The sequence below is a fragment of the Arachis hypogaea genome, chromosome 9, assembly GCF_003086295.3.
Source record: "Arachis hypogaea cultivar Tifrunner chromosome 9, arahy.Tifrunner.gnm2.J5K5, whole genome shotgun sequence".
In the NCBI taxonomy this organism is placed as follows: Eukaryota; Viridiplantae; Streptophyta; class Magnoliopsida; order Fabales; family Fabaceae; genus Arachis; species Arachis hypogaea.
The window spans coordinates 59,960,507-60,024,399 of NC_092044.1; the positions used below are offsets into that span (position 1 = coordinate 59,960,507).

General features: G+C 37.0%; 1 protein-coding gene, 1 long non-coding RNA gene and 1 other non-coding gene across 3 annotated transcripts; all 3 read left to right on the forward strand.

Annotated features, from left to right (window-relative positions):
• The first annotated feature begins 13,044 nt into the window (after positions 1–13,044).
• Positions 13,045–13,153, forward strand: LOC112713782 (small nucleolar RNA R71). Its single transcript, XR_003158742.1, has one exon. It is a non-coding gene; the product is annotated as a small nucleolar RNA R71 (small nucleolar RNA).
• A 7,317-nt stretch (positions 13,154–20,470) lies between these two features.
• Positions 20,471–20,926, forward strand: LOC112709166 (uncharacterized). The gene is made up of 3 exons (XR_011865136.1): positions 20,471–20,548; positions 20,661–20,734; positions 20,778–20,926. It is a non-coding gene; the product is annotated as an uncharacterized lncRNA (long non-coding RNA).
• Positions 20,927–22,372: 1,446 nt separating this feature from the next.
• Positions 22,373–23,728, forward strand: LOC112710978 (protein ALP1-like). The gene is made up of 3 exons (XM_025763482.3): positions 22,373–22,888; positions 22,974–23,196; positions 23,280–23,728. Exons 1-3 carry the CDS (start codon positions 22,373–22,375, stop codon positions 23,726–23,728), a joined length of 1,188 nt encoding a protein of 395 aa, XP_025619267.2.
• Positions 23,729–63,893: the final 40,165 nt, after the last annotated feature.

Genomic DNA, 63,893 nt, shown 5'->3' on the forward strand with positions numbered 1-63,893 from the left:
CTTTTGGTTTTAAGGGCTATTGGCTTTTTCTGCTTGCTTTTTCTTTTTCTTTCTATTTTTTTCGCAACCCTTTTTTTTTCTTTCGCCACTTTTTTTTCGCAAGCTTTTTCTTTTTCACTGCTTTTTCTTGCTTCAAGAATCAATTTTATGATTTTTCAGATCATCAATAACATTTTTCTTTGTTCATCATTCTTTCAAGAGCCAATAGTTTTAACATTCATAAACAACAAGATCAAAAATATGCACTGTTTAAGCATTCATTCAGAAAACAAAAAGTATTGTCACCACATCAATATAATTAAACTAAATTCAAGGATAAATTCAAAATTCATGTACTTCTTGTTCTTTTGAATTAAAAACATTTTTCATTTAAGAAAGGTGAAGGATTAATGGAATTATTCATAACTTTAAGACATAGTTAAACACTAATGATCATGAAGTAGAGACACAAAACATAGATAAACATATAATATAAAAAAATGAAAAGCAGAAGAAAAATTTAAGAACAAGGAATGAGTCCACCTTAGTGAGGGTGGCGCCTTCTTGAAGGACCATTAATGTCTTTGAGCTCTTCTATGTCTCTGAATTGTGTAATTCAGTTTCTCTTAGTTCCCTCTTCAGAGTCCTTTCAGGTTCTGGATCAACATCAACAAGAATGTCTTTTTTCTTCTTCCTGCTCATATGAAAGAGAAGAGGAAAAGAAAAGGAAGAGGAATCCTCTATGTCACAGTAAAGAGGATCCTTATTATTAGTAGAAGAAGAAAGGGAAGAAGAGTGAAGAAGAATGGGTAAGGATAGAGGTGGTGATTTGAGATGAAGAGAAGTGAAGAGAAGTGTTAGTAAATAAATAAATAAATAGAAGAAGTGGAGAGATAGAAAATTTTCGAAAATAATTTTGAAAAAGTGGTTAGTGATTTTTGAAAATTAAAGATAATATATAATTAAAATTAAAATTTAAAACAATTAGAAAGAATTTTTGAAAAAGAGATGAGATATTTTCGAAAATTAGAGAGGGATAGGTAGTTAGTTGGTTTTGAAAAAGATAAGAAGCAAACAAAAAGTCAAATAGTTAGTTGAAAAAAATATTAAAGTCAAATTTGAAAAAGATAAGAAGATAAGTTAGATAAGATATTTGAAATCAAATTTTGAAAAAGATAAAATTTTGAAAAAGGTAAGATAAAAAGATAAGATAACTAGATAAGATAAAAAGATAAGATTTTTAAGAAAAGGATATTTTGAAAAAGATTTAATTTTTAAAATTAAAATTAATTACTTAACTAACAAGAAACTAAAAGATAAGATTCTAGAATTTTAAAGATTGAACCTTTCTTAACAAGAAAGTAACAAACTTCAAATTTTTTGAATCAATCACATTAATTGTTAGTGTAATTTCAAAAATTTGATATAAAGATAAGAAAAAGATTTTGAAAATAATTTGAAAAAGATTTTTGAAAATTTTCAAAAAACAAAGATAAAATTGAAAAGATATGCTTTTTGAAAAAGATTGTGAAAAGATAAGATTTTTAAAATTGAAAATTTGACTTGACTTGTAAGAAACAACTAATTTTAAAAATTTTTGACTAAGTCAACTCAAATTTTCGAAAATTTGGAGAAAAATAAGGAAAAGATATTTTTTTTGAATTTTTAATGATGAGAGAGAAAAACACAAAAATGACCCAAAACATAAAAATTTTGGATCAAAACCAATGATGCATGCAAGAACACTATGAAAGTCAAGATGAACACCAAGAACACTTTGAAGATCATGATGAACATCAAGAACATATTTTTGAAAAATTTTTGATGCAAAGAAAACATGCAAGACACCAAACTTAGAAATCTTTAATGCATGGACTCTTACAAACGAAAAATGCATATGAAAAACAACAAACAACACAAAACAAGAAATCATCAAGATCAAACAAGAAGACTTGTCAAGAACAACTTGAAGATCATGAAGAACACCATGAATGCATGAATTTTTTCAAAAAATGCAAGAAAAATTTTTAAGGCATGCAATTGACACCAAACTTAAAATTTAACTCAAGACTCAAACAAGAAACACAAAATATTTTTGATTTTTATGATTTTCTAATCTTTTTGTATTTTTATTTTATTTTTTCGAAAATATTCTTTTAGAAAAACGAAAATAAAAGAAAAATTTTGAAAACTTTTTGAAAAGAAAATAAAAAGAAAATTACCTAATCTGAGCAACAAGATGAACCGTCAGTTGTCCATACTCGAACAATCCCCGGCAACGGCGCCAAAAACTTGGTGGACGAAATTGTGATCCATACTTCTTGTACTTGTATGAAATTTAACAATTGGCTCTATTTGAAGTCACAACTCCGTTCAACTAACCAGCAAGTGCACTGGGTCGTCCAAGTAATACCTTACGTGAGTAAAGGTCGATCCCACGGATATTGTTGGTATGAAGCAAGCTATGGTCATCTTGTAAATCTCAGTTAAGTGGACTCATAAAGTCAAATGTGATTAGATTGGATAAATAAAAATAAATAAAATAAAAATGGATAGAAATACTTATGTAAATCAATAGCGGGAATTTCAGATAGGCGTATGGAGATGCTGTGCTCCCCTTGAATCTCTACTTTCTTATTACATTCATCCAATTTCTTTTTACTCCTTTCCATGGCAAGCTGTATGTAGGGCATCACCATCGTCAATGGCTACTTTTCATCCTCTCGGGAAAATGGTCATATGCGCTGTCACTGCATGGCTAATCGTCTGGAGGCATCACCCTTGACAATGGCTACATCCCATCCTCTCAGTGAAAATGGTCCAAATGCTCTGTCACAGCACGGCTAATCATCTGTCGGTTCTCAATCAGGTTGGAATGGAATCCATTGATTCTTTTGCGTTTGTCACTAACGCCCAGCCTTCAGGAGTTTGAATCTCATCACAGTCATTCAATACTGGAATCTTACTCAGAATACCACAGACAAGGTTAGACTTTCCAGATTCCTAGAATCCTACTCGGAATACCACAGACAAGGTTAGACTTTTCGGATTCCCATGAATGCCGCCATCTATCTAGCTTATACCACGAAGATTCTGTTGGGGAATCTAAGAGATATGCGCCCGGCCTAAAGTAGAACGGAAGTGGTTGTCAGTCACGTGCGTTCATAGGTGAGAATGATGATGAGTGTCACGGATCATCACATTCATCAATTTGAAGTGCAACGTATATCTTGGAATAAGAATAAAAGAGAATTGAATAGAAAATAATAGTAATTGTATTGAAACTTGAGGTACAGCAGAGCTCCACACCCTTAATCTATGGTGTGTAGAAACTCCACCGTTGAAAATACATAAGTAAAAGGTTCAGGCATGGCCGAATGGCCAGCCCCCATGGTCTAAGGACTAGGCGTCCAGAGATCTCTAATACACTAGTAAAAAGTCCTATTTATAATAAACTAGCTACTAGGGTTTACATGAGTAAGTAATTGATGCATAAATCCACTTCCGGAGCCCACTTGGTGTATGTTTGGGCTTAGCTTGGTCTATCCACGAGCTGAGGCTTTTATTGGAGTTGAACGCCGAGTTGTAACGTGTTTTGGGCGTTCAACTCTGGGTCGTGACGTGTTTCTGGCGTTTTACTCCAGACAGCAACATGGAACTGGCGTTGAGCACCAGTTTACATCATCAATTTCCGAATAAAGTATGGACTATTATATATTGCTGGAAAGCTCTAGATGTCTACTTTCCAACGACGTTGAGAGCGCGCCATTTGGAGTTCTGTAGCTCCAGAAAATCTATTTGAAGTGCAGGGAGGTCAGATTCCAACAGCATCAGCAGTCCTTTGTTAGCCTCCTTCTCAGAGTTTTGCTCAGGTCCCTCAATTTCAGCCAGAAATTACCTGAAATCACAGAAAAACACACAAACTCATGGTAAAGTCCAGAAATGTGAATTTAACATAAAAACTAATGAAAATATCCCTAAAAGTAGCTTGAATTTACTAAAAACTACCTAAAAACAATGCCAAAAAGCGTATAAATTATCCGCTCATCAAAGCATAAAGGAGATATCTTAAAGTTTTCCAATCTAGTATTAGTACTGAAAGATAAATTAACCTTACAAGCGATGTGTCCATATAATATCCACTAAGGAAAAAAGCTTGTACTTACAAGGGATTGATTAAGGTTATGAACTACTAAACAAGTATATTAAGAGAGAATACAGGGTACCTCACAAATTAGATTGCAAATAGACTGCGGCTTGATGGAACTCTTTGAATTTCTTGCATGCAATATGTCTACGTATTTGCCTCTGAAGGACTCTAGCTGCTTTTCCAAGAACCTCTGCTCTTCTTGCATCCAACTCAACCATTTGACCAGCTCTTAGGAAAACTTTTGTCTTTCCTATCTGGTAAACCATCAAAAAAGTTGTATGACTTTATAGTTTATAAGATCCATTGATATGGATAGATTCCCTAGATACAATAGGTATTACATGTGGCATAAAAATTATAGCCACTTTTCAAAAGTTCAATAATCATTTGAAGTTTAGGAAAATACAAACAAGTAACACAACCAATACTGTCATTTAGGTGTGCAAAATAGGTAAAAAATTGTGTTTGTGCCACTAGGTTGCTACTTCTACATATTATTATGAAAGTGATGCGCCTAGGGTAGTCTACATTAAATATGATAAGCTTGTCTCAAAAAAACTATAAGCCTTTTTAAGAAATTTGGATACTCTTAAGTCTGAACCCATTAACATCATAGCTATTTTCTCTTTAAATCAGATAAATCATTGTTGTTGCATGTGCTTGGTGGTGAACTGACCACCATTTGTGCATCAGAAATAATTATGAGTCAATATATGTATGAAGAGTACCATGTGATTTGGGGATTTAATTCCACTAAATAAAACAAAATCAGGCTTGGCTCTAAAATCCTAGTTTCTCAAATTAACTCTCCCCAATGTATCCTCATCAGCAAATTAAGTTATAGGAAATTTTGAATCACCTGATAGCCTTTCATACCCTTTTTATCCAGTATCATTTGGCAAGAAACTTTGTCATCATAGATGATAAGAAAAAAAAGTAGAACAATACAAAAAATAATGAGAAAAAAATTTAACAAAGAAAGAGACAAGAGTTAAAATCATAGATGACACAGTAGAGTAACTTTCCAGACATCATAGGAATACAACACAGAAATGGCATTCTTGCACTTCCATATATATATATATATATATATATATATATATATAGTAAAAAGTCCGTCTTGTAGGACATCCAGCACAACTGATAAATACCTTTTCAAGAACACCCTGAAAGCAACAAAGACAAAATCATGAAATGTAACAAGCAACAGATAAATACCTTTTCAATCAAATCCAGAACATCATGTTTGTTGGGTGCATGGATTCCCACACTCCGTACAACTGAACTAGCAAGTGCACTGGGTCGTCCAAGTAATACTTAAGGTGAGTTAGGGTGGATCCCATGAGGATTGTCAGCTTGGATCAAATAGTGGTTATCTTGTAAATCTTAGTTAGGCAGATAGAAAAGTTATTTAATTGTTTAGACGTATAAAAGTAAAATAAAGATAACGTTACTCAATAATTGTGAATTCAATCATAAGAAGATGGTTAAGGCTTCAGAGATGCTTTGTTCTTCTGGATTAATACTTTCTTACTGTCTATTCCAACTATGAATGATTTCTTCTATAGTAGGTTGTATGTGATCAATGCCGGTTTGAGCGGCCGCCAATCTTCCTCTAGGCCGAGCACCAGATTTAGTACGCATCCAGTCTAAATGAGGGTGAAGCTCCTGCAGTTCATCCCCTTGGTGATCCTACTCAAAACACCACAGGTAAGGTTGAATCTTCCTGATCAGAGAATGTTGTGCCATGATTCTAGCCTTTACCATAAAGACCCTAATCTCTCCATACCTCAGCTGAACTAATGTCTCGAGAAGTCCCCAATGAGGTCGTGGATTATCCGCCTAAGACGTATCCTCAAGCTAGTAATTCATTGATATTTTATACGCTTTTTGGGGGTAATTTCATGTAAATTTTAGTTTGTTTTAGTTAGTTTTTAGTATAATTTTATTAGTTTTTAGGCAAAATTCATATTTCTGGACTTTACTATGAGTTTGTATGTTTTCTGTAATTTCAGATATTTTCTGGCTGAAATTGAGGGAGCTGAGCAAAAATCTTATTTAGGCTGAAAAAGGACTGCTGATGCTGTTGGATTCTGACCTCCCTGCACTCGGAATTGATTTTTTTGGAGCTACAAAAGTCCAATTGGCGCGCTCTCAATTGGGTTGGAAAGTAGACATCTAGGGCTTTCCAGAAATATTTAATAGTCCATACTTTTCAGGAAGATAGACGACGTAAACTCGCATTCAACGCCAATTCCATGTTGCAGTCTGGCGTTCAGCGCCAGAAACAGGTTGCAAGTTGGAGTTCAACGCCAGAAACAGGTTACAACCTGGCATTCAACTTCAGAAATAGCCCAGGCACGTGAGAAGCTTAAGTCTCAGCCCCAGCACACACCAAGTGGGCCCCAGAAGTAGATTTCTGTACTATCCATCTTAGTTTACTCATTTTCTGTAAACCTAGGTTACTAGTTTAGTATTTAAACAACTTTTAGAGATTTATTTTGTATCTCATGACATTTTTTAGATCTGAATTTTATACTCTTTGACGGCATGAGTCTCTAAACTCCATTGTTGGGGGTGAGGAGCTCTGCAGCGTCTCGATGAATTAATACAATTATTTCTGTTTTCCATTCAAACATGCTTGTTCCTATCTAAGATGTTCATTCACGCTTCACTATGAAGAAGGTGATGATCCATGACACTCATCACCTTCCTCAACCCATGAACGTGTGCTTGGCAACCACCTCCGTTCTACATCAGATTGAATGAGTATCTCTTAGATTCCTTAATCAAAATCTTCGTGGTATAAACTAGGATTGATGGCAGCATTCATGAGAATCCGGAAAGTCTAAACCTTGTCTGTGGTATTCTGAGTAGGCTTCAAGGATTGAATGGCTGTGACGAGCTTCAAACTTGCGATTGTTGGGCGTAGTGACAGACGCAAAAGGATCAATGGATCTTATTCCGACATGATCGAGAACCAACAGATGATTAGCCGTGCTGTGACAGAGCATTTGGACCATTTTCACTGAGAGGATGGGACGTAGCCATTGACAACGGTAACGCCCTACATACGGCTTGCCATGGAAGGAACTTTGCACTTTTGAAAGTGAGGAAGCATTATGTTACAAGAATTAAGAAGACAAAGCATCTCCAAAACTCCAACATATTCTCCATTATTGAGTAATAATTATCTATTTTATGCCCTTTGACTTTTTACAATTAAAACTAAAAATTATTATTGATATTATATCCTGACTAAGAGTTACAAGATAACCATAGCTTGCTTCAAGCCAACAATCTCCGTGGGATTCGACCCTTACTCACGTAAGGTATTACTTGGACGACCCAGTGCACTTGCTGGTTAGTTGTGCGGAATTACATAGTGTGAAGTAATTTTCGTGCACCAAGTTTTTGGCACCGTTGCCGGGGATTGTTTGAGTTTGAACAACTGACGGTGATTCTTGTTACTTAGATTAGGAAAAATTTGTATTTTTAGTTTAGAGTCACTAGGATTGCATCTTCTATTATTCCCTTTAAAAAAAATATTTTCAAAAACATTATTTTTCTTTAATTGAATTTTCGTTTTTTTTATGAGTTTAGTGTCATGTTCTAAGTTTGGTGTCAATTGCATGCTTTTCTTTGTCTCTCAATTTTTGAATTGCATGTTCTTTATTTTTTCTTGATCTTCAAATTGTTCTTGTCAATTTTTCTTGTTTGATCTTTGGTTTTTCCTATTTTGTGTATTTTTCGTGTTTTCCTTGTGCAATTTCAAAATATTAGTTTTCAAAAAAAATATACCTCTTTAAAAAACGTTACATTTATAGCTCAATTGGCTAGAGCGTTGGTCTATGTTCTTGGTAATTAGGTATCTTCTTTTTAAAATATTTTTCAAAAATAATTTTTCTTTGATTGAATCTTGTGCCAAACTTTAAGTTTGTTGTTTTCTTGTTAATTTTTCTTTAAGTTTTCGAGAATTTTAATTGGTTTTCTAAAAATTTTAAGTTTGGTGCTCTTTCTTTTGTTCTTAGTGTTCTTGTGAGTCTTCAAGGTGTTCTTGAGTTTTTCTTGTGTTTTGATCTTAAAATTTTTAAGTTTGGTGTTCCTTGGTGTTTTCCCTCCAAAATTTTCAAAAACAAGGAGCATTAGATCTAAAAAAATTTTAAGTCTTGTGTCTTTTGTGTGTTTTTCTCTTTCATCATAAAATTCAAAATTCAAAAAAATATCTTTTCTAACTAATTTTAAGCCATATTTTCAAATTTTTTTCAGATTTCAATTTCAAAATTTTTCAAATCTTATCCTTTTAAGATAAAAAAATATTTTTAATTATATCTTTTTCAAAAATATCCTAACCAATTTCTCTCTCCTCACTTTTTCGAAAATCTTCATAAAATATTTTTAAATTCTTTTTTATTTTATTTTTAATTTTATTGTCGTCTTTATTTTATTTTATTTTATTTTATTATTTCGAAATTTTTTATAATAAAATAAATTCACATCATCTCCCTTTCTCCATTATGGACTTAAGTGGAAATGAACAGTCCAGAAGGACTCTGGGGTCATATGCTAACCCCACTACTGCTTCATATGGGAGTAGTATCCGTATACCCTCCATTGGAGTTAGTAGTTTTGAGTTGAACCCTCAGCTCATTATCATGGTGCAGTAAAGTTGCCAGTATTTTGGTCTTTCACAGGAAGAATCTGCAGAGTTTCTGGCACAGTTTTTACAAATTGCTGACACAGTACATGATAAGGAAGTAGATCAGGATGTATACAGATTGTTACTATTTCCATTTGCTGTAAAAGACCAAGCTAAGAGGTGGTTAAATAACCAACCTAACGACAGCATAAAGACATGGAAACAGCTATCAGAAAAATTCCTGAATCACTATTTTCCTCCAAAACGGATGACACAGCTAAGGCTGAGCATCCAAGGCTTCCGACAAGGAGATAATGAATCCCTTTATGATGCCTGGGAGAGATACAGAGAGATGCTAAGAAAATGCCCCTCTGAAATGTTCTCAGAGTGGGTGCAGTTAGACATCTTTTATTATGGGCTTACAGAGAAAGCTCAAATTTTTCTAGACCACTCAGCTTGTGGATCTATACACATGAGAAAGACAATTGAAGAAGCTCAAGAGCTCATTGATACAGTTGCCAGAAATCAGCATTTGTACCTAAGCAGTGAACCTTCCATCAACGAAGAGGCTAAAATAGTAACTGCTGAACTCAGTCCTACAGAACAAGTTACTCTATTCAATCAGCAACTGGATTTTCTAACAAAACAGCTAGCCGAATTCAAGGAGATACTACAAGAAACAAGAATGGATAATATGAATATGGAAGTATAGTTGAAGCAAACAGAACAACAATTATCAAAACAAATAACAGAAGAGTGCCAAGCAATTCAATTAAGAAGTGGGAAAATATTAAATACCTTACTTCAAGATAGCAGGAAGCTAAGAAATGAGCAAACTAACCAAAACCCCTCTGAGGACAGTAAGAGCCTAGAGAGGAATAATTCTGGCGCTCAAACGCCAGAGAATGGGTGGAAAGCTGGCGTTTAACGCCCAAACCATGCTCACTCCTGGCGTTCAACGCCAGAAACAAGCAAGGAATTGGCATTAAACGCCCAAAGGAAGCACAGTTCTGGTGCTCAGATGCCAGAAACAGATAAGGAGTTGGTGTCTAACGCCACTCCAACTTCCACTCCTGGCATTCAAATGCCAATGGGAGATTAGACACATACAAGTGCTGATAACAACCCTTCTAAAAAGGTTTCTCAACCCACATCTGTAGGCAATAAACCTGCAGCAACTAAGGTTGAGGAATACAAAGCTAAAATGGCTTATCCTCAGAAACTTCGCCAAGCAGAACAGGATAAGCAATTTGCCCGCTTTGCAGACTATCTCAGGACTCTTGAAATAAAGATTCCGTTTGCAGAGGCACTTAAGTAATTACCCTCTTATGCTAAATTCATGAAAGAGATCTTAGGTCATAAGAAGGATTGGAGGGAAACTGAAAAAGTCTACCTCACTGAAGAATGCAGTGCAGTCATTCTGAAAAGCTTACCTGAGAAGCTTAAAGATCCCAGAAGCTTTATGATACCATGCACATTAGAGGGTACTTGTACCAAGCAAGCTCTATGTGATCTTGGGACAAGTATCAATCTGATACCTGCATCTACTATCAAAAAGCTTGGTTTGACTGAAGGGGTCAAACCAACCCGGATATGTCTCCAACTTGCTGATGGCTCCATTAAATACCCATCAGGCGTGATTGAAGATATGATTGTCAAGGTTGGGCCATTTTCCTTTCCTACTGACTTTGTGGTGCTGGAAATGGAGGAGAACAAGAGTGCAACTCTCATTCTAGGAAGACCTTTTCTAGCAACTGGCCAAACCCTCATTGACGTCCAAAAAGGGGAAGTAACCTTGAGAGTCAATGAAGATGAGTTCAAGTTGAATGTTGTCAAAGCTACGCAGCATCCACACACCCCAAATGACTGCATGAGCATTGATATTATTGACTCTCTGGTAAAAGAGATCAATATGACTGAGAGTCTCGAATCAGAGCTGGAGGATATCTTTAAAGATCTTCAGCCTGATCTGGAGGAATCAGAGAGAATAATAGAACCTCTGAAAATCCCTCAGGAAGAGGAGAAACCTCCTAAACCTGAGCTCAAACCATTACCACCATCCCTGAAATATGTATTTCTGTGAGAAGGTGATACCTTTCCTGTAATCATAAGCTCTACCTTAGAGCCATAGGAAGAGGAAGCACTAATTCAAGTGCTAAAGACACACAAGACAGCTCTTGGGTGGTCCATCAATGATCTTAAGGGCATTAGCCCAGCCAGATGCATGCACAAGATCTTATTAGAGGGTGACGCTAAGCCAGTGGTTCAACCACAAAGGTGGCTGAATCTAGCCATGAAGGAGGTGGTGCAGAAGGAGGTCACTTAATTACTAGAGGCTGGGATTGTTTATCCTATTTTTGAGAGCCCCTGGGTAAGCCCTATCCAAGTCGTTCCTAAGAAGGGTGGCATGACAGTGGTTCATAATGAAAAAAATGAACTGGTTCCTACAAGAACAGTTACAGGGTGGCGTATGTGTATTGATTATAGAAGGCTCAATACAGCTACCAGAAAAGATCATATTCCTTTACCATTCATAGACTAGATGCTAGAAAGACTAGCAGGTCATGAATACTACTACTTCCTAGATGGATATTCAGGTTATAATCAAATTGCAGTAGATCCCTAGGATCAAGAGAAAACAGCATTCACATGTCCATCTGGAGTATTTGCATACAGAAGGATGCCATTTGGCCTGTGCAATGCACCTGCAACCTTTCAAAGGTGCATGCTCTCAATTTTCTCTAATATGGTGGAAAAATTTATGGAAGTCTTCATGGATGACTTTTCAGTATTTGGAGACTCATTCAGCTCCTGTCTTGACCATCTAGCACTTGTTCTAAAGAGGTGCCAAGAGACTAACCTAGTTCTAAACTGGGAGAAATTTCACTTTATGGTGACTGAAGGAATTGTCCTTGGGCACAAAATTTTGAACAAGGGAATAGAGGTAGATCAAGCTAAGGTAGAGGTAATTGGAAATTTTTGAACAAGGGAATAGAGGTGGATCAAGCTAAGGTAGAGGTAAGCAATGGAGCTTCTTCCTCCAATGTCTTTACTCAAAATAACTTGGCATTTAGATTCATGAGAGCTCCTAGGTACCGAGCAACTTGCTCTTTCCTAGTTTCTTCATCCTCATAAGAGGATGAGTGTTCATCGGAGCTCATGAATTGCAAGAGTGCCTACAAGAGGACCTCTATGGTCTCTACATGAGCCTTGGCATCCTTTAATTCTTGGATAGGAACTTCATTAGTGGGTGTAGAATGCTCAGTAGGGATACCCTTACTGGTGTTCAACTCCACCTCTTGTAGCTTTTTGGGCGTTGAACACCCAGTGAGGACATCTTCACTAGCATTCAACGCCAGCTTTTCTACCAGTTTGGGCGTTGAACGCCAGTAAAGTCCTCCTTACTAGCGTTCAACTCCAGCTTTTGTGCCAGTTATAGCGTTGAATGCCCAGTAAGGTCTTCCTTAATAGCGTTCAATGCCAGCTTGTCCACCTCAGATTCGGCCTCAACCTCTGTGGTGATGGCCTTGCACTCTTCTCTTGGGTTTACTTCAGTATTACTAGGAAGAGTGTTAGGAGGAGTCTCAGGGATTTTTTTGCTCAGCTGACCAACTTGTACCTCTAAATTTCTTGTGGAGGACCTTGTTTCGGTTATGAAACTATGAGTGGTCTTAGAGAGGTTGGAGACTATAGTAACTAAGTCAGAAAGGCTCTGGTTAGAAGTCTCATTATGATCCTGAGAAGATGGAAATGGTGGCTTGTTGTTGAACCTATTCTGGGTTCTTCCACCTTGATTATTATTGAAGCCTTGCTGAGGCTTCTGTTGATCCTTCTATGAAAGGTTAGGATGATTCCTCAATGAGGGGTTGTAGGTGGTTTCATAGGGTTTTCCCATGTAATTCACCTCCTCTATCATGGTTGTTCAGGACCATAACCTTCTCCTTCAGAGGAAGCTTCTTGAGTACTGCCAGTTGCAGCTTGCATTCCAGTCAAATGCTGACAGATCATATTGACCTGCTGGGTCAAGATCTTGTTCTGAGCCAATATGGCATTCAAAGTGTCTACTTCAAGAACTCTTTTCTTCTGAGCTACCCCATTATTCACAGGGTTTCTCTTAGAAGTGTACTTGAATTTGTTATTTGCAACCATCTCAATGAGTTCTCTAGCTTCGGCAGGCATTTTCTTGAAATGGAGTGATCCACCTGCAGAGCTGTTCAATGATATTTTAGACATCTCAAACAACCATCATAGAAGATGCCTAGGATAGACCATTCTGAGAGCATGTCAAAAGGACATCTACTAATGAGTTGTTTGTATCTTTCCCAAGCTTCATAGAGGAATTCACCCTCTTTTTGTCTGAAGGTTTGAAATTCTATTCTGATTTTGCTCGTCTTCTGAAGTGGGAAGAACTTGGCCAAGAAAGCATTGACCAATTTTTTCCAAGAGTCTAGGATTTTTTTAAGTTGAGAGTCTAACCATATCTTATCTTTGTGTCTGATCGCAAAGGTAAAGAGCATAAGTCTGTAGACCTTAGGATCCACTCCATTGGTCTTAACAGTGTCACTGATTTGCAAGAACTCAGATAGAAACTGATGTGGATCTTCCAGTAGAAGTCCATAGATTTTGCGATTCTGTTGCATTAGAGAAACTAACTGAGGCTTAAGCTCAAAGTTGTTTGCTCTAATGGCAGGTATGGAGATACTTCTTCCATAGAAATCAAAGGTTAGTATGGTGTAGTCACCAAGAACCTTTCTTGCATCTCCTTCATTATTAGGCTCGGCTGCCATGCTTTTCAGCTTCTTGTTCGAAAATCCTTGTGAGGTTTCCTTCGAAGTGTTGTGCTTTAGCTTGTTGTAGACGCCTCTTTAAGGTCCTCTCAGGTTAAGGATCAAGATTAACGAGAGGTTCTTTATCTCTGTTCCTGCTCATAAACAAGAAAAAGAAAACAAGAAAGAATAAAAATGGGAGCTCTATGTTCAAGAACAGAGGACTCCTTGTGAGATGTGAAGAAGAAAGAAAAGAAGAATGAAAATAAAAGAAGAGAGAAAAAGAATTCGAAAAGAAAGAGATAGAAATTCGAAAATAAAAACTAATTAAATAAAAAAATTTGAAAATTAAATAATGAAATTCGAAAAAGAAGAGAGATAGATAGAGAATATATTTTCAAAAATTAGAAGAGAGAAGAATTAGTTAGGAAATTTTAAAAAAGAAGAAAGAGAAAACAAGTAACTAATTAAGAAAGATTTGAAAACAAGATAAGATAGAACATTTGAAAAGATTTGAATTTAAAATTTAAAATTGAAAAAGATAAGATAGAAATTGAAAAGATTTGAAAAAGATTTGATTTTAAAAATTGAAATTACGAAAGATAAGAAAAGATTTGAAAAAGATAAGATTTTGAAATTTGATTTTTGAAAAAGATTTGTTTTTGAAATTTTAAATTTTAAATTTTAAATTTTAATGAATTTTAACATTTGAATTTCAAATAAGATAAGATAAGATTTTTGAATTTTAAAGAAAGATAAAAAGATAAGATAGTAATTTGAAAAAGATATGATTTTTTAAAAGAATTTATTTTGAAAAAATTTGAATTTGAAATTTAAAAGATAAGATAAGATAATGATTTTGAAATTAAAATTTTAAATCTTTTTGATATTTTTGAAAATTAAAAAAAAAGATAGAAAAGATATTTTTCATTTTTTATTTTTTGAATTAATGAAGAAAGAGAAAAACAAACAAAAGACACAAAACTTAAAATTTTTAGATCTAAAATAATAAGTTTTAAAAAATTTAAGAGAAAAAGACCTAAAGACACCAAACTTAAAAATTTTAAAGATCAAAACAAAATGAAAAACAAGAACAATTTGAAGATCAAGAAGAACACCAAGAACAAACTCAAAAAAATTCAAAGCAATTAAAGAACACACAGAACAAGAACACAATACTCAAACAAAAGATAAAGATTAATAAGAAAACAAATATTTTTGAAAAAAAATTCATTTTTTTATTTTTTCAAAAAAGAGAAATAAAAGACTAAAACAAAATTACAAACAATACCTTATCTAATCAACAAAATAATCCGTTAGTTTGTTCAAACCCGAACAATTCCCGACAACGGCGCCAAAAACTTGGTGCACGAATTCCCACACTCCATACAACTGAACCAACAAGTGTACTGGGTCGTCCAAGTAATACCTGAGGTGAGCCAAGGTCGATCGCACGAGGATTGTTGACTTGGATCAAACAGTGGTTATCTTGTAAATCTTAGTTAGGCATATAGAAAAGTTGTTTAATTATTTAGACGCATAAAAGTAAAATAAAGATAACGTTACTCAGTAATTGTGAATTCAATGATAAGAAGATGGTTAAGGCTTCAAAGATGCTTTGTTCTTCTAGATCAATACTTTCTTACTGTCTACTTCAACTGTGAATAATTTCTTTTATAGCAGGTTGTATGTGATCAACGCTGGTTTGAGTGGCCACCGATTTTCCTCTAGGCTGAACACCTGGTTTAGTGCGTATCCAGTCTGAATGAGGGTGAAGCTCCTGCAGTTCATCCCCTTGGTGATCTTACTCAAAACGCCACAGACAAAGTCGAATCTTCCGGATTAGAGAATGTTGCACCTTGATTCTAGCCTTTACCACAAAGACCCTAATCTCCCAAACCTCGACTGAACTGATGTATCGAGAAGTCTCCAACGAAGTCGTGGATTAGCCGTCTAAGAGACGTATCCTCAAGCTAGTGGTTCATTGATATCTGATGAAAGACACTCCTGAACCCATGTAGAATAGAGATAACTTTTGTTGGTTCAACTCATTCATAAGGTTGAAGAACGAAGGTACATCTTAGAATAGAATCAAATACAGATTGAAAATAGAACAACAGTACTTTTATTAATCCATAAAACTTAGCAGAGCTCCTTACCTTAACCTAGGAGGTTTAGTGACACATGCTCATAGAAGAAATACAAAATGAAACGTAAAAGTGGGCAAGTGTCTAAGTGTCTCCCACGTGCTAGGACTTCCTAGGGGCGTTGAACGCTGGCTAGGGGCCCCCTTTTGGGCGTTGGACGTTGGTCACGTCCTTGTGGGCATTGGACACTAGGATTGGGGTAGATGCCTTCCGTTGAACGCCTGTTTTGGGCCTTCAATTCCGAAGCAAAGTATGGACTATTATATATTTTTGAAAATCCCTGAATGTTAGCTTTCCATATCCGTTGAGAACGCTCCATTTGGATATTTGTAGATCCAAAAACGCTCCTTTGAGTTTATAGAGGTCAGATCCTGACAGCATCTGCAGTGCTTTCTCCGTCTTTGAATCAGACAAAGCTCCAGCTCCGCAATTTCAGCCAGAAAATACCTGAAATTGCATAAAAACACACAAACTCAAAGTAGAATCCAAAAATGTGAATTTTACACTAAAACCTATTAAAACTTTATAAAACTTAACCAAAACATGCTAAAAACTATATGAAAATGATGCCAAAAGGCGTATAAAATATCCGCTCATCAGTTGTTAACAAATTCTATGTAACTCCAATAAATCTCTTCCTTAATGTATTCTTCTTGCTCCATTTTAAATACATGCTGCAACCATTAAGTTAAAAAATGCCTCAGTTGTAGAGTAATACAAAAATTCTGGATTTGGTTCATAAATTATGCCAAAAATCACCTAACCTAATTAAAGTGTTGTTGCAACTTCTCATTCGTAAAATTAATACAGAACTACTCAAAACTAAGAAAAGCTATTTATTAGATACATGGCTAAATACTGCACTGAAAATGCCAAATGAAAGAACTAGCTTACCTATTGAATTTAAAACTTTCAAATCCATAGATATCAAGAACTCCATTGATAGACTTAGAATTTGGCTAATGCATCTCTGCTACCAACAGATGCAACATGATCAAGGGTTCTTGTAATGACCTCCTCAGTTGTTACCATCACACGCTTGATCAGTGCATCTTCTAAGCTCTTAGAATCACACCTGCAATAGAATTACATAAAATGAACTGAACGTTGACAAAATCATAATAAAACATAGTAAAGCGTACGAGATAAACATATGAGTTATGCTAGCAGACACTTGAGAAGTTCAGCAATCGTATTAAGATGGAACCTAGATTTCTTATCCTTGATGACAAAAGAGTTAATATCCTCTCCTTTTGCAAATTTATAGTGAAAAAACAAGGAAGAGAAGAATAAAAGGAGGTACTTGAGAATAGATTTTATTAGAATCAGCGGGTTAGAGTTCCTTCATATAAAGCTTGCCTCTCTGTCTCTGTAATAAAACCCTAAATTATTTTGAGAATAGAATAGATATAATTGCAAGAGAATCAATGTAATCGGAAAGGATGACGGAGCCTACCTGAACCAACGGTGATGAGAAGAAGAGGTAGAAGCGGCAACGACGCTGACAAGCTTCAACGAGCTGCGACAGAAAACGGCGTTGAGAGGGTAGCGAAATTCATCGGCGTGAAAACTGTAAGAGAGAGACTGGGGAACGGGTGTGATGGAGAGATTAGAGAATGGGTGTGATGGAGCTTCGAACAATGGCAGTGCAAGGCTGAATGGCGCTACCGATGAAGGATTTGGAAAAGTGCAGAATTGAACTTGAAGGTGTTGTGAAAAGTGCCATCTCATATGCTTTAAATCGACAACTGAGTCTAGAGGATCTTATGAAGCAAGTTGAGGAAGAGAATATTAAGGTTATCGAATTCTGGAACAGCATCTTCAAAACCACATATCTCAAGACTCTAAAACTCTTTGGAGGTGCAACCAAAGAGGGGTGAAAAATGAATTTTGTATGATATAATATTTTGGTTTTTCTAGTTTTTTAGTAGTAAACTCTAAGTGGTCTTATGCATATTTTGATACAAGTATACTTATTTTCGTGTGAAATGTATGAATACTTAAATTATGATCGTTCCAATATTTTTGGTTCATTATATAAGTATATTTTGTTTAAGGATAATTTTTATTATTTAAAGATTATTGTATTGTATTATTATGTATTTATTTTTATTTTATAATAATTAACTAATTTAATTAAAAATACAAGATTATATATAATTATATATATATATATATATATATATATAAACAGAAATTTAAAAAAAATGAGGGAGAAAAGGCCACACTTATATAGAGTAGCTATAGATATACTATTTGCTACGTTTATAAAGTGATGCAATAGCCTTGAAAAGTGTAGTCTATTCTTTTGAATTCTGATAACTATTAGTGTTGAAAAGCGTAGCCTTTGGTCCTGAACAGCATCACTTAAAAGGCGCACCCTATTCTCAAAAGCCAGAAGCATAGCCTTTGATACAGAAAAGTGTAACCTTTGAGAATAGGCAACACTGGTATAGGCATCCCCCACAAAGCGTCTCCAAAGCCTAAAAAGCTTAGCTGTTGCCTAAGGCATCATTTTTTTTCATTTTTGACTACACTTTTTAAGTGTATCTGAATGGGTGTTTTTCTTGTAATGGATGGGTGAGGAGCGCCGCCGATGAAGGATGGGGGTGTTTTGTGAAATGAAGAGAAGAACAGGAACCAAACTCTTATTTTAATATTATCGACAGAATATTTTAAATTACAGAAAAATTTTCTGTTTGTAATAATTTAATAAAATGCAGCATTTTTTGTTCATTTAAATATAGACAAATTTTCTATCGATAACTATTATCAACAAAAAAACTAATTTTTTCAATAGAATTATCGACAAATTCTTTTTTACGTCTGTAATTTATGTTTATTTATTTTCTTTTATTTTCGACAAAAAATCTCTCACAAAATTTATCTTTATTTCTGTAGAATAAATTCTGTCAGAAATATCTATCTATAATAAATAGTTTTCTTGTAGTGCTCTTCATTTAGTGACGGAGTGCGCGAGACTAATTTTACATGATCATCACATATCCAATCTTGATTTTCGTTACAGATAGTTAATTAGTTCTCCTAATTTTTTTTTTCTAAATGGGTCATAAAAGAAAAAAAATAAAAAATTAATAATAACTTTTATTGATGGTCACTTACAGAATGTCAGTAAAATAGATCAAAAACATAAACGGAGATATGACCAACGAATATTTACCAAGGTTCTGACTGTTGATGAAGTATATATATTACCGATGTTGTAATCTTCGATAGTCATAAATTTTCTGGTAATGTATGGATACAAGATTAGATTAGACAAAAGAGTTTTTAAATTTCTTCAAGTCAATACTTAAACAAAGAAGTTTACATCAAATCAACTAATATAAAGTCCCCATAAAATACATTGCCTTTAAAATTACGAAATCTAAAACATTCTAATTATTGTTATGTAATTTTAGATTTGTTTAAATAAGTTTTGGTCTGTATCATTTTTTTAAGTCCATATTAAGATTGAGGTAATACTACCTACCCATTATTTGTCTAAACTTCCAAAAAAGTCAACATAATTTATCCATGAAGAAAAGGAAGATGATACTAAGGGTGTGTGTGGTTGGAGGGAATACAAATGTATTCCCAGAAATTTTGAGATGGGAATATTTTATTCCCATATTTGGTTCAAGGTTTAAAAAATTATTCCTGGGTATGTTTTATTCCAAGGAATTCAATTACCACCAATTTAATTCCCATCCTCCCCATGATTATCTTTAATTCCAATGGGAATGGAATGTATATCACAATGCAAAAAGACTAAAATGCCCTTCAACTCTAACCCTCTTTCTTTCAGATTTTTCACTCATTTCACAAAAAAAACTAAACCCTAGCAGAGCAACTCCTCCATGAAAATGAAACCCTAGCCAAATTTTCCCCCAAATTCATGGAGGCTCCACCGACGTCGGCGCCCCCTCGCCGCTGATCTAGATTCGCACGACCACCGCTCCTTATTCTAGAAGGAAGATTCACTACCAACTGTTCGCGTTCGTGTTCATCATCACATCTCACCTCTGTTCGTGTTCGCGTTCGTGTTCGTGCTCGCGCTCGCGTCTGGCCTCTCTCCTTCCTCTGAGCTCGGTTGCTCGCGCATCTCTCGCCTCCGTCTCTGCTCGAGTTGTGCTTCCTATTCGTGTCGTCTCCCTCGCCCCTCTCCCTCCTCACATCTTCCTGTTCCTGTTGATCTTTTTCAAGTACAGGTTTGTTCTAGGTTTGAAATATTGGAATTGGAATTGGAATGTGTTTTATTGTTTCAATGAAATTGGAATTGAAACAATTTTCTAGATCTATTTCAATTCGTCTAAACAATTGTTCTAAGTTTGTTCTAGGTTTTCTCAACCTTATATATGATTGTGGATGCAACTCTAAATAACTTTGCCGAATTTGTTTCCAGGCATTGGTAAAGATTGGCTTCACGCTGGATTTTCCTGCATTTTACTTTGCCTGTGCGGAAAGACATCTTCATAGTTTAATTTGTAGTAAATCATCCTGGAGAAGTTGCACATCACATTGACTACTAGTGGTTAAGCCAAAACTATCTCAATTCTCAATGTTTGTTTACACTACTATTATCCATGCCTTAATTTCTGTATGCTCCTTTCTTGGGATAATAAGTTGAAAATGCTTTATTAGTCAGATGGAGAAAGAAATAATGCAATGGAGAAAGAAATTTATTTAGTCCTTGTTTGATTTCTTTCAACTGCATAGTAGGCCTCTCATCTATGCAAGATTGTCATTTAGAAGGCCATGCTCAAATGTTTCTCTTTGATTATTCTCAGAGCTTTGATCAAAGTAAAAGTGGGAAGTTTAGACCGGATGTCTTCATATCACTTTGTATATTCTTACAATCAGCAAGGTATATATATATTTAGAGAAAAGCCAGAAAGCAATATTTTTCACGCAATTTTTATTTGACCTAGTGTTGAACTTTCATTTCACTGATAAGGATCTTTTATTATGTCTTTCAGGAATCTGTTTAATTCATTTGATACTACAAAACAAGGAAGAATTACTCTTGATCTGAACCAGTTTGTATATTGTAGTAAGTACACACTTTATTTTGATATGTTCTACTTCCTTTTCAGCTTCCAATTGTAGAATATGATTCAACTGAGAGGACGTATTCTGAAGATGATTCATGTATGCTGCACTTTGTAAAATTTCTCAAATGCATTTCTATAGCCAAGTTAACTTTGTCCTGCATACGCTGAGATAATCATTTTTGAGGTTTAGATATTTCTCCCATTTTGAGGGCGTGGCTTGCAACCAAGAAGGTCTTGTAGTGAATATCTCACTGCAAGGAAAGGGTCTCTCTGGAAGCATACCTGCTGCCATTTCTAGTCTTAAGAGCTTGACTGGTCTCTATCTTCACTTCAACTCTCTCAGTGGAATTTTACCCAAGGAGATTTCCTCCTTGACTCACCTCACTGACTTGTATCTCAATGTCAATTCTCTCTCTGGTGATATCCCTCGTCAGATTGCCAACCTCTCTAATCTTCAAGGCAGGTTGCTAACTTCTTTTTACTATTTATTATTATTATTATTATTATTTTTGTTCTTCTTCATTGCATGCTTATCAGTCATCACATTTCAGATTCGTCAAACTGCTGAATACTTTAGTGACTTAACAGTGCTTTTGGATTTAAGTTCTGAGAATGGAAAAATTTGGTGGTCCAATTTTGACAATAAGACAAGAGTTCTTGAACTTGCCAACTTTTATTCTCTGCATTGTATTTAGATTTTGGAAAATATAAAGTGGTAATTCTTACCTTTATTCTTTTCACATTTTAGCCTACTATAGTAATCATTATATAGAATAAATAAATAGTAAAGTCTTCTAACTAAATATTTTAATATTTTAAGATTTGGATTATTTAACATGCGAAATATTTCTGAGGTTGTACTTTGAGGAGTTTAAATATTTTACCAATGTGATGGCCACATTCTTACATGTATTCATGATTCTAAGTAAGGGAATTGAATATCAGGCTCCTTATTCATATAAATACCTTAATTTTTTATGATACTACAGACAGACCCTTATTAAAAAATGTATATAAAACATCACAAATGTAGGTGCTGGGATAATTTAATGCTCGATCACCAATTTTGTTTTTCTTCTGTTCATTATTCCAACAAATATTTTTTTCCAGTTTTCTACTTGAACAGATGTTCTCTGTTCATGTACATGATGTTCTGTCCATGCTCCATATTTCATGATTTGATTTGTCAAAATGTGATTTGTTTTATGTTGAAGCTTACATTTGCAGCAACATAAAAACTTCTTTTTCATACATTCCATGTTTTATGATTCTGTTTTGTCAAGTTGTAACTTGTCTATTGTTGGGACTTTACTTATATTTGGAGCAACACGGAAATGTCTTTTTCATATGTTCTTATCTTTGGGGTAAGAATTAAATAAATTAACAGTATTTCCCAGGTTATTCATTTTGTTATCAGCACCAATTTATGTTAGAATGACATGAGATTTCTGAGTGAGTTTTGCCGATCAATGCTCATGTATTATATTGTTTACATTGGTAAAGCTAGTCTATAATCAAGTGTTTTCATAGACTTCCTCTCCTCCCTCTTTCCGCAGGATCATAGTGTTTACATAGAATAAATAAATAGTTAAGTCTTCTAGCTAAATATTTTATTTTATTTTATTTTATTTTGCAGAATGGATCCCAAACAGAAGATGAAAGTTATTGCCTGCTTGATTTTACATTTCGAATTAATGAATGACCTTATAGTTAAGTTGTTGATGATTTGCTATATTTTGATTATATTGCAATTGAACAAAAAGAAAAGAAAATGGAATGATAGTTATAGTAGGCAAGTAATAAGAGATGTTAGTGTTGATAGAATTATTTATTTTAGTGATCTAGCATGTATAGAAAACACAAGAATGGATAGATGTGCTTTTCATGCATTGTGTAACATGCTTAAAAGGGTTGGAAGGTTAGAACCAAGTAGGAATATGGGTGTGGAAGAAATGGTTGCCATGTTTTTACATATTATAGCACATGACGTCAAAATTAGAGTAATAAAGAGACAATTTGTGAGATCTGAAGAAACAATTAGTAGGAGGTTTAATGATGTATTGCTTGCTATTTTGAGATGTCATAATCTCTTATTGAAGAAACCTCAACCATTTAGCCAGGATAGAATGGATGAACGATGGAAATGGTTTAAGGTAATTTATTTTGCTAATGTTATTAAATCTCATATGGTTGGTGTTCTTTAGGATTGAGTTAATTGATCTTTGTTTTGGATTTTAGGATTGCCTAGGAGCCTTAGATGGTACTCATATCAAAGTCAATGTCCTTGAGGCTGACAAGCCTAGATATCGAAACAGAAAAGGTGACATAACAACCAATGTGCTTGGAGTGGTTGCTCCCGATATGCAATTTATCTACGTACTGGCGGGTTGGGAGGGTTCATCTGCGGATTCTAGGGTATTGCGAGATGCACTATTTCGCAATGGGTTTAGTGTTCCCCAAGGTATTTTATTGAGACTTTAATATGTTATCAAAGTAACCATTTGATCTTTCATTAATTTTGTTCAATTGTGTATGTCACACTAGGTCATTATTACTTATGTGATGCTGGATATATGAATTATGAAGGATTTTTGGCACCTTATAGAGGACAAAAATATCATTTGAGTGAGTTTAATCCACATAATCAACCTAGTACAGCTCAAGAGTTTTTTAATATGAAACACTCACAAGCTAGGAATGTCATTGAAAGGGCATTTGGAGTATTGAAAGCAAGATGGGGAATTTTGAGGGGAAGATCATTTTATCCTATTAAGACTCAAGGAAGAATTATAACTGCTTGTTGCCTTTTGCATAATCATATTAGAAGAGTGATGGTTGTGGATCCTATTGATGAGATAGAAGATCAAAATATACTTGGAGTAGATGGTGAGACGATCCACCATATTGAAACGAGTGATGCTTGGGGTAGATGGAGAGATCAACTTGCACAAGAAATGTGGAACCAATGGAGGAGAAGACATCACGCTCGATAATTATAATAATTTTTCTCTGTGTGAGGTTGTTTGTGGTAACATTGATTTCATTTTGTTTATGTGTTTGTGTTCTTATATAAGAGTTGTACATGTATGCTTATTAGTGCAAGTAATTTTTTACTTTTGAGACTTCTTTGTAACTTTCATTTGGATAATAGTAATGTTTTTTTAGTGAATTTAATTGTGATAATGTTAATTTTAATTAAATATATTTGTTATTAGGGGTATTTTAGTAAATTTGAAAAGATTAGAATCGATAATAATTTTAATTAAATATATTTTTATTAAGGGTATTTTAGTAAATTTTTTATTAGAAGTATTTTTGTAAATTCAAAATGTAAAAAAAGTAATAATTTTAATTAAACATATTGTTATTAAGTGAAATTTAGAATCAATAATAATTTAACTAAAGATATTTGATATTGGGGGTATTTTAGTAAATTTAAAAAAATTAAAATTAATAATAGAATATTTTAGTAAATTTAAAAAAAAATTGAATCAATAATAATTTTAGTTAAACATATTTGATATTGGGGTATTTAAGTAAATTTTAAAAAATTTAGAATCAATAATAATTTTAGTTAAACATATTTGATATTGGGGGTATTTAAGTAAATTTTTAAAAAAATAGAATCAATAATAATTTTATTTGAACATATTTGATATTAAGGGTATTTTAGTAAATTTAAAAAAATTAGAACCAATAAACAATTTAACTAAAGATATTTGATATTAGGGGTATTTTAGTAAATTTCAAAAAAATTAGAATCAATAATAATTTTATCTAAACATATTTATTATTAGGGATATTTTAGTAAATTTATTATTAGAGATATATTTTAAATTAAAAAAATAATGTAAAAATAATAATATTTAATTAGCTTTATATTTAATTTTAGTCATTAATATTTTAATTTGAATGAGTAAGGGTAATTTTGACATATTACATAATATGACTAAGAAATTTAAACTCAACCAAACAAAAATTTAGTCATTCCTAGAATTATTATATAATATTCTAATGCATCAAGTTTTATAAACAAACATGGGAATCTTATATTCCAAGTAATTTTATTCCTAGGCATTATATTCCTAGGAATAATATTCTTGAGAATAAAATTTAATCTTTGAACCACACACACCCTAAGAGAAATCCCAATTGAAATAAAAACCACCTCTGGAATAAGGTAGGGAGGAGTTAATATGGTGGATCCGCTGAATTGCAATTGGAGGGCTCCACGCTACCTTTTCCCCTTTAAAGGCATTTCATTTTTCATCATTCCTTTTCTTGAAAGCGTCCTTCGATCTTTATTTGACGACGGATTTATCATTGACTTCATGGAATATAATCAAGCTTTCTATTTATTAGGTATAGCTTTTTTTAGGTTAAAATGATAATAAAAAGTTAGATATATAGATTTATCTTAATCATGTAATCTAGGAATAGTTACCAATAATTTATTAATGAAAAACTTTTCGTCAATTAAAATCAAAGAAAGTGACAATAATGAGCCAACTGTTAATCACACGATCCAATCTATTCTTACTATGATGGGAACATAAATATCATCATTTTAGCTCAGCTTCACCTTTTGTATAGAAATGCAACATGCAATCGAGCGCTTAAATGAATATCAGATCGTATTGGAGTAGTGTTAATTATCTGCGGAGAGGTTAAGTATGATTTTGGTCTTTATTGTATAGGTCGAATTTTTTTTTTGTTTTCAATCTTTTTTTTGCATACAAAATCGTCCCTAAGATTCGAGTTGGTTTTAAAATCGTCATTCGGACAATTATAACATTTTCCTTCTTTACAAAAATTCTCAACAACAACAATGAATTAGAAGCAAAAACAATAACAATGAATTACAATGAATTAAAAATTCCCGATAGCGACGGCAGCTCCAAGTCTCGCCGGCGCCGTCCCCTCTTTCCCCTTCTTCCTTTCTTTTCCTCTTCTTCTCTTTCCTTCCTCCTTCTTCTTCTTCCCTCCCCTCGCGTGATTCCCTTTTCCCCCTCTTTCCCTCATATGTTCTATTTCTTTTCGTTTTTTCCTTTGTTTTTTAATTTGTAATATTTTTTGTTAAGGGTAATTTGATAATAAAATTTAAAATTTAAGTAAAAATGACGATTTTAAAACTAAGTTAAACTTTAAGAACAATTTTATATACAAGAAAATGTTGAGGACAAAAAAAAATTTCAACCTATACCTTAAGAATAAAAATCGTACTTAATCTTTACCTGTTGCCTCCCGTACATAATGCTATAGATTTTACAAAATCTTCTCATGTATTAATTTTATTTATTTGTAAAAAAGAAAATATATCAAATATGAAACACCAAAAAAAAAAATAAAAGACCTAATTAATAGTAAAAATCAACTCATTATAACATCATGTAATTTCTTTAATTTCTGAAATGATATGTCTTCGCTTGTTTCTTTTTTTTTTGAAACAAAGGAGCTCAACACAAGAGTGGAGCGCAACAAGAACACAGATATAAAATAAAGACAACTAGGTAGCAAACAAAATCATATCCCCCTGTCATCTTCGGCATTGCCATCAACAACATAAGAGATTCTGATGCCTCCACTCCTGAAAACTCTGAAAAGATGCATTGATGGTGTCTTCTACACTTTTTCCTGCATTCTGAAAAATCCTCCTGTTCCTCTCCATCCAGACGTTCCACACAATGGCAAAGAAGCAAATTAGCCATTTCTTTCGCTCTTCCTTACTCGTCGTTACACCTGTCCAACTGTGAAAATGTTCCTTTACAGTACCAGGAAATGACCACTTCCTATCAAAGTGATTCAGCCATGCGCACCATACCTGCCAAGTAAAATCACACCCAAGAAACAAATGATACACATTTTCAGCCTCCTTACTACATAGGATACACATGTTGTTGTCATGACCAACTATCCCAAACTGGCACAATCTGTCTTTTGTATTTACTCTGCCTATCAAGACAAACCATGTAAACAACTCCACTCTTGGTGGAACTAATCCTTTCCAAATAGAACTGGTAAAACTATAACTTGTTATGTCCTCCAGTAGCGTATCCTCCTGCAATACCTGCACAAATGAGTTAGTAGAAAACACACCTTGTTTATCAAACTTCCACACAATCCTATCCTCCCTGTTTGGCGCTAAGTTAACCACTCTCAGAGTTTCATGTAACTGATTCAAAAGTTCCAATTCCCACTGGAATGGTTCACGCCTCCATTGGAAGTTCCAAACCCAATCTAACCCGTCCCAGAACCCGCAGACCCCAATGACACATCCTTTTTGCATTGAAATCGAGAAGAGCCTTGGAAACCTATCCTTTAGGGGACCACAGTATAGCCAGACATCCTCCCAGAAACGCGTTCTTCTCCCATCTCCACCCTCCATGGACAACCCATTTATCATCTTCTCTCTAACATGTTGTTCTTTAATCTGTAGCTGACAGATATCCTTCCAATGACCTCCTTTAGTGGGCAATGTCTGAGTGGATAGCATCATGTTAGGATTGAGATTATTACACGAACACACCACCTTCTTCCACAGCGGACAATCCTCCTTTGAGAACCTCCACCACCATTTAAACAATAGTGCTGTGTTACGTATCATGGCATCTCCAACACCTAGCCCACCTAGCCTTTTTGGCGCTTGAACCACTTCCCATCTAACCAACGCCAAACCATTCCTTCCATCCTCCCTACTCCACAAGAATTTTCTCTGTAGGGAAATCAGCTTTTCAGCAACAGCTTTCGGCATCCTGTATAAGCTTAAGTAATATATTGGCAAGCTATTTAAAACAGCTTTGATGAGCACCAACTTTCCTGCTTTATTAAGCACCCTTGACTTCCATAAGCTTAGTTTTTCTTCCACCTTGTCTATTATAGGCTTCCAAGTCTTAACTAACCTTGGATTAGCTCCTAGTGGGATTCCAAGGTACCTGACTGGCAGAGCCGCTTCCTTACACTCTAATAATCTGCACATACGTCTCACCCACAGTTGGTCACAATTGATTGGTATTAAACTGGATTTGTCGAAATTGATGCTTAACCCCGACATTAGTTCAAAGCAGCGTAGTAGTCTCTGATAGTTCTTTACAGTCTCTTCCTCCGGCGGACAAAACAATATAGTGTCGTCAGCGAACTGAAGATGCGACAACTCTATATTGTCTCTCCCAACTAACAGAGGAGATATACGGCCATTATTAACTGCCTCTCTGACCATTCTATGTAGTACATCCACCACAAGCACAAATAAAAAGGGGGATAGTGGATCGCCTTGCCTCAAACCCCTTTCCATCATGAATGGCTTCGTCGGTGAACCGTTTACCAACACAGACATAGAAGAAGTACTGACACACTCCATAACCCACTCCCTCCATCTTCGACCAAATCCCATCTTCTGCAACACAATGTCCACAAAGCTCCACTTTACTCTATCATAAGCCTTCTGAAAATCTAGCTTGATAATCGCCGCTGCCTTTTTCCTTAACTTAAGCCACTGAACAGTTTCACACGCTATAAGTGCCCCGTCATGTATTTTGCGTCCCTTAACAAACGCACTTTGAGTCTCTCCAACCAGCTCTGGCATCACTGCTCTCATCCTCCTAACTAGCACCTTCGAAATCACCTTATAAACACAACCAACCATACTAATCGGGCGGAAGTCTTTGATTTCTTTGGCCCCGCCGAACTTAGGAGCCAACGCAACCCATGTGATATTAGAGTCTTTAGGTAACCTAGCTGTCTGAAAGAACGCAATCACAGCAGCTGTAAACTCAGTCCCAATTTCTTCCCAGCACCTCTTTATAAAATTCATATTGTACCCATCATTGCCTGGTGCTCTAGACGATTCACAATCCCAAACAGCCTCTCTAATCTCCTCTGCTGACGGTAATACCTCTAACGCCATAGCATCCTCTTCAGATATCCTTGCCACCAGCCCATCTCTGAATCCCACTCTAACAGACTTCTCTTGATGATACAATTGCCTATAAAACTCTCGGATAGCAATCTTTATTCTAGCTGGGTTTCTGATTAGTCTTCCATTAATAACCAACGCATCAATTCTATTATTCCTCCTTCTTGAAGAAGCTATTTGGTGGAAATACCTGGTGTTCTTGTCCATATCCTTGGCATGCTTCGATCGTGACATTTGTTTCCAGTGTAGCTCTTTTCTAACATACCATCTCTCACAACACGTCACCAATGCCTTCCTTCTTGCCTCCACTGTTCCATCATATCTCCCACTGCTTACCATGTCATCTATCTTCTTTATCTCATTCTCAAACTGCAAGATTTTGTTATCCATGTCAGCAAAGTTGTCCTTGTGCCATCTTCTCAAAGGAATTGTCAAGGCCTTCAATTTATCTGTGAAGTCTCCCTCTCCCAAATCTCTCCATTCCTCTTTGACCATTCTTAGGAAACCTTCATGGGTAAACCATGAGTCAAGACTTCTGAACGGCCTTGGGCCGCCTTGCATCCTTGTGTCTTCCACAATCATCGGGCAGTGATCTGACAAACTCCTTGGTCCTCCTTTTAGTCGAGTCTCTGGAAACTCCTCAATCCATTCCAAGCTAACCATTACTCTATCAATCCGGCTACATGAGCTCCCTCTAAACCAGGTATACTTGCGATCATTGAGCGGCAAGTCTACTAAGTGCATATCTTGTATCCAGTTCTTGAATTCTTCAGCAGCTCCTGTTAATCTATCCGCCCCTTTTCTTTCCGCCACCTGAACAATCTCATTAAAGTCCCCCATAAAGCAGCAGGGAACCTGACATAATCCAGTAATGTAACTCAACTCCTCCCATACAACCGTTTTCTCGTCTCTAGCATGAGCACCATAAACCAAGAAAAACGCGCAATTAAAATTATTCTTCAACAACACACCTTCAATGCACATCCACCTCTCCCCTTTATAACAGTTATTCATTTTAAACATAGATTCATCCCACATTAAGAGCAGCCCACCCGATGCACCCTCAGACGCAACATATTCCCAGCACACACTATCACACCCCCAGAGACGGACTACATCAAATCTAGTTACAACATGCCTTTTAGTCTCTATCAGTCCTAGCATATTCAATTTATTTTTTATCTTCAAATCCTTTATCATTCTCACCTTCCCATCCCCCCTCAACCCCCTTACATTCCATGAACTAGTTTATCATGAATGATGATTGAGATTAGAAAAGAAAAAGAAGCAAATTGAGCATATGGATAATATTAATGCCTTGTCAAGTGACTTATATTGCAAATGGCAAGGCATCTTAGGATTTTGATAACCATATAAGGGGACACCAAGAATGAAATACATCCCAGTCCGCAAGTGGCACGCTGTTCTGCAATAGTATTATTCTCTTTTAGTAGAAAAGAACAAGTTTGGCACAATAATGTAATAAATAACATTTACAACAGCTAATATTATTCTCCGTTTTTTTAAGAGACATACACTTAAACTCACATTACACTGGCTTGGCTAAACGGCCTAAACTTCAGCGGCATATTATTAGCTGACATCATGATCTCTGTCACTTCAACAAAAACTTCAGCAGCAAATTATTCTCCTTTTGTTCTCATCTCTTTTTTTTTTGGGTCTGGGATTCTCATCTTATAAACAATTCATTGTTGGGTTTCTTTTTTTTTAATCAGTCACGTTCATTTTTTTTTTTTTGGGTAAGGATTCAATCACGTTCTTGCTAGTATCGGCTGTTGAATCGAATTCGTTGGGCCATCTATAGGTTGGGTCAATTTTTTTGTATTAAAAGTTGGTTCCTTATTTGGAGCTAATGATGCTTAATGAATTTCATTTCAACTACTGGGCTAAAATATATGTTATGAGGCATAGAAGTTTGTATTGGATGGCCATAATTACATTTGATTCTTGAATAATAAGTAACGACCCAAAAAATACCAGGGAAATTGGTCACGTGTTGGAAAATTTCTCCATCTTATCTGAAAAGATTTTTTAAATAATTTTTAAAAAAAATTTAAAAAATATAAATAATTTTGTTTGAATATTTTATATAAAAATATTTTTTATCTACCAATTATAATTAATACAATAATATAAAAATATTTTTACCTATTATGTTAAAAATATCTTTTTTTAAGCAAAAAATATTTTAAAAATATAAATTGTAGTGTTCCGAGGGTTACCTGAAACGTTGATTTGGGTTTGAACGTGAGGCTCATATCCCTTTGTATGGCAGCGTCCAACTTGTTGATGCTGAGATGCCGCCTGTCCAAGTTTCTCGTGAGGAGATGGAGGGTGGTACCTCCAAGAGATTCCGATGCTTAACTTAGCAAGGGATTTAGGCATGTTTTTAGTATATTAGAACGTGAATTATACCTGAGGAGTGCCAGTGTATTTATAGCAGAGTTGATAACTGATAGGCAAAATTGTGACTCATACTTTTCACAACTCGAACAATTCCTGGCAATGGCTCCAAAAACATGGCGCACAATACCATGGTTCACACACATTCTTCACAACTTCGCACAACTAACCAGCAAGTGCACTGGGTCATCCAAGTAATAAACCTTACGTGAGTAAGGGTCAATCCCACGGAGATTGTTGGTATGAAGCAAGCTATGGTCACCTTGTAAATCTCAGTCAGGCGGATTCAAATGGTTATAATGGTTTTCGAATATAAAGATAAATAAAGCATAAAATAAAGATAGGGATACTTATGTAATTCATTGGTGGGAATTTCAGATAAGCGCATGAAGATACTGTGTTCCTTCCGAATCTCTGCTTTCCTACTGCTTTCATCCAATCATTCTTACTCCTTTCCATGGCAAGCTGTATGTTGGGGATCACCGTTGTCAATGGCTACCGTCCGTCCTCTCAGTGAAAATGGTCCAGGTGCGCTGTCACCGCACGGCTAATCATCTGTCAGTTCTCGATCATGCAGGAATAGGATTTACTATCCTTTTGCGTCTGTCACCACACCCTACAGTCGCGAGTTTGAAGCTCGTCACAGCCATTCAATCCCTAAATCCTACTCAGAATACCACAGACAAGGTTTAGACTTTCCGGATTCTCAAGAATGCTCCCAATGGATTCTAGCTTATACCACGAAGATTCTGATTAAGGAATCCAAGAGATATTCATTCAAGCATATTTGCATGTAGAACGAAAGTGGTTGTCAGGCACACGTTCATAAGTGAGAATGGTGATGAGCGTCACATAATCATAACATTCATCAGGTTCTTGGGTGCGAATGGATATCTTAGAATAAGAATAAGCGTGAATTGAATAGAAGAACAATAGTACTTGCATTAATACTCGAGGTACAGCAGAGCTCCACACCTAAATCTATGGTGTGTAGAAACTCCACCGTTGAAAATACATAAGTGATGAAGGTGTTCATTGGTTCCGGCCCCAGAGAGGGAACCAGGATAACCAAGATGTCTAATACAATAATAAAAAGTTCTACCTATACTAAACTAGTTACTAGGGTTACAGAGATAAGTAAATGATGCAGAAACCCACTTCAGGGGCCCACTTTGGTGTGTGATTGGGCTGAGCTTGAGCTTTACACGTGCAGAGGCTTCTCTTGGGGTTAAACTCCAAGTTGTAATGTGTTTTTGGCGTTTAACTCTGGTTTGTAACGTGTTTCTGGCGTTTTACTCCAGAATGCAGCATGGAGCTGGCGTTGAATGCCAGTTTGCGTCATTTAAACTCGAATAAAGTATAGACGATTATATATTGTTGGAAAGCCCTGGATGTCTAATTTCCAACGCAATTGAGAGCATGCCATTTGGAGTTCTGTAGCTCCAGAAAATTCAGTTCGAGTGCAGTGAGGTCAGAATCCAACAGCATCTGTAGTCCTTTTTCAGCCTCCTATCAGATTTTTGCTCAGGTCCCTCAATTTCAGCCAGAAAATACCTGAAATCACAGAAAAACACACAAACTCATAGTGAAGTCCAGAAATGTGAATTTTACATAAAAACTAATAAAAACATCCCTAAAAGTAGCTAGATCCTACTAAAAACTACCTAAAAATAACGCCAAAAAGCGTATAAATTATCCGCTCATCAATAACCACTTTTGTCGGAGTAGTTCCACATTTGTTGGTGGACGGCCATTCCCTTTATCTTGGGAGTTATTGGGCTCTATCTTTTTAAAGGAGATAGAGATACTTGGAGAGATTTGCGGAGGCAGTTACTTGCTTTGGACAAGTAGAGCTAGGCTCCTTTGTCAGTGTCCGACCTTTTTAAATAGGTCGGGTACGTTTGTGGATGCCTCCTTTTTTGGTTGGCCTTTTTGTTTATTGGGCTTGGCTTTGCTTATTCGGCCAGGGTGTAAATAGTGCCCCTGCTTGAGTTTTGAGCTCTTTAGAAAGGTCGGGCTCAAGCAATGATGTGACTCTGGTTTTGATATCGGGTACACCACCTTTATAGAGGTCGGGTCACGATTTTTCAGTGCCTCGGCTCAGAAGGCTATCCCCTTCTTCAAACTCATGAAGAAGCTAAGGGCATAGTTTCAAGTGGGAACCTGAATGCGAAGAAGCATTCCAACACTTCAAAATGGTGCTAGCAGAACCTCCCATACTAAAACGGGAGAAATATTATACCTCTACTTGTCCATATCGGAGGAACCGCTAGTGGCGGCGCTGATCCAGGAAGATGAGAAAAAAACACAAAGTCCAGTATACTTCATAAGCAAGGTTCTCGAAAACAAGAAAACACGCTACTCCAAACTTAAAATCTCTCTTACGTGCTAATCACGGTGTCTCGACGACTTCAACAGTACTTCCAAAGCCATCCCATCGCAATCCAGATAAACCAAATGGTCACACAAGTACTATCGAAGCCAGACCTGGCGGGACGGATGCTTGTTTGGTTGGTCGAGCTTTTACAATACGCGGTTAGATTTGAGTCCAGAAATGCAATTAATGTAACGACCCAATTTTTGGTACGTCATGATCATACTAGAAACTGAGCGCTACCAACTTATCTACCTAATTATTATCTATTATTTATTATATGAGCCTGATTCTTTGTTAAAAGCGTAGTTATTTACGAGGTACTTTTTCTTGGAAAACGTTTGGATTAATAAACAGAATAATTCGTAATCAATTTACAACTGATAACAGATAAAACAGTTATAAACAGACATACATAAATACATCACAAGCAGTTGACAATATTAAGTGATTCAGCCTTTATATATATATATATATCCCAGGTTTTGACCTGTTCAAGAAGTCCCTAAACTGACACCCAGGCTAGCCTAGACTCTATACTCACCTAGTCCCTCTAAACAACTAAAGCGAGGAAAAGTACGTTCTAAGTCTTCAAAATTCAAGTCAGGTGGAACGTCATAAAAAGGTGGAACATCATCTACTACTCCTCTGCACGACCAGATATTTCCATATGACGTTCCTCTGGTACTTCATCAAGTAGCCACATAACAGGAGTCTCGTACTCAGGATTTAGGTTAAAGTTCACGTACAAACGGGGTGCAGACATTGGCTGGTCTCCTAATATATACATATTAACAGATAACGAGATTCACCCTAGACTCAGAAGACTACCTAGAGCAGAATCTTCTTTGCGGAATGATCATCAACGAACTACGGAAGGGTACTCTTATTTCCATCTAAAGGGGGAAGGGAGAGAGAAGGGGTAAGAACTGGGGAGTTCTTAGTAGGGCCGGGGTTATTAGTTAAGTTCATTAATTCTATGTTGTTTAGTAGATAAATAGCAAAATACTGAGAAACAATAAACAGAAGAAACAGATAAATAGAGAAAATAGAGAAAAAAGAAAGTAAAACACAAACAAAAGAATACAAGAAAATAAAACACAGACACAGTGAAAAGAATACAAACAAAGAAAGCATACATTCAAACAACAATCATAAAAGAGGAAATGCGCAACCAAGTATGATGCATGTCTGTCCTATGCAGGCCATGAGCTCACGTGTCGATTTACACCCTACAGCCCGACATTACCTAGGAACTAGTCCTAGATATGGCTTTATCTCTGTAGATGAACTTCGGCCTATAGAAATAGCACTCCCATAAGTGAACTTTGGCTTACAAGAATAGTCTAAACACAACAGAACAAGTTTTTGTAGGTGAACTTCGGCCTACAGAAATGGCACCTCTGTAAGTGAACTTTGGCTTACAAAAATGGCACCTCTGTAAATGAACTTCGGCTTACAGGTATCACAACTCTCTGTAGGTGAACTTCGGCCTACAAGAGCAACACCTTGAGATACACAATTAAAATTCACTGTAGGTGAACTTTGGCCTACATGAATAACAAGGATCTGATTACTCTTTTCTCTGTATCCCTTTATTCTTCTCTGGTTACTATATTCTCTGTGTTTCTTTACTCTGCTCTGATTTCTCTGCTTAACATATGTATTTAAAGCTTATGTAAATTTCGATATGAATAGTTAGTCTGTTCCAAGTATAGGTTCATTAAGTCTATACTGAAACAGTTTAACTTTTCATATTATACCTAACCCTAGTCGGAACTCAAGAACTAACTATGTTGCCCTAGTTCGTTCACTAATCTCTGTCTATTTTTCTGTCATTAAAACTTTACAGACTTTTCTTTGGTTTTTATCTTTACTTTAACTTTTTATCTTTCTTTTATCTTTGCCTCACTAATATGTTATTACCACTCCCTAAGTGTTTGATGAAGGTAATTATGAGATTATGCGCTTAAAGTTGTCTTTCTAAAACTTTTACAGAAAACTGCCTTTTCTGCATTATTTTATTATTATTTATTATTTTATCATTAAATTTTCGAAAATTACCCTACTTTAACTTTTAACCTTTAAAATTTACTTTTCACCACCCATAACTTTTAATATTTCTACTTTAACCACCCTAACTTTTAAAAATTACTAAATAACCCCTCAAACACCAAAATAATTACAACCTTGCCCTTTTTAAGATCTAAAAGGTGTTCTTCAATGTTTTTCATCACACTCAAAGTGTTCTTCGTGTTCTTCGTAAATTCTTCAGATTCTTTCTTTGTTTTTACCCATTTTTTAGTCTTTTCAGCAGCCAATTTTTACCATAATTCATAATAAATTCCCAGCCACTAAAACCCCATCTTTTCCACATGATTTTAACACAAATTGAACCCCAATTTAAAGGTTAGGGTTCAAAATTCCAGCAGCCACAAGAACATGCATTCATTGCTTGAATATCATCAAATTTTATCAAAATTTCACCAAAATTTCATCAAGAATCACTCATATAAACAATCAATTTCAAGCACAGCCAAACCATATCATAATCACACAACTCAAACACAATCAATCAAGATTAATTTTGTCTAACGACCTAATTTCTGGTACGTCATGATCATACTAGAAACTGAGCGCTACCAACTTGTCTTCCTAATTATTATCTATTATTTATTATATGAGCCTGATTCGTTGTTAAAAGCGTAATTAGTTTGCGAGGTACTTTTTTTTTAAAATGTTTGGATTAATAAACAGAATCATTCATAAGCAATTCACAAATAATAATAGATAAAACGATTATAAACAACCACACATAAATACATCTCAAGCAGTTGATAACATTCCGTGATCCAGCCTTTATTAGAGTATAGCCTTTTAGTTAGAACACCCCCAAAACACCAAAAATTTTATATCCTTGCCCTTTTAAGGATCTAAAGCCTGTTCTTCATTGTTCTACATCACACTTAAAGTGCTCTTCGTGTTCTTCGTAAATTCTTCAAATTCTTTCTCTATTTTTACCCGTTTTTTAGTCTTTTCAGCAACTGATTTTTACGATAATTCATAATAAATTCCCAGCCACTAAAACCCCATCTTTTTCACATGATTTTAACACAAATTGAAACCCAATTTAAGGCCTAGGGTTTTGTTTTTCAGTAGCCATTAAGAACACAAATTTAAAGTTGAATATCATCAAATTCATCAAATTTTCACCGAAATTTCAACAAGAATCACTCATATAAACAATCAATTTCAAGTGTAACTGATGAGTAGATAATTTATATGCTTTTTCGCATTGTTTTTACTTACTTTTTTGTATATTTTGATTAGTTTTTAGTATATTTTGATTAGTTTTTAGTATATTTTTATTAGTTTTTAAGCAAAATTCACATTTCTGGACTTTACTATGAGTTTCTGTGTTTTTTTGTGATTTCAGATATTTTTTGGCTGAAAAATTGAGGGACCTGAGCAAAAATCTGATTTAGAGGCTGACAAAGGACTGCAGATGCTGTTGGATTCTGACCTCCCTGCACTTGAAATGAATTTTTTGGAGCTACAGAAGTCAAAATAGCGCGCTCTCAATTGCGTTGAAAAGTAGACATCCAGGGCTTTCCAGCAACGTATAATAGTTCATACTTTGCCCGAGTTTAGATGATGCAAATTGGAGTTCAACACCAGCTTTCTGCCCTATTCTGGCGTTAAACTCCAAAGAAGGCCTCTACACGTGGAAGCTTCAATACTCAGCTCAAGCACACACCAAGTTGGCCCCGGAAGTGGATTTCTGCATCATTTACTTATTTCCGTAAACCCTAGTAACAAGTCTAGTATAAATAGGACTTTTTACTGTTGTATTTTTATCTTTGGAACATCTTGGTATCTATCTTTGGACGTTTTTCCTTAGACTTGGAGGCTGGCCATTCGGCCATGCCTGGACCTTCATCACTTATGTATTTTCAACGGTGGAGTTTTTACACACCATAGATTAAGGTGTGGAGCTCTGCTGTTCCTCGAGTATTAATGCAAAGTATTATTGTTCATCTATTCAATTCAAGTTTATTCTTATTCTAAGATGTTCACTTGCACTTCAACATGATGAATGTGATGATCCGTGACACTCATCACCATTCTCAATTTATGAATGCGTGCCTGACAACCACTTCCGTTCTACTTGAAAAAGCTAGAGTGTGTATCTCTTGGTTTTCTAATTAACGATTCACATTAACTTCCCTCTGAAAATAGGCCATCTAAATATGAGATTAGAACCTTCGTGGTATAGGCTAGAATCAATTGGCAGCATTCCTGAGATCCGGAAAGTCTAAACCTTGTCTGTGGTATTTCGAGTAGGATCTGGGAAGGGATGACTGTGACGAGCTTCAAACTCGCGACTGTGGGGCGTAGTGACAGACGCAAAAGGATCATTGGATCCTATTCTCACACGATCGAGAACCAACAGCTAATTAGCCATGCGGTAGCTGTGCCTGGTATTTTTCATCCGAGACGAGAAATTCGACAGTTGATTAGCCGTACAGAGACCGTAGAGGACCATTTTCACTGAGAGGACGGGAGGTAGCTATTGACAATAGTGATCCCCAACATACAGCTTGCCATAGAAAGGAGTATGAAGGATTGGATGAAGACAGTAGGGAAGCAGAGATTCAGAAGGAACAATGCATCTCCATACGCTTATCTGAAATTCAACCAATGAATTACAGAAGTATCTCTATCTTTATTTTATGTTTCTTTATCTTTTAATTATCAAAACTCCATAATCATTTGAATCCGCCTGACTGAGATTTCCAAGATGACCATAGCTTGCTTCAAGCCGACAATCTCCGTGGGATCGACCCTTATTCACATAAGGTTTATTACTTGGACGACCCAGTGCACTTGTTGGTTAGTTGTGCGAAATTGTGAAAAAGAGTTGAGATTACAATTGTGTGCACCAAGTTTTTAGCGCCGTTGCCGGGGATTGTTCGTGTTTGGACAACTGACGGTTCATCTTGTTGCTCAGATTAGGTAATTTTCTTTTTGTTTCAACCTTTATTTTATTTTCAAAAAAAGTTTTCAAAAATCTTTCAAAAAAGTTCTTCTTTTTCGTTCTTCCCAAAATAATTTTCGAAAAAAACCAAAAAAATTATAAAATGATAAAATCAAAAATATTTTTGTGTTTCTTGTTTGAGTCTAGTGTCAGTTTTTAAGTTTGGTGTCAATTGCATGTTTTTAAAATTTGCGCATTTTTCGAAAATTCATGCATTATAATCTTCATGATCTTCAAGTTGTTCTTAATGAGTCTCCTTGTTTGATCTTCATATTTTCTTGTTTTGTCTTTTGTTGTTTTTCATATATCTTTTTGAATTCATAGTGTCTAAACATGAAAAATTTCAAAGTTAGTGTCTTGCATGTTTTTCCTTTCTTGAAAATTTTTCAAAAATAAGTTCTTGATGTTCATCATGATCTTCAAAGTGTTCTTGGTGTTCATCTTGACATTCATAGTGTTTTTGCATGCATCATTTGTTTTAATCCAAAATTTTTATGTGTTGAGTCATTTTGTAGTTTTTCTCTTTCCTCATTAAATTTAAAAAATAAAAAATATCTTTTCCTTATTTCACTCATAAATTTTGAAATCTTTGGGTTGACTTAGTCAAAAATCTTTTAAATAAGTTGTTTCTTGTTAGTCATGTCATGATTTCAATTTCAAAAATTTATCTTTTCAAAATCTTTTTCAAAATCAGATCTTTTTCATTTTTCCTTGTTTTTCGAAAATTTTCAAAAATCTTTTTCAAAACTTTTCAAAATCTTTTTCCTATTTTTACTTCATATTTTCAAAATTAACACTAACAATTAATGGTTTGATACAAAAATTTAAAGTTTGTTACTTTCTTGTTAAGGAAGATTCAAACTTTAAATTTTAGAATCATATCTTTTGATTTCTTGTGAGTCAAGTAATTAATTCTGATCTTTTCAATCATATCTTTTCAATCATATATTTTCAAACATATCTTTTTTTCAAATCATATTTTTTTAATCAAATCTTTTTCAAATCATATTTTTTTCAAACTTTAATTTCAAAATCTTTTCTAACTTCTTATCTTTTCAAAATTGATTTTCAAATCTTTTTCAATTAACCACTTAATTCTTTGTTTGATTTTTAAAATTCTTATCTTTTTCAAAACTACCTAACTAATTTTCTCTCTAATTTTCGAAAACTCCACACCCTTTTTCAAAATTCTTTTAATTTACTAGTTGTTTTAAATTTTAATTTTAATTTCATTTCTTCTCCTAATTTTTGAATTCTAACTATATTTTAAAATAAAAACAAAAATATCTTCCTTTTCTTCTTAATTATTTTCGAAAACTCCTCTCTCTCATCTCCTTCTATTTATTTATTTATCTACTAACACTTCTCTTCTACTCATAATTCGAACCCTCTTCTCTTCTCTCTCTGTGTTCGAATTTTTCCTCTTCTATTCTTCTTCTCTTCTACTCACACAAAAGAATCTCTATACTGTGACATAGAGGATTCCTCTTCTTTTCTGTTCTCTTTTTTTTTCATATGAGCAGGAGCAAGGACAAGGACATTCTTGTTGAAGTAGATCCTGAACCTGAAAGGACTCTGAAGAAGAAGCTAAGAGAAGCTAAAGCACAACAATCCAGAGAAAACCTTACAGAGAATCTCGAAAAAGAAGGAGACATGGCCGAACCCAACAACAATGCAAGGAAGATGCTTTGTGACTTCACTGCACCAAATTCCAACTTTCAAGGAAGAAGCATCTCAATCCCTACCATTGAAGCAAACAATTTTGAGCTAAAGCCTCAATTAGTTTCTCTGATGCAACAGAATTGCAAGTTTCATGGACTTCTATCAGAAGATCTTTTTCAGTTTTTAATCGAATTCTTACAGATCTGTGATATTGTTAAGACCAATGAGTTGATCTCGAGGTCTATAAGCTTATGCTTTTCCCTTTTGCTGTAAGAGACAGAGCTAGAACATGGTTGGACTCTCAACCTAGAGATAGCCTGAACTCTTGGGATAAGCTGGTCACGGATTTCTTAGCCAAATTCTGTCCTCCTCAAAAGCTGAGCAAGCTTAGAGTGGATGTTCAAACCTTCAGGCAGAAAGAAGGTGAATCCCTCTATGAAGGTTGGGAAAGATATAAGTAACTGACCAAAAAGTGTCCTTCTGACATGCTTTCAGAATGGACCATCCTGGATATATTCTATGATGGTCTGTCTGAATTATCTAAGATATCATTGGACCATTCTGCAGGTGGATCTATTCACCTGAAGAAAATGCCTACAGAAGCTCAGGAACTCATTGAAATGGTTGCAAATAACCAGTTCATGTATACCTATGAAAGGACGAATGTGAATAATGGGACGCCTCAAAGGAAGGAAGTTCTTGAAATTGATGCCTTGAATGCCATATTGGCTCAGAATAAAATGTTGACTCAACAAGTCAATATAATTTCTCAAAGTCAGAACAAAATCGTTGCAAATGCTCTGAATGCCATATTGGCTCAACAAAATGAAGAAGAAGCTTATGATCCTGAGAACCCTGCAATGGCAGAAGTGAATTACATGGGTAAAGCATATGGAATCACCTATAATCTCTCATGGATAAATCATTGATAAACCACTATTTTATGGTTTATATTATGTTTAATTGTGTGGTTTTATCATGATCCTTATTCACTTATTCATTAATTTAACATGCATTTATATTTCCTTCCTGAAATTATTACATGGTTGAAAACTGCTTCCTATAGACTTTTTAATTATGCATTTTAGTTCTCCTTTATCTCATTCGATGCCGTGATCTGTGTGTTAAGTGTTTCAGGCTTTATAAGGCATGGATGAGTTGGAGATTGGAAAGGAAGCTAGCAAAAATGGAAGAAACACAAGAAATTGAGGAGATAACCAGCGAGAAGTGACGCGGCCGCATGGCTCACGCGTTCGCGCGAAAGAGGAGAAATCGCAGTGACGCGGTCGCATGGTTCACGCGACCGCGCAGAATGGAAAAGCACAAGTGACGCGGAGGCGTGGACGACGCGAACGCATGGCAAGGAAAAACGCGAATGACGCGTTCGCATGGACGATGCGATCGCGTGACGTGCACGATCTGCATAATTTGCAGATTCCGCTGGAGGCGATTTTGGGGCCTATTTTGACCCAGTTCTCGGCCCAGAACAGCAGACTAGAACCAGAGAACATGCAGAAATCGAAGACAACATTCATTCTACACAGTTTTAGTTTTAGATCTAGTTTTTACTCCTCCTCTAGGTTTTTCTCTCTACACATTGATAGTTTTTAGGATTTTATTTTTCTATCACTTTTTGCATTGGGATATTGAGAAGAGTTATTACCTCATCAAGACTTCGTCATTCTAGTTTGTTTTCTTTACTAGGCTTTACTCTTCCATGTCCTTTGCTTTGTTAATTTTACCATTGGTATATTATTAGGATTTATTTAATACAAGAATTACTTTTATTTTTATTTGATTACTTTGATTTTATTTATAATGTCTTTCTTTAATTCCTTTTCATATGTTATGAATTTTACATTCACAATGAGCAAGTAGTTCCCTAACTTGATGGGGAGTTGATTGAAAGGAACCAATTGAGTTGGAAGGCTTGAAAGAAAGATTGTAATTGGGTTATTGTTGGCTTTCCCTCTAGTTACTAACACCAATCCCTTTTAATTAAGTGGGTTGCAACTTGTGAATGGGCATAGCATCCCAACTTGTTTAACTTTCCCTTACCTAGTAAGAGATAACTAAACAGGATAACCTTTAATTATCAATTAATCTAGAGAGTAATCTAATAATAGCGGGACTTCCAACTAATCAACTCCCAATCAAGGCTTTTATTTACATTATTCAAATTCTCCAATTTTATTTCCTGTTTACTCAACTCAAACCTTTTTGAGAACATCTGATTAATAAAATAGCACATTTTTCTCGAACTCGTTGGGAGACGACCTGGGATTCATACTCCCAGTATTTAAAATTTAAATTTCTGTGACACCTTTCTAAATTGATAAGTGGAATTCTGGTGAGTTAAGAACTATACTTTTAATAATTTTCAATTCACCAATTTCCGCCGTATCAATCTTTGGCGCCGTTGCTGGGGAGTTGCAACAGTGTGTTGATTTATTGATTGGTATTTATTTTTATTGCAATTTTTTTCTTTTCATTCTATCACTATGAATTGTATGTTTCTTTCGTTAAATGACGCGTTCGCTTCCTGATCCAAGCTTGCCAGCATTTGACCCTGAAATTGAAAGAACTCTTTCACATATAAGGCGAGCTTGGCGTAGGCGACTCCTCTTTAAAGACAAACTTGAACCGTCATCTAAGGAAGTAACAAACCCCCTTCCTACTGATCTAATTCATTTACGTGCAGGTGACATGGCAGTGCCCAGAAGAGTCATTATATAGGAGGAAGGAGCCCCTGATTTTACGCTCCAACCATTCCAGGCACACCACCCAGCAGTAGCTATAGATTTTGAAATAAAGTCTTCACTGCTCAACTTGATGCCCAAATTTTATGGCTTACCTGCTGGTGCATGAAATTGCAATCACACTTTGCAATCCCGCACAACTAACCAGCAAGTGCACTGGGTCGTCCAAGTAATACCTTACGTGAGTAAGGGTCGATCCCACGGAGATTGTCGGCTTGAAGCAAACTATGGTTATCTTGTAAATCTTAGTCAGGATATCGATAATTATCAAGGTTGATTGTGAAAAGTAAAAGAACATAAAATAAGTACTTGTTCTGCAGTAATGGGGAACAGGTTGAGGTTTTGGAGATGCTCCATCTTCTGAATCTCTGCTTTCCTACTGTCTTCTTCTTCAAGCACGCAAGGCTCCTTCCATGGCAAGCTGTATGCAAGGGTTTCACCGTTGTCAGTGGCTACCTCCCATCCTCTCAGTGGAAATGTTCAACGCACCCTGTCACGGCACGGCTATCCATCTGTCGGTTCTCAATCAGGCCGGAATAGAATCCAGTGATTCTTTTGCGTCTGTCACTAACGCCCCGCCCTCAGAAGTTTGAAGCTCGTCACAGTCATTCAATCATTGAATCCTACTCAGAATACCACAGACAAGGTTTAGACCTTCCGGATTCTCTTGAATGCCGCCATCAGTTCTAGCTTATACCACGAAGATTCTGATTAAAGAATCCAAGAGATATCTACTTAATCTAAGGTAGAACGGAGGTGGTTGTCAGGCACATGTTCATAGTTGAGAATGATGATGAGTATCACGGATCATCACATTCATCCAGTTTAAGAACAAGTAATATCTTAGAATGGAAGCAAGCATAATTGAATGAAAAACAGTAGTAATTGCATTAATCCATCAAGACACAGCAGAGCTCCTCACCCCCAACCATGGGGTTTAGAGACTCATGCCGTAGGAAGTACACAAAGAAACGTGTAAAGTGTCATGAGGTACAGATACAATGTCAAAAGATCCTATTAATAGTGAACTAGTAACCTAGGGTATACAGAAATGAGTAAATGACATAAAAATCCACTTCTGGGTCCACTTAGTGTGTGCTTGGGCTGAGCATTGAAGCTTTCATTTGTAGAGACTTTTTCTGGAGTTAAACGCCAGCTTTCATGCCAGTTTGGGCGTTTAACTCCAAGTTTTATGCCAGTTCCAGCGTTAAACGCTGGAAATTCTGAGGCTGATTTGCCACGCCGGTTTGGGCCATCAAATCTCAGGCAAAGTATGGACTATTATACATTGCTGGAAAGCCCAGGATGTCTACTTTCCAACGCCGTTGAGAGCGCGCCAATTGGGCTTCTGTAGCTCCAGAAAATCCACTTCGAGTGCAGGGAGGTCAGAATCCAACAGCATCTGCAGTCCTTTTCAGTCTCTGAATCAGATTTTTGCTCAGGACCCTCAATTTCAGCCAGAAAATACCTGAAATCATAGAAAAACACACAAACTCATAGTAAAATCCAGAAAAGTGAATTTTAACTAAAAACTAATAAAAATATACTAAAAACTAACTAAAATATACTAAAAACATACTAAAAACAATGCCAAAAAGCGTATAAATTATCCGCTCATCACAACACCAAACTTAAATTGTTGCTTGTCCCCAAGCAACTGAAAATCGAAGTAGGATAAAAAGAAGAGAATATACTATAGACTCCAAAATATCAAGGAAACTTACCTCCAATTAGATGAGCGGGACTAGTAGCTTTTTGCTTCCGAACAGTTTTGGCATCTCACTTCATCCCTTGAAGTTCAGAATGATTGGCATCTATAGTAACTCAGAACTCAGATAGTGTTATTGATTCTCCTAGTTAAGTATAATGATTCTTGAACATAGCTAGTGTATGAGTCTTGGCTGTGGCCCAAAGCACTCTGTCTTCCAGTATTACCACCGGATACATACATGCCACAGACACATACTTGGGTGAACCTTTTCAGATTGTGACCCAGCTTTGCTAGAGTCCCCAATTAGAGGTGTCCAGGGTTCTTAAGCACACTCTTTTTTTTTTGCCTTGGATCACAACTTTATTTCTTTCTTTTCTTCTTTTTCTCTCTCTTTTCTTTCTTTTTTTTTTCATTTTTTTTGAATCACTGCTTTTTCTTGCTTCAAGAATCAATTTGATGATTTTTCAGATCCTCAATAACAGTTCTCTTTTTCCCTCATTCTTTCAAGAGCCAACAATTTTAACATTCTCAAAACAACAAATTCAAAAGACATATGCACTGTTCAATCATTCATTCGGAAAACAAAGAGTATTGTCACCACATCAAACTAATTCAACTAGTTTCTAAGATAAATTCGAAATCATGTACTTCTTGTTCTTTTGTGATTAAAGCACTCTTCATTTAAGAGAGGTGATGGACTCATAGGATATTCATAGCTTTAAGACATGAATTTTAAATTTTATTAATTATGAATTAAGAACAAGACTCAAAAATAGATATAAGATGATACTAAAATAGAAAACAAAAAACAAAAAAAAATTAAATAGGCTCCTAATGATAGAGGTTTTCACAGAGTTAGGACTCAACAACCTTGATTTTGAGAAGTGGATGCTCCCTCAAATTGAGGGGAGAATTTTTGGCGTTTCAGTTCTTGAAGTTCACGCCCCTGCTTCTCTTGTTCCTTCAGCAATTTGCAGAGCATGCAGTTCTGATTCTGCTGTTCTTCCTTAAGTTGCTCCATAGTTTCTTGCAACTTGGTGATAGATGCTTCTAGGCTGGCCCAGTAGCCAATTTCAGGAAATTCAGGGAGGAACTCCTGCGCCCTCCTTTTGATAGAGTTGTCTTGCACTTGTCCTTCCATTGACTTCTTGGTGATTGGATGTTCAATGGGTATGAATTCATCTACTCCCATCTTTACCCCAGCCTCTTTACAGAGCAAGGAGATCAAGCTTGGGTAAGCCAATTTGGCTTCAGTGGAATTCTTATTTGCAATTGTGTAGATCTCACAAGCAATCACATGATAAACCTCCACTTCTTTTCCAAGCATAATGCAATGAATCATCACTGCTCTCTTGATAATGACCTCAGAACGGTTGCTAGTGGGCAGTATGGAACGCCCAATAAAGTCTATCCAACCTCTTGCAATTGGTTTGAGGTCTCCCCTCTTGAGTTGGTTTGGGACACCCTTTGAATTGGTTATCCACTTAGTTCCAGGGAGGCATATGTCCTCTAGAACTTGATCCAACCCTTTATCTGCTCTCACCATTCTCCTATTAAAGGAATCAGGATCATCCTGCAGTTGAGGCAATTTGAAGATTTCTCTTATTTTGTCCAGATAGAAGTACATAACTTTCTTTCTGACCATGGTTCTGTAGGTATGGTAGGCAGTTCCAGTCATTCTCTGCTTATCTGTTAGCCACAGATTTGAGTAGAATTCCTGAACCATATTTCTTCGAACCTTTATCTCAGGATTGGTTAGAATTTCCCATCCTCTGTTTTGAATTTGCTCTTGGATCCTCGGATATTCATCTTCTTTCAGATCAAATTTAACTTCCGGGATCACTGACCTCAGACCCATTATTTTGTGATAATGGTCTTCATGTTCTTTGGTTAAGAACTTCTCTTGATTCCAAAGATTCTTTGGATTATTTTCTTTCTTTCCTCTTAAATTGGTTTGTTTTCCCTTAGGAGCCATGATCTTGATGAATCTTGGCTCAGTGATCACGGAAAAGCACACCAAACTTAGAGGTTTGCTTGTCCTCAAGCAAAAGAAAGGAAGGAGGATAGAGAGGAGAAGAGCAAATTCGAATGGTGTGGGGGAATGGTGAGGCCGAACGTCTATATATAAGGGGGGGAAGAAGAGATTTCGAAAAATTGGAAGGAGATTTGAGAAGATGTGAAGAGATTTTGAGAGATTGGTGAGTTTTTGAACAAGATTTGGGATTGATTTGAGAGATTTGAAGAATGATTTTGATTTTTGAAGATTTGAAGGTGAATGATGAAAGGTTGAAATGTGTTTATGTAGAAAAGTATGGGTCAAAAAAGGGAAGTTTGAAAAAAATTTGATTGGAAAGCAAAATCTTGGTCCCCCACCTTTCTAGCGTTAAACGCCCAGAATGGTATCCATTCTGGCGTTTAACGCCCATTTGTTAGCCAATGTGGGCGTTTAACGCCCAGCCAGGTGCCCTGGCTGGCGTTAAACGCCAGGATTCCCTTTATCACTGGGCGTTTTGCTGAACGCCCAGGATGCTGCACACCTGGCGTTAAACGCCCAGAATGGTGCCCATTCTAGCGTTTAACGCCCAAAATGGCACCTTTACTGGCGTTAAACACCCAGAATGCCCCTTACTGGCGTTTTTTCGCCAGTAAGCTATGTTTCTCTACTTTTTGCACCAAATCTTTCTGTAACTCTGTGAATTTCCTTCATTTTTGATACTTGCCTCTGTAGAAACAAAACATATAACCTGCTAATGACTGGGTTGCCTCCCAGCAAGTGCTTCTTTATTGTCTTTAGCTGGACCTTTACTGAGGATCATTCCAGCCTCAGTTTTGAGCATTCCTGCTCAATATTGCTTTCAAGATAATGCTTGATTCTCTGTCCATTAACAATGAACTTTTTGTCAGAATCAATATCCTGAAGCTCAACATATCCATATGGTGACACTCCTGTAATCACATACAGACCCCTCCACCGGGACTTAAGTTTTCCTGGAAACAATCTGAGCCTAGAGTTGAAGAGCAGAACTTTTTGTCCTGGCTCAAAGACTCTGGAAGACAACTTCTTGTCATGCCACTTCTTTGCCTTTTCCTTATAAATTTTTGCATTTTCAAAGGCATTGAGTCTGAATTCCTCTAGCTCATTTAGCTGGAGCAATCTTTTTTCACCAGCTAATTGAGCATCCATGTTTAGGAACCTGGTTGCCCAGTAGGCTTTATGTTCCAGTTCCACGGGCAGATGACAGGCCTTCCCATACACCAGTTGGTATGGAGAGGTTCCTATTGGAGTCTTGAATGCTGTTTTGTATGCCCACAGAGCATCATCCAAACTCTTTGCCCAATCCTTTCTTCGGGCTATCACAGTCCGTTCTAGGATTCTTTTTAGCTCTCTGTTAGAGACTTCAGCTTGCCCATTTGTCTATGGATGATACGGAGTTGCCACTTTGTGGCTAATTCCATATCTGACCATAGCAGAGTATAGCTATCTATTGCAGAAATGAGTGCCCCCGTCACTGATTAGTACTCTGGGAACACCAAATCTGCTGAAGATGTGTTTCTGGAGAAATTTCAGCACGGTCTTGGTATCATTAGTGGGTGTAGCAATTGCTTCTACCCACTTAGATACATAGTCCACTGCTACCAGAATGTAAGTGTTTGAGTATGATGGTGGGAATGGACCCATGAAGTTAATTCCCCATACATCAAACAATTCTATCTCTAATATCCCTTGTTGAGGCATGGCATATCCGTGAGGCAAGTTACCAGCTCTTTGGCAACTGTCACAGTTACGCACAAACTCTCGGAAATCTTTATAGAGAGTAGGCCAGTAGAAGCCACATTGGAGGACTTTAGTGGCTGTTCGCTCACTTCCAAAATGTCCTCCATACTGTGATCCATGGCAGTGCCATAAGATCCTCTGTGCTTCTTCTCTGGGTACACATCTGTGGATCATTCCGTCTGCACATCTCTTAAAGAGATATGGCTCATCCCATAGGTAGTACTTGGCATCTGAAATTAATTTCTTTCTTTGCACTCTGCTGTACTCCTGGGGTATGAACCTCACAGCTTTATAGTTTGCAATATCTGCAAACCATGGAGCTTCCTGAATGGCAAAGAGTTGCTCATCTGGGAAAGTCTCAGAAATCTCAGTAGAAGGAAGGGACGCCCCAGCTACTGGTTCTATTCGGGACAGATGATCAGCTACCTGGTTCTCTGTCCCTTTTCTGTCTCTTATTTCTATATCAAACTCTTGCAGAAGCAACACTAATCTTATTAGCCTGGGTTTTGAATCCTGCTTTGTGAGTAAGTATTTAAGAGCAGCATGGTCAGTGTACACAACCATTTTGGATCCCACTAGATAGGATCTAAACTTGTCAATGGCATAGACCACTGCAAGTAACTCTTTTTCTGTGGTTGTGTAATTCTTCTGTGCATCATTTAGAACACGGCTGGCATAATAAATGACGTGCAGAAGCTTGTTATGCCTCTGTCCCAACACTGCACCAATGGCATGGTCACTGGCATCACACATTAGTTCAAATGGCAATGTCCAATCGGGTGCAGAGATGACTGGTGCTGTGACCAGCTTAGCTTTCAAGGTCTCAAATGCATGCAGACACTGTGTGTCAAACACAAATGGTGTGTCAGCAGTTAGCAGGTTACTCAAAGGTTTTGCAATTTTCGAAAAATCCTTTATAAACCTTCTGTAGAATCCTGCATGCCCCAGAAAGCTTCTGATTGCCTTAACATTGGCAGGTGGTGGTAATTTTTCAATTACCTCTACCTTTGCCTTATCCACCTCTATTCCCCTGCTTGAAATTTTGTGTCCAAGGACAATTCCTTCAGTCACCATAAAGTGACATTTCTCCCAGTTTAAAACCAGGTTAGTCTCTTGGCACCTTTTCAGGACAAGTGCTAGGTGGTTAAGACAGGAGCTGAATGAGTCTCCATATACTGAGAAGTCATCCATGAAGACTTCCAGGAATTTCTCCACCATATCAGAGAAGATGGATAACATGCATCTCTGAAAGGTTGCAGGAGCATTACACAGACCAAAAGGCATCCTCCTGTAGGCAAACACGCCAGAAGGGCAAGTAAATGCTGTTTTCTCTTGGTCCTGAGGGTCTACTGCAATTTGGTTGTAACCTGAATAGTCATCCAAAAAGCAGTAATAATCATGACCAGCTAGTCTTTCTAGCATTTGGTCTATGAATGGTAAAGGAAAATGATCCTTTCTGGTGGCTGTATTGAGCCTTCTGTAATCAATACACATACGCCACCCTGTGACTGTTCTTGTAGGAACCAGTTCATTTTTTTCATTATGAACCACTGTCATGCCTCCCTTCTTGGGGACAACTTGTACAGGGCTCACCCAGGGGCTATCAGAAATAGGATAAATAATCCCAGCCTCTAGTAATTTAGTGACCTCTTTCTGCACCACCTCCTTCATGGCTGGATTTAGCCTCCTCTGTGGTTGGACCACTGGTTTGGCATTATCCTCCAATAGGATCTTGTGCATGCATCTAGTTGGGCTAATGCCCTTAAGATCACTTATGGACCACCCAAGAGCTGTCTTGTGTGTCCTTAGCACTTGAATCAGTGCTTCCTCTTCCTGTGGATTTAAAGCAGAGCTTATAATCACTGGAAAAGTGTCACCCTCTCCCAGAAATGCATACTTCAGGGATGGTGGTAGTGGTTTGAGTTCAGGTTTGGGAGGCTTATCCTCCCCCTGAGGAATTTTCAAAAATTCCTTTGTTTCCTCTGGTTCTTCTTGATCAGGTTGAGCATCCTTGAAGATGTCCTCAAGCTCTGATTCTAGGCTTTCAGTCATATTGATCTCTTCTACCAGAGAGTCAATAATGTCAGCGCCCATGCAGTCATTTGGTGTGTCTGGATGCTGCATAGCTTTTACAGCATTCAACATGAACTCATCCTCATTGACTCTCAGGGTTACTTCCCCTTTTTGTACATCAATAAGAGTTCGTCCAGTTGCTAGGAAAGGTCTTCCTAGAATGAGAGTTGCACTCTTGTGCTCCTCCATTTCCAGCACCACAAAGTCAGTTGGAAAGGCAAATGGCCCAACCTTGACAATCATGTCCTCTATTATGCCTGATGGATGTTTAATGGAGCCATCAGCAAGTTGGAGGCATATCCGGGTTGGTTTGACTTCTTCAGTCAACCCAAGCTTTCTGATAGTGGATGCAGGTATTAGATTGATACTTGCTCCAAGATCACATAAGGCTGTCTTAGTGCAAGCGCCTTCTAATGTGCATGGTATCATAAAGCTCCCTGGATCTTGAAGCTTTTCTGGTAAGCTTTTCAAGATGACTGCACTGCATTCTTCAGTGAGAAATACTTTTTCAGTTTCTCTCCAATCCTTCTTATGACTTAAGATTTCTTTCATGAACTTAGCATAAGAAGGTATTTGCTCAAGTGCCTCTGCAAACGGAATCTTTATTTCAAGAGTCCTTAGATAGTCTGCAAAGCGGGCAAATTGCTTATCCTGTTCCGCTTGGCGGAGTTTCTGAGGATAAGGCATCTTGGCTTTATATTCTTCAACCTTAGATTCTGCAGGTTTATTCCTTACAGCAGTGGTTGAAGAAGCCTTTTTAGAGGGATTACTGTCAGCACTCTCAGGTGTCTGATCCTCTCTTGGCGTCTGAACGCCAGAATTGGGTGAAGATTGGGCGTTTAACGCCAACTTCTCTCCCTTCTCTGGCGTTTGAACGCCAAAACTGGGCAGGGAATGGGCGTTTAACGCCAGCTTTCCCCCCCTTTCTGGCGTTTGAACGCCAAAAGTGTTCCTCTCTGGGCTCTTAGTGTCCTCAGAGGGATTTTGAATAGTGGTTTGGTTATCCTCTGTCAATTGTTCCTTATTTGGCTTTTTGCTCTTTTGAGCAGTGTTATTCAATGTCTTCCCACTCCTCAGTTGAACTGCTTGACATTCTTCTGTTATCTGTTTAGATATTTGCTGTTTTGCTTGATTCAACTGCAGTTCTATATTCTTGTTAGCAACTTTAGTTTCGTGGAGCATCTCTTTAAATTCTGCTAACTGTTCTGTCATCAGGAGCAATTGTTGATTAAGCTCAATCATCTGTTCTTGAGGATTGGGATCAGTGGCTACTGCCATGACTTCCTCTTTTGGGGAGAACTCATTCTTAGAGTACAAATATTGATTTCTAGCAACAGTGTCTATAAGCTCTTGAGCCTCCTCAATTGTCTTCCTCATGTGTATAGATCCACCAGCTGAATGGTCTAAAGACATCTGAGCTTTTTCTGTAAGCCCATAGTAGAAGATGTCTAACTGTACCCACTCTGAAAACATTTCAGAGGGGCATTTTCTTAGCATACCTCTATACCTCTCCCAGGCATTATAAAGGGATTCATTATCCTCTTGTTTAAAGCCTTGGATGTCCAGCCTTAACTGTGTCATCCTCTTTGGAGGGTAAAAGTGATTCAGGAATTTGTCTGATAACTGTTTCCATGTCTTTATGCTTGCTGTAGGTTGGTTATTCAACCACCTCTTAGCTTGATCTTTTACAGCAAATGAAAACAGTAATAGTCTGTAGACATCCTGATCCACCTCTTTATCACGTACTGTGTCAGCAATTTGTAAGAACTGTGCCAGAAACTCAGTAGGCTCTTCCTGAGGAAGACCGGAATACTGGCAATTTTGCTGCACTATGATAATGAGTTGAGGGTTTAGCTCAAAGCTGCTTGCTTTGATGGGAGGTGTACAGATACTACTCCCATATGCAGCTGTAATAGGGTTAGCATATGACCCCAGAGTCCTTCTGGACTGATCAATCCCACTTAGGTCCATAATGAATAAAGGGAAATGATATGGATTGCAAATAGATAAAAATATATATATTTTTTTTGAATTAACCGAAAAATAAAATAAAAACAAAAGGAAAATAAAATAAAAATCCGAAAATTAAAAGAAAATAAGATCAAAGCAAATTGAAAACTGAATCAATTAGTTAATTAAAAAGATTTTGAGATTAGCAATTAGAAAGATATGATTGAAAAATTTTTATGAAAAAGATTTGATTTTTGAAATGAGGAAAGAGAAAAACAACAAAATGACACCAAACTTAAAATTTTTAGAAAATCAAACACAAATTTTCGAAAATTTTAAAGGAAAAACACAAAGAGGACACCAAACTTAGAATTTTTACGGATCAAAAAGGGACTAAAGACATGCAAATTCGAAAATTAGAAGAAAAACAAAGGCATGCAATTGACACCAAACTTAAAATATGAAACTAGACTCAACTAAAAGACTCTAAACCGACTAAAACAAAACAGTCCTAATCTAAGCAACAAGATAAGCCATCAGTTGTCCAAACTCGAACAATCCCCGGCAACGGCGCCAAAAACTTGGTGCACGAAATTGCAATCACACTTTGCAATCCCGCACAACTAACCAGCAAGTGCACTGGGTCGTCCAAGTAATACCTTACGTGAGTAAGGGTCGATCCCACGGAGATTGTCGGCTTGAAGCAAACTATGGTTATCTTGTAAATCTTAGTCAGGATATCGATAATTATCAAGGTTGATTGTGAAAAGTAAAAGAACATAAAATAAGTACTTGTTCTGCAGTAATGGGGAACATGTTGAGGTTTTGGAGATGCTCCATCTTCTGAATCTCTGCTTTCCTACTGTCTTCTTCTTCAAGCACGCAAGGCTCCTTCCATGGCAAGCTGTATGCAAGGGTTTCACCGTTGTCAGTGGCTACCTCCCATACTCTCAGTGGAAATGTTCAACGCACCCTGTCACGGCACGGCTATCCATCTGTCGGTTCTCAATCAGGCCGGAATAGAATCCAGTGATTCTTTTGCGTCTGTCACTAACGCCCCACCCTCAGGAGTTTGAAGCTCGTCACAGTCATTCAATCATTGAATCCTACTCAGAATACCACAGACAAGGTTTAGACCTTCCGGATTCTCTTGAATGCCGCCATCAGTTCTAGCTTATACCACGAAGATTCTGATTAAAGAATCCAAGAGATATCTACTTAATCTAAGGTAGAACGGAGGTGGTTGTCAGGCACACGTTCATAGTTGAGAATGATGATGAGTGTCACGAATCATCAAATTCATCCAGTTTAAGAACAAGTAATATCTTAGAATTGAAGCAAGCATAATTGAATGAAAAACAGTAGTAATTGCATTAATCCATCAAGACACAGCAGAGCTCCTCACCCCCAACCATGGGGTTTAGAGACTCATGCCATAGGAAGTACACAAAGAAACGTGTAAAGTGTCATGAGGTACAGATACAATGTCAAAAGATCCTATTAATAGTGAACTAGTAACCTAGGATATACAGAAATGAGTAAATGACATAAAAATCCACTTCTGGGTCCACTTAGTGTGTGCTTGGGCTGAGCATTGAAGCTTTCATTTGTAGAGACTTTTTCTGGAGTTAAACGCCAGCTTTCATGCCAGTTTGGGCGTTTAACTCCAAGTTTTATGCCAGTTCCAGCGTTAAACGCTGGAAATTCTGAGGCTGATTTGCCACGCCGGTTTGGGCCATCAAATCTCGGGCAAAGTATGGACTATTATACATCGCTGGAATGCCCAGGATGTCTACTTTCCAACGCCATTGAGAGCGCGCCAATTGGGCTTCTGTAGCTCCAGCAAATCCACTTCGAGTGCAGGGAGGTCAGAATCCAATAGCATCTGCAGTCCTTTTCAGTCTCTGAATCAGATTTTTGCTCAGGACCCTCAATTTCAGCCAGAAAATACTTGAAATCATAGAAAAACACACAAACTCATAGTAAAGTCCAGAAAAGTGAATTTTAACTAAAAACTAATAAAAATATACTAAAAACTAACTAAAATATACTAAAAACATACTAAAAACAATGCCAAAAAGCGTATAAATTATCCGCTCATCACCTGCTCAAGAGCCTATCAAGCATCTTAGGGATTTCCAAACCGCTTGTTCTACTGTTAAGCGTGATGGCGCTGATGAAATCTCTATTCTATTGAAAGCCTTCCCGTTTTCTCTAGAAGGAAAGGCAAGAGAGTGGTACTATACTCAACCCAGAGAAACTCTTTCCAACTGGGATACACTTAGGAGAGAATTTCTGGATAAATTCTTTCCAGCTGAAGTTGCCGATAAGCTGAGGAAGGACATGTCTATGATCGTTCAGGATGAATCTGAGACCCTCTATGGTACGCTTCAATACTCTTCGAGACGCATGTCCCTATCATATGATTGATAAGATAGTTTTGCTCGGTTACTTTACACAGAGTTTGAGATCTCAAGATAGGACCGCACTGGAAGGTGCTTGCAATGGTTCTACGAAAAAGTACAAGACTATGGACAAAGCATGGCAATTAATCAGAGATTTAGCTGACTCTACTAGGAATCATAGGCAGAGACAAAGTCGGTCAAGAGTTGTTGCGGAGGTATCCACTAATACAGAGACTACTGCTATAGCCCAGAGACTATATGAATTGACTAACTTGCTGAAGCAGATGCAACTGAATCAACAACAACTTTAGGAAGTTCAGCCTTCTCCACCACAGCACAGCCAGCTGTTAGTTCCACAAAGAGTGTGCGGAATCTGTGCAGATTACAGTCACTATACCGATGAGTATCCGCAGCTCCAACCAGAAGACAACACTATAGCAGCCACTTACAACTTTCATGACCGCCCCAATCAAGGGTACAATCAAGGTGGCAACTATAACCAAGGATGGCAGGATAACTCTAACCAAGGCTAGAGAGACAATTCTAACCAGGGTTGGAGGGACAATTCTAACAGAGGAGGCAGAGATAACAATGGAAATCAGAGGTAGAATAACAATAACAATTTCAGGCAGCAGAATCAGACTCAGTCCTACAGAGCACCTCATTTAAGACAACCACAAGCCTCTCAGCAGACTTCTCAGACCACTTGCCCCTCTTCATCTCCTAATGATGAACTACTACAAGCCATGGATCGGAGACAACAGGCTATGGAGAATAATATAAATGTTTTGACTTCTACTTTACAAACTCTTGTCTCATAGATTGGATCAATGAACAACTCCAACAACCAGTCCTCAAGCTCTGGCGGACTCCCCTCTCAACCATTACTCAACCCAAAGGGTGGTATTAATGCCATCACCCTAAGGTCTGGAACCACACTGCAGGAGAGAAATCAGGAGGAGCCAAGCCCACCAAAACACGCCTCAGCTGAAGAGGTAGTAGAAATAGAAGATGTTGAAGAGGAAGAGGACATACAGGACATAGTTGAGAAAGAAAAAGCTCAACCACAGGAGGAAGCACCAAAAGGCACAGACACTGCAGAAAACACCACTTCCATTCCATTTCCACAACTTGCAAGGAAGCCCAGGAAGCAGTTGGAACCTGACCCCAAAATAGTAGAAATCTTCGAAAAGGTTGAGGTAACTGTTCCCCTTTTTGATGTCATTCAACAGGTACCTAAATATGCAAAGTTTCTAAAAGATTTATGTATACATAAAGACAAAATTAATGAATTAGAAACCATTCCTTTAGGAAGCTCTATATCTGCTTTAATGGGGAATTTACCTGAAAAATGTAGTGACCCAGGTCCTTGTATAGTTAGTTGTACTATTGGAGGTGTAGTAATTTATGATTGCATGTGTGATTTGGGAGCATGTGTTAGTATAATGCCTTTATCTGTATATGATGTTTTAAGGCTCCCTCCCTTAAAAAGGTCGGCAGCTCGTTTTGTGTTGGCAGATAAAAGCATTATTATAGTAGCTGGAGTTGCTGAAGATGTTTTGGTGAACATTAAAGGGCTCACATTTCCCACTGATTTCTATATCTTGGAGATGCCCAATAATGACTCAGATAAGCCATCATCAATCCTACTTGCCAGACCATTCCTGAAGACATCAAGATTCAAATTAGATGCTTTTTCAAGAACATATTCTTTTGAAATAGATGGTCGAATAGTAATCTTCAATTTGAATGGAGTCACAAACAAACCTCCAGAAGATCATTCTATCTTACAGTGTGATATCATAGATGAAACTGTAGCTGAAATTCACCAGGAAGAGCTGGAAGAAAAGTACACAGAACAAAGTCCAAGTGTGGGGACTCTATTAACTGACAATAAGAATACTTCGGCATTTTTGCAAGCTCCAAACAATCCAGAGCTTGCCCATGACCAGAAGATAGAGTTGAAACCTCTCCCTCCACTTCTCAAATATGCTTATCTTGAAGATGGGCAGAAGTTTCCAATTATTATTGCACAGGACCTCACCCCTGAACAGGAAGAGTAGTTACTTAGTGTGCTGAGGAAGCATAAGAAAGCAATTGGGTGGAGTTTGGCAGACATAGTAGGCATCAACCCTCAAGTATGTGAGCACAGAATATTCTTAGAGGAAGGAGCAAGACCTGTCCGCCAACCCTAAAGAAGACTAAATCCCACTATTTTGGAAGTTGTCAAAAAGGAAGTGACCAGACTATTGGAAGCAGGTATCATCTATCCCATTTTAGACAGTGAATGGGTTAGCCCAGTCCAAGTGGTGCCCAAGAAGTCTGGAGTCACTATAGTGAAGAATGAGCATGGAGAGCTCATACCAACCAGAGTACAGAACGTTTGGAGAGTCTGCATTGATTACAGGCGTCTCAGCCAAGCTACTCGCAAGGATCACTACCCACTTCCATTCATTGATCAAATGCTGGATCGCCTGTCAGGTAAATCACATTATTGCTTTTAGATGGTTACACAGGTTATTTCCAGATTCATATAGCTCCTGAGGATCAGGAAAAGACTACTTTTACATGTCCTTTTGGGACTTATGCTTACAACAGAATGCCCTTTGGCTTGTGCAATGCACCAGCTACTTTCCAGAGGTGCATGATGAGTCTTTTCTCTGATCTTATTGAGGACTGTATGAGGTTTTTATGGATGATTTTAGCGTTTATGGTGATTCTTTTAGCCTTTGCTTAGATGGATTATCTAGAGTATTAGATAGATGTGTCAATACAAACCTTGTCTTAAATTTTGAAAAATGTCATTTTATGGTTAAACAAGGGATTGTACTAGGACATGTTCTATCTAATACTAGCATTTCTGTAGACCCAGCAAAGGTGAATGTTATTTCTAGTTTACCTTACCCCTCCTCTGTGAGGGAAGTCCGTTCGTTCCTTGGCCATGCAGGTTTTTACAGGAGATTCATTAAGAACTTTAGTAAGGTAGCACTTCCCTTATCCAGATTATTGCAGAAGGATATTGAATTCGAGTTCAGTGAGGATTGCAAACAAGCGTTTGATAAGCTGAAGACCAACCTGACTCAAGCTCCAATTTTGCGAGGACCGGACTGGAGCCAGCCTTTTGAAATCATGTGCGATGCTTCCAACCATGCAGTGGGAGCAGCGCTGGCTCAGCGTGAAGGTAAGGATCCTTTTGTTATTGCTTATGCGTCTAATACTTTAGACGCTGCCCAGTCCAATTACACTACTACTGAGAAAGAGTTTCTTGCTATTGTTTTTGCTCTAGATAAATTCCGAGCTTATTTACTTGGTACTAGAGTAGTAATGTAGTCGGACCATGCAGCTTTAAAGTATCTGTTAGCTAAAACAGAGTCCAAACCAAGGCTCATACGTTGGATACTGCTATTACAAGAATTTGATTTAGAAATAAAGGATAGGAGCGGTAACTAGAATCTAGTGGCAGACCACTTGAGTCATCTTGAGCACATTAAAGATGATTCTACTCCTATAGATGATAATTTTCCATTTGATAACCTGCAAGCAGTATCTGAGGTATCACCTTGGTACGCACCTGTAGCTAATTATCTAGTTAGCCGCACATTTCCTCCACACTTTTCTAAGCATCAAAGAGACAAGCTGAAAAGCAAGTCTAAATATTATATATGGGATGACCCATATTTGTGGATATATGGCGCTGATCAGGTAATTAGACGATCTGTGCCTCAATTAGAATTCCAGTCCATTTTAAAGGTCTGTCACTCATCTGAGAGTGGAGGACATTTTGGCCCTCAAAGAATAGCTAGAAAGATCTTAGACTGTGGATTCTGGTGGCCTACACTTTTTAGAGACGCTGCTGAGTTTTGTAAATCTTGTCTTCCATGCCAAAAATTTGGTAACATATCCAGGAGGGATGAGATGCCTCAACAAATCATGCTTTTCTGTGAAATTTTTTATGTTTGGGGCATTGACTTCATGGGTCCGTTTCCAAATTCTAATGGTCATTTTTATATATTGTTAGCTGTGGATTACGTTTCCAAATGGGTTGAAGCAATTCATACCCGCACTGATGATGCTAACACTGTTGTTTCCTTTGTGAGAAACCATATTATTTGCCGCTTTGGATCACCACGAGCAATCGTGAGCGATCAAGGCACCCATTTCTGTAACAGGAGACTAACAGGATTAATGAAAAAGCATGGGATAATTCATAAGGTTGCAACAACATACCATCCTCAGACCAATGGGCAAGCCGAGGTGTCAAACAGATAGATAAAGTGTATCTTGCAGAAGATAGTCAAACCTCATAGAAAAGACTGGAGCACCAGGCTACAAGATGCACTATGGGCATACAGAACAACATATAAAACTCCCATTGGGATGAGTCCTTTCCGCTTAGTTTATGGCAAAGCTTTTCATCTCCCAATTGAAGTAGAGCACAAAGCCTTTTGGGCAGTCAAGGAGTGCAACATGGGAATTGAGCAAGCTGGAGTTGAAAGGAAGTTGCAACTGCAAGAACTGGAGAGCCTTCGCCTAGAAGCTTATGAGAACTCAAGAATATACAAGGAGAAGATGAAGGATGTACATGATTAGCACATCAAGAAAAAGGAGTTCCAACCTGGGAATTTAGTCCTCCTTTACAAATCTCGACTGAGGCTTATGCTAGGCAAGTTGAGATCAAGATGGGAAGGTCCATACAGAGTAGAGAAGGCCGAACCATATGGAGTTTATCACCTCAGCCACCCTTCAAGCTCTGAACTTATCAAAGTTAATGGACAACATCTGAAGCTGTACCATGGCAAGAAGATACAGAAAAATAAGGAACTTGAGATCTTCCTCTTGGAAGACCCCCACATGCCAGAAGATTGAGCTAGTGGAGCATCCAACTTACGGACGTTAAAGCAAAGTGCTAGGTGGGAGACAACCCACCATGGTATGATCGTTCTTTTCTTCTTAGTTTTTCCATCTAATAACTCTTCTCTTTCTCAGTACTTTCATGCATCTGCATCTGCATACAAAAATTTTTTTTTTTCATCAATAAATAAATAAGGGGGCAAAATTACCCCAATGTTAAATTAAAAATTTTCAAAGATCAATGCACATATGATAAAATTGATACATGAGTATGAAATGTAAAAGGGAATTCTGGGTAGCTAGGTATGAATTCTAAAGTTATATAAAATATATAGGTTGGGTTAAAGCTTGGGTTAATTAAAGATTCAATTTATAAGCTCACTTAACCATATATGTATCTCTACCCTTACCTTAGCCCCATTAAACCTTGAAAAGACCTCATGATGTTTGCATTGGTATATTAATTGTTGTTGATTGGTTAGGAGAAAAACAAAAGTTAGAAAGCATGATTAGAGAAGGATAGAGTGATTACCCTATACTCTAGAGAGATTAGAGCGTACATACATCATTAGTGAGGGTTCAATGCTTGAATTTCCATGTTCCCTGCTTTCATGAGCTATCTTCTTGCACTTTTATCTGTCTTACTGTATAATGATAGAATTAGTGGAATTTGATTTGTAATTTTTTGAAGAGCTTATTTACTTTTGATCAAGTGGGCAAAAATCATATAGTTGCATTCATCGATATAGGTTGCATTGCATTGCATGAGTTTCTACGTGTTCATACTTATTTACCTTATCTCCTTCAATTAAGCATGAGGACATGCTAATGTTTAAGTGTGGGGAGGTTGATAAACCACTAATTTATAGTTTATATTATGTTTGATTGTGTGGTTTTATCATGATCCTTACCCACTTATTCATTAATTTAGCATGCATTTATATTTCCTACCTGAAATTATTACATGGTTGAAAACTGCTTCCTAGAGACTTTTTAATTATGCATTTTAGTTCTCCTTTATCCCATTCGATGCCGTGATCTGTGTGTTATGTGTTTCAGGCTTTATAGGGCATGGATGAGTTGGAGATTGGAAAGGAAGCTAGCAAAAATGGAAGGAACACAAGAAATTGAGGAGATAACCAGCGAGAAGTGACGCGGCCGCATGGCTCACGCGTTCGCGCGAAAGAGGAGAAATCGCAGTGACGCGGCCGCATGGTTCACGCGATCGCGCGGAATGGAAAAGCACAAGTGACGTGGAGGCGTGGACGACGCGAACGCGTGGCAAGGAAAAATGCGAATGACGCGTTCTCATCGACGACGCGATCGCGTGACGTGCGCGATCTGCATAATCTGCAGATTCCGCTGGGGGAGATTTTGGGCCCTATTTTGACCCAGTTCTCGGCCCAGAACAGTAGACTAGAACCAGAGAACATGCAGAGACTGGAGACAACATTCATTCTACACAGTTTTAGTTTTAGATCTAGTTTTTACTCCTCCTCTAGGTTTTTCTCTCTACACATTGATACTTTTTAGGATTTTATTTTTCTATCACTTTTTGCATTGGGATATTGAGAAGAGTTATTACCTCATCAAGACTTTGTCATTTTAGTTCGTTTTCTTTACTTGGCTTTACTCCTCTATGTCCTTTGCTTTGTTAATTTTACCATTGGAATATTATTAGGATTTATTTAATACAAGGATTACTTTTTATTTTTATTTGATTACTTTGATTTTATTTACAATGTCTTTCTTTAATTCCGTTTCATATGTTATGAATTTTATATTCACAATGAGCGAGTAGTTCCCTAACTTGATGGGGAGTTGATTGAAAGGAACCAATTGAGTTGGAAGGCTTGAAAGAAAGATTGTAATTGGGTTATTGTTGGCTTGCCCTCTAGTCACTAACACCAATCCCTTTTAATTAAGTGGGTTGCAACTTGTGAATGGGCATAGCATCCCAACTTGTTTAACTTTTCCTTACCTAGTAAGAGATAACTAAACAGGATAACCTTTAATTATCAATTAATCTAGAGAGTAATCCAACAATAGCGGGACTTCCAACTAATCAACTCCCAATCAAGGCTTTTATTTACATTATTTAAATTCTCCGATTTTATTTCCTGTTTACTCAACTCAAACCTTTTTGAAAGCATCTGATTAATAAAATAGCACACTTTTGTACAATTCGTTGGGAGACAACCTGGGATTCATACTCCCAGTATTTAAAATTTAAATTTTTGTGACACCTTTCTAAATTGATAAGTGGAATTCTGGTGAGTTAAGAACTATACTTGCAATATATATATTTTAATAATTTTTAATTCACCAATTTTTGCCGCATCAATCATCCAAATTTCTCATGGAAGGATCAACAAAAGCCTTAAAAAGGCTTTAATAATGGTGGAAGAAACATGTTTAGTAATAGCAAGCCTTTTCCATCATCCTCTCAGCAACAGACAGAGAATTCTGAGCAGAATCCATCTATCTTAGCAAACATAGTCTCTGATCTATCTAAGGCCACTCTCAGTTTCATGAATGAAACAAGGTCCTCCATTAGAAATTTGGAGGCACAAGTGGGCCAGCTGAGTAAAAGAGTCACTGAAACTCCTCCTAGTACTCTCCCAAGCAATACAGAAAAGAATCCAAAAAGAGAGTGCAAGGCCATAACCTTATTTGGTGTGGCCAAATCTAGAGAGGAGGAGGAGGACGTGAATCCCAGTGTGGAAGACCTCATGGGACATCCTCTGGACAAAAAGGAGTTCCAAATTGAGGAACCTAAGGAATCTGAGGCTCATCTAGAGACCATAGAGATTCCATTGAACCTACTTCTGCCATTCGTGAGCTCTGATGACTATTCCTCCTTTGAAGAGGATGAAGATATTACTGAAGAGCAAGTTGCTAAGTACCTTGGAGCAATCATGAAACTAAATGCCAAGTTATTTGGTAATGGGACTTGGAAGAATGAACCCCCCTTGCTCACCAATGAACTGAATGACTTGGTTAGGCAGACATTACCTCAAAAGAAATAGGATCCTGGTAAATTCTTAATTTCCTGTACCATAGGCACCATGACCTTTGAGGAAGCTCTGTGTGACCTGGGGTCAGGCATAAACTTAATGCCACTCTCTGTAATGGAGAAACTGGGAATCTTTGAGGTACAGGCTGCCAAATTCTCATTAGAGATGGCAGACAAATCCATGAAAAAGGCTTATGGACAGGTAGAGGACATGCTAGTAAAGGTCTAAGGCCTTTGCATCCCTGCTGATTTCATAATCCTAGACAATGGAAAGGATGAGGATGAATCCATCATCCTTGGAAGACCCTTCCTAGCCACAGCAAAAGCTGTGATTGATGTGGATAGAGGAGAGTTGATCCTTCAATTGAATGAGGACTACCTTGTGTTTAAAACTCAAGGATCTCCCTCTGTAACCATGGAGAGGAAGCAAGAAAGGCTTCTCTCAATGCAGAGTCAAGCAAATCCCCCACAGTCAAACTCTAAGTTTTGTGTAGGGAAGCCACAACCAAAGTCTAAGTTTGGTGTTGAACCCCCACATTCAAACTCTAAGTTTGGTGTTGGGAGGTCCCAACAATGCTCTGAACATCTGTGAAGCTCCATGAGAGCTCACTGTCAAGCTATTGACATTAAAGAAGCGCTTATTGGGAGGCAAACCAATTTTATTTATCTATGTTATTTTCTTTTTCTTAGGTTGATGATCATGTGGAGTCATAAAAACAACTGCAAAAAATTAAAGAAAAATCAAAAACACCCTGGAGGAGAAACTTATTGGCGTTTAAACGCTAGTAAGGGTAGTAGAATGGGCGTTTAACGCCCAGTCTGGCACCATTCTGGGCGTTAAACGCCAGAAAAAAGCACCAAACTGGCGTTCAATGCCAGAAAAAAGCAACAAGCTGGCTTTAAACGCCAAAAATAGGTTGCAGCTTGGCATCTAACACTAGGAAAGGAATAAAAGCTGGCATTTAATGCCAGAAACAAATAGCAGTCTGGCCTTAAACGCTGGGATTGCACACTAAGGGCGTTTACACGCCTAAATAGAGCAGGGATAAGAAATCCTTGACACCTCAGGATATGTGGACCCCACAAGATCCCTACCTACCCCACCTCTCTCTCTCTCTCTCTCCCCTCACACATCTCTATAACACTCTACCCAAAACACCACTCAGCTATCAAATCCTATTCTTTTCCCTATATTCTCTTCACCAATC

What these genes read in the sequence shown, in the direction of transcription:
- LOC112710978 (XM_025763482.3), top strand. Translation starts at nt 22,373, where the DNA reads ATGGATCCCAAACAGAAGATGAAAGTTATTGCCTGCTTGATTTTACAT. An exon ending in AACGATGGAAATGGTTTAAG is followed by an intron (nt 22,889 to 22,973) that starts GTAATTTATTTT and finishes TTTGGATTTTAG; the next exon opens with GATTGCCTAGGAGCCTTAGA. An exon ending in TGGGTTTAGTGTTCCCCAAG is followed by an intron (nt 23,197 to 23,279) that starts GTATTTTATTGA and finishes ATGTCACACTAG; the next exon opens with GTCATTATTACTTATGTGAT.